The sequence below is a fragment of the Coptis chinensis genome, chromosome 5 (genome assembly GCF_015680905.1).
Source record: "Coptis chinensis isolate HL-2020 chromosome 5, ASM1568090v1, whole genome shotgun sequence".
Classification (NCBI taxonomy): Eukaryota; Viridiplantae; Streptophyta; class Magnoliopsida; order Ranunculales; family Ranunculaceae; genus Coptis; species Coptis chinensis.
This window is the reverse complement of record NC_141460.1, coordinates 79,734,404-79,805,126: the sequence shown is the minus strand read 5'-3', so window position 1 is coordinate 79,805,126 and position 70,723 is coordinate 79,734,404. Positions and strand designations below refer to the sequence as shown.

General features: G+C 35.9%; 6 protein-coding genes and 1 pseudogene across 17 annotated transcripts; 3 read left to right on the top strand and 4 right to left on the bottom strand.

Annotated features, from left to right (window-relative positions):
- The first annotated feature begins 1,915 nt into the window (after nt 1–1,915).
- Nucleotides 1,916–27,741, top strand: LOC147499148 (uncharacterized). 7 transcript variants are annotated; one of them, XM_086560945.1, is made up of 11 exons: nt 1,928–2,064; nt 2,496–2,635; nt 2,777–2,857; nt 4,497–4,647; nt 4,877–5,002; nt 5,404–5,547; nt 5,612–5,728; nt 5,974–6,089; nt 6,176–6,322; nt 7,221–7,544; nt 11,742–12,081. In XM_086560945.1, the coding sequence occupies exons 8-11, from the start codon at nt 5,979–5,981 to the stop codon at nt 11,853–11,855; spliced, it is 696 nt and encodes a 231-aa protein (XP_086417071.1). In that variant the 5' UTR covers nt 1,928–2,064; nt 2,496–2,635; nt 2,777–2,857; nt 4,497–4,647; nt 4,877–5,002; nt 5,404–5,547; nt 5,612–5,728; nt 5,974–5,978; the 3' UTR covers nt 11,856–12,081. The 7 variants fall into 7 exon arrangements, with proteins under 7 accessions (XP_086417072.1, XP_086417071.1, XP_086417070.1 ...); XM_086560946.1 differs by lacking the exon at nt 5,404–5,547 and having other exon boundaries at nt 1,916–2,064; XM_086560944.1 differs by adding an exon at nt 2,137–2,243 and having other exon boundaries at nt 4,877–5,728.
- LOC147499149 (sodium/hydrogen exchanger 1-like) lies at nt 12,292–19,491 on the bottom strand. Its single transcript, XM_086560941.1, has 15 exons — nt 19,175–19,491; nt 18,762–19,081; nt 18,561–18,679; nt 18,077–18,174; nt 17,675–17,734; nt 17,537–17,583; nt 17,260–17,454; nt 17,102–17,148; nt 16,601–16,667; nt 16,361–16,461; nt 15,412–15,513; nt 15,093–15,231; nt 14,950–15,012; nt 13,598–13,681; nt 12,292–13,021 (listed from the first exon to the last, which is right to left on the bottom strand). Exons 2-15 carry the CDS (start codon nt 18,936–18,938, stop codon nt 12,674–12,676), a joined length of 1,647 nt encoding a protein of 548 aa, XP_086417067.1. The 5' UTR covers nt 18,939–19,081; nt 19,175–19,491; the 3' UTR covers nt 12,292–12,673.
- A 12,516-nt stretch (nt 27,742–40,257) lies between the features above and the next one.
- On the top strand, nt 40,258–50,180 carry LOC147499146 (E3 ubiquitin-protein ligase MIEL1-like). Its single transcript, XM_086563428.1, has 10 exons — nt 40,258–40,315; nt 40,409–40,496; nt 40,580–40,636; nt 41,483–41,515; nt 41,605–41,682; nt 41,794–41,807; nt 47,344–47,373; nt 47,452–47,492; nt 47,873–48,046; nt 50,068–50,180. Exons 1-10 carry the CDS (start codon nt 40,269–40,271, stop codon nt 50,178–50,180), a joined length of 675 nt encoding a protein of 224 aa, XP_086419554.1. The 5' UTR covers nt 40,258–40,268.
- On the bottom strand, nt 41,850–45,220 carry LOC147499147 (uncharacterized). The gene is made up of 2 exons (XM_086560939.1): nt 42,385–45,220; nt 41,850–42,274 (listed from the first exon to the last, which is right to left on the bottom strand). The coding sequence occupies exon 1, from the start codon at nt 44,598–44,600 to the stop codon at nt 43,080–43,082; it is 1,521 nt and encodes a 506-aa protein (XP_086417065.1). The 5' UTR covers nt 44,601–45,220; the 3' UTR covers nt 41,850–42,274; nt 42,385–43,079.
- Nucleotides 50,181–52,120: 1,940 nt separating the features above from the next.
- LOC147499145 (ABC transporter I family member 1 pseudogene) lies at nt 52,121–54,346 on the bottom strand (annotated as a pseudogene). Its single transcript, XR_015194428.1, has 2 exons — nt 54,283–54,346; nt 52,121–53,051 (listed from the first exon to the last, which is right to left on the bottom strand). The product of XR_015194428.1 is annotated as an ABC transporter I family member 1 pseudogene (transcript).
- Nucleotides 54,347–58,161: 3,815 nt separating this feature from the next.
- Nucleotides 58,162–58,764, top strand: LOC147499144 (uncharacterized). The gene has a single exon (XM_086563427.1). It carries the CDS (start codon nt 58,162–58,164, stop codon nt 58,762–58,764), a length of 603 nt encoding a protein of 200 aa, XP_086419553.1.
- A 1,806-nt stretch (nt 58,765–60,570) lies between these two features.
- LOC147499143 (putative sodium/metabolite cotransporter BASS4, chloroplastic) lies at nt 60,571–70,237 on the bottom strand. 5 transcript variants are annotated; one of them, XM_086560935.1, is made up of 13 exons: nt 70,038–70,237; nt 69,333–69,440; nt 69,150–69,217; nt 68,171–68,249; nt 68,015–68,073; nt 67,867–67,935; nt 67,528–67,641; nt 64,433–64,454; nt 63,954–64,021; nt 62,753–62,838; nt 62,120–62,249; nt 61,024–61,125; nt 60,571–60,935 (listed from the first exon to the last, which is right to left on the bottom strand). In XM_086560935.1, the coding sequence occupies exons 1-13, from the start codon at nt 70,066–70,068 to the stop codon at nt 60,852–60,854; spliced, it is 1,020 nt and encodes a 339-aa protein (XP_086417061.1). In that variant the 5' UTR covers nt 70,069–70,237; the 3' UTR covers nt 60,571–60,851. The 5 variants fall into 5 exon arrangements, with proteins under 5 accessions (XP_086417061.1, XP_086417063.1, XP_086417060.1 ...); XM_086560937.1 differs by having other exon boundaries at nt 69,333–69,491; nt 70,079–70,237; XM_086560934.1 differs by having other exon boundaries at nt 70,079–70,237.
- Between the last annotated feature and the right edge of the window lie 486 nt (nt 70,238–70,723).

The window sequence follows — 70,723 nt, the reverse complement described above, 5'->3', positions numbered from 1 at the left end:
AATTCAAATATATTGAACTGAGCTCAAAGAGTAATTAACTGGAAATTGGAAACTTTATGCAAATGCAATAAACTAAACTCAAAAAGTAATTAACTAGAAATCGGAAATTTGATGCAACTGCATTAAACAAATATTAGAGAATAACTAACGCGAAATTAGAAATTAGATGCAAATTCTTGCAAAATATTTAACAGAAAATCGGAAACGGTATACAAATGCATCAAACAAACCTCAAATAATAATTAACAAGGAATCGGAAACTGGATACAAATGCATTGAACTAACCTCAAAAAATAATTAACAGGAAATAAAAAACTAAATGCAACTGCATTGAACTAACCTTGTAAAATAATTGGCGGGAAATCAGAAACTAGATGCAAATGTATTGAAATAACCTCAAATAATAGTTAACGGGAAATCAGAAACCAGATGAAATTACATCAAACTAACCTCAAAGCATAAATAATACTAGATGCAGATGTACTGAACTAACCTTAAAGAGTTATTAATGAGAAATCGGAAACTGGATGCAAATACAATGAACTAATTTAATAAACTAATTAACAAAACATCATAAAATGGATGCAACAATAATTAACATGAAATCATAAATTTGATACAACTGCATTGAACAAATCTTAAAAAATAATTAACGAGAAATTGAAAACTTACTCCAAATGCATTGAACTAACTTAAAAGAACAATTAACAGAAAATTGAAAATTGGATGCAACTGCATTGAACTAACCTTTACGAATAATTAACGAAAAATCGAAAACTGAATGCAACTGCATTAAACTAAAATCATAGATTAACTAACAGGCTGGGAAATCAGAAATTAGATGCAACATCATATTCTTGAAGAATATTTAACGGAAAATCGGAAAGTGAATACAAATGTATTGAAATAACCTCAAATAATAGTTAACTGGAAATCGGAAACCGGATATAACTGCATCGAACTATCCTCAAAACATAAATCGGGAATTGGAAGCTAGATGCAAATGCATCGAACTAACCTCGAAAAATAATTAATGGAAAATCAGAAACTGGATGTAGATGTATTTAACTAACCTCAAGAGTAATTAACGATAAATTTGAACTTGGATGCAAATGCAATGAACTAATCTCAAAGAGTAATTAACGAAACATTGAAAACTATATACAACTGCACTGAATTAATTTTAATAAATAACTAACGGAAAATCATAAATTAAACTTGGTGCAACTGCACTGAACTAACCTCAAAAAATAATTAACGGAAAATCAAAAATTTGATCCAACTATATTGAATTAACCTCAAAGAATAATTAATGAGAAATTGGAAACTAGATGCAACTACATTGAACTAGTCTCAAAGAATAATTAACGTAAAATCGAAAATTTGATGCAAATGCATTGAACTAATCCCGAAATATAGTTGTATTATATGTAGACAGAATATAATGTCTCAACAAGTATAGTTTTGCATTTTAAGTAGTGTTTATTATAATTCTTTTATTATGATTGAGAATGTCTTGCTATTTAAGTAGCTTGAATATCATCTTTACCACATTAGACATTCTCACAAAATTTCAATTAAATTTATATTATTAAACCTAACAACAAAAATAAGTCGATAGATTTTATCAAGATTTGGTAATTTCTTTTTATAGAGTGGTGCAAGAAATTTGAATGAGTGATTGTTATAATTTTCATATCTCATAACTATGCATAGTTGTTAATTTTTGTTAGAATAATTTAATATAATGACACCCGTTTGTAAAACGGGTTCGAAAACTAGTTCAATTTAGTAGTCAACTCACTTTAGTTCTAGTTTTGTGAATTGAAATAAACTCGCCCATAAGTTAATTTTGTTGATCTTTTACTGTTCAGCCCTTCTAACATGTTTTTTTTCGGTGGGTGTCCACATAATCTCCTCAGTTTTACCAACTTTGCTAGTTGGGCACCTGCTTGGCAATGGCATAGAAGTAAAGCTACAAAGAAATGCCCTGAGTGTGATTGAAGCGCCAACTGGCTGTGAGGATGATGATGAACTTCAATGCGAGCACATGCAATGGAATGGGTGAGTTTGATTAACTCATCGTTACAATATTATGTTCTCCGTCGGTAGTTATGAAATATGTTGGTATGGTAGGCCCCTCTCAAGGGATCAGTGCAACCAATATAGCAGTTTATATATGAGATCTTCCCGCAGAATGGTTTTGCTTTGGACAATTGGTCGGCTAAAAGCCAGTTAATTTCGTAAGTCTGGATTAATGCTTCTTTCTTATGATTACTTTGCTATTGAACACACTCTCCGTTCTATCATGGTTGTGTACGTGCATGGACTTTTAACTTTTTGGTTTCTCATGAACTCTTTCTCAAGAGTGGCAATTCTTTTGTAAAATATATACAAATTTTCTGTTGTAGTCTTCTTTTTTGGTTGGTTTTTTTAATGTTGAAGTTGTATTCTTTATCTTCTATCCTAAAGTTAAATTCTTTTTTTTTTTGCAGCATCTGATGACATCCAAAAATCCCATAGAACAAGGCCGCGGTCGCATAAATTTGTTGGATCGTCTCAGAAGGCTCTCAGCCAGTCTCTCTCCTGCGATTCACAGTCTAAGGGATCTGTTTCAGCTGCTCATTCTGCCACTGTATGTGAACATAAGCTTGCCTTTGCATCTTTCATTTTTATTTCCTGAACTAAATAAAATAGTATGGAACAAAGTTCTGCTTTTCAAGCAAAATTAGCATGGTTCTTCATAATTAAGTGCACTTGTGTCACTCTTCTACAGAAGGTTGACCTCAGCAAACTAGAGATGGCAGCATTAAGGCTGTTAAGGAGATAACAACTTATGCTGCGACATTTTAATCTTGTAGATGATCAATAACACAAGTTGTTTGGTTCTTGCCTTCTTTTAGTATTCTAATCGAAACACACAAAATAATCATTCTAGAAAATAGAAAACCCAATAGAGAAAACCAATTACAATCTTAAAAGCAGATTGTTAATCAAACTCCCAAATTAATATACCAAAACAACCACATATATATTTCTATTTTCTTGAAAGAAATTTACAAAGAAATATTACATAAATTTAGTAGCAACCTTTGGTTTATTTTGTATCTTCAAAAGGTCGTGAAAACGGTGGGTTTTGCTTTGAGAAACTTTTCATTTTGGGTTATTTGACCAAGAGAGACATGTCCTTTTCTTATTTAAATTGTCCCATTCATTCTGCTTGGGCTCAAAAATAGGAACCAAACATAAACACTAACCCATGAATGGGTTGTATAAGGGACAGTATTACCTTTGGTTTATTTCCTAGGTCGTGAAATGGGTTATTTGACCAAGAGAGACATGCTTGTAAAAATTGTCCCATTCATTCTGACACACAAGATGTTGTATAGGACTTTCGTGTGGGGTGAAGGTCTGTCTTTGGTAGCCACTACCCCACTAGCCAGTAAGCCCAAGCCCGACACGACGCGGCTCGGTGCGGTGCGCATGGCCCCTAAAGGCACGCCCTTATGGTAGAGGAATTCCTCATATACCTCACTTGCTAGTGGTGGTTAACGAATGTGGGACTATCCACAATGCACTAAAGTGGAGAGAACACACTTAGTTCATCTCCTCCACTTTGCACACACACTAGTATTTCGAAATACTCATAGAGATTCCAACACAAGATTATTAAAAGTAGTTGATTACTGCGCACTCTAGCTCGTCTCGCGTTATTTCTATGTGTTTGAAGTTTTGTTAAATAATAGCATAATTGTATAATACTAGTCAAAACATTATTTCTACATGTTTGAATTTTATGTGCGGATTATTTAGAAATTTCTTTCTAGTAGTCTACATTTTATCTCCCCAATTTATGGAAAATAATGATTCAGATATATTTTGAGAATTTTAAACAAACTTGTTTTCATTTTAATCATTGCAGCACCAATATTATAAATTTAAATGTAATATTGTTAATACTCATTGTGGACTTGTGGTAATGGAATTCAGATCTCCTTTTATTGTTTTTACTAAATATGTGGTAGCACTGGCTAGCTCTGTAATGGGAACTTTTTTTATAAAAGGACAAACTTGTACCAGAACTAGGTGAATTCTGCTTATGGAAAATATGCCTCAAAAGTCTGAACTCTGAGTATAAGGAACAAGTGAAAGTTTCTAGTGGAATAATCTGGTTTCAGTTGCTCAGACTTCGAAAATGGAGGACTGAATTTGTCATATTAATTAAAGTGAAATATGGACTACAATAAGTCTTGGTCTAGAGCAAGATTATTTGGTATGAAGGCATGATGTCATGGTACCTCCCCCTCGTCCCTGTGCTGCCCCCTAATGCACGTGCCAACACGTCCGGCTATCCCCGACTAGAGGATAGTTGTCTTTATCATCTGTTACTTCTCTAATGATTGGGTTTTTTCAAGGATACTTCTAGCTATAGTTGGCTACATAACTCTTGATAATGTACTCACCAACACTTTAATCTTCCCTCTTTGCTTTTTCAGTTGTTCAATGGTCCATCGAGACTTCTTTGACGATGATTTACATGGTGCTAGATGCGTACAGATGAGCCGTTAAAGAACTTACCTTCTGGGCAAGATGAGATAGATACCAAGACAACTCTTATGCTTTATGGCGATCTCATTTAAGAAAGTGGTATTTTACTTGAATTACCTCAAGCTGTAACGGCCATGGGCCAGGTTCTTTTTCATCGCTTTTACTGCATGAAGTCGTTTGCCCGCTTTAATGTGAACCTCTGTATCTTTATACTTCCATTTCGTTTCTGTTTTTTGCAAACTTTCTTGTTCAGTAATAGTAGATTTCTCCTCTGAGCTAAATTTAGCTGAGTTCGTGAGATACATTTTTTTTTTAATAACTTGTACAGAGTGGGTGCAAGCTGTGTCGGGCGGAAGAAATCCCTAGAAAAGTGTGGCATATTATCTTGGTTTTCAATAGAATGGAATGTTGAAGATAGAGTCTACCTATTGAGCATTTTGATAATTCATCAAAGGTTAGTCTGAAGCCTTTCTGTTTTATTCATTGATCGTATGCTCGTGCTCAAGTCTACCTAATTTTTTCCACTAAATATCCTTTTTTGTGCATAATTTTCATTTGTTTTGGAAGCGATATATGTCGACTAAAATTCAAATGACATTTGGTCTTCACGTGGCTTTTCAGAGTAACTGAATAGTGTTTTTATTATGTTTTCTCTAATATTTGGACTTGAAGCAAGATTTGAACAGAAAGACGGGGTTTATTTGTCATGCATTCTCACAAGTTTATGTCAAACTACCTTGCTACCAAAAGTTTAGACAGGAGGCTTGGAATATAGCAAACGATAAGTAATATTTTGATTTATCTACTATATTATATCTTCCTTTTCAGCTAACTGTGATGGACTACTTCTTCCAGGAATCCTTATTTGTTTCATCTTCTTCTTATTCTCAACTACGTCTCTTTCCAGGAATAAAAATTTTCACCCCCTAAAACCCAACATTAAATCAAGTTTTCTTCACGACTGGTCTTCAATTGACAAATTCTGCTGCTGAAATTTCGGTATGTAATTTGAGAGATTTTTTTTTTACTCTTACTTTTTACTTATTAGTAATTGCTTTAAAAGGAATTATTTGAGTCTGGAAATGCTAATGGATATTGACGGGAGGTTAAAAGTTAAAACTACTTCTCCAAAGAACTAGAGAAGTACTGTGTGCGGCCAAATCAACATGTGATTTTACAGGTATGTATTATTATGTATCAGTTATTATCCTCAATTCACTGTAAAATTGCAATATTTTGTTGAGGAAAATATAAAAAGTTGAACAGTATGTCCACGTATCCTTATGGTTATGTAATTTCAAGGAGACGAGGACACTAATCTTTCATTCTGTTATATTTCATGATGTCCTGTCCGATTTTATTCTCTGTATATATCATAAATAGGTGACTTATCGAAACTTACTAAGGTTTTTGGTTTTGATCTAGTTACCATGCAAGCTCAAAAAGTTGCTCCAACTGATTTGCAATGCAAAGATAAATTTTTAATTCAAGGCACAATTGTCTCGTATGGGACGACAGAAGAGGACATTACACCTGACATGGTAAGTGTTTGTAGTTGTGATTCAGATATGGGTTGGTTGATGTTATATTTTTTTTAACAATGGTTTCATGTGGTTTTGTTGGGCAGTTTGCCAAAGATAGTCGCAGATACATTGATGAGAACAAGTTAAAAGTAGTCCTTCCTATCAATGGAGCTTTGAAAGAGCATAATGAAGCTTCAACCTTGAGCGATCAAGTGTTGGATGGAGTTGAGAACCATCCCCCACTTAATAAGGTAACTTTTTTTTTTCTTGCTAATAGTAGAGAAAGGAATAATATTGGACTCCTTTGATGCTTTCAAATATTACAACTTATAAGGTTAAAGGTGCAATCAGTACGGATTGCATTTGACACTTTCTCCTGTACAAGGTTAAAGTTGCAATGGAATACTGAATGCATTGGCAGGATCGAAGTGAAGCAAAAATTATTATCTCCAATACTTTTTCTCGTCCAATTTACCCTTAATGAATCTCATCAACCATCAGTGCAGTCACCATAATGGGCCAAGGTCTGAACATCAAAAAAGAAAAAAGAAAAGAAAAACGAAGACATACCTGCTGAGAGTTATAAGAATTGCAGTTTTATACCAATAATAGAGGTCTGAGAAGGGTTGCTGAATATTATCTTCCTATGTTACATGGACACGCCATATTTAAAAAATAATCTGTGTCGGATACACGTGGAGACATATTGTATGTGGTTTACCTCAATTTTGATATTTTGCCGTGTCAGACACTTCGTAGCCATGTCGGATGTATCCGTAACGATGTAACTTAGTTATTTTCTAATCAAAACTGTAATTAAATGGTTAATATTTTTGGGGAGCTGCTTTTCCTGATACTTACACCTTTTTTTTAATATATAATTGTGTTAATTATTTTCTTTTTGACCTATACAACTTCTGAAGCCTGATGCTTTTAGAAGATCATTTGTGACACCATCTATAGAAAATCTGTGTGAAATCCCTTTATTTTATTTTATTTTTGTCAAACTAGTTCTTTCTGCTAGCTAAACACAGGGTGAGGATGGCTTGAACATGATATATAATGCAAGACCTATATTTTATGGCTTTGTGGCAAACTTGTTCATTACTCCCAGTTAGACCTTAAGGGATTCTTCCTTCTTCATTTCAGGTACCCAAAGAAGAGGAGCATTTTAACGTATCTAAGGATGCAGAGGCATTAAACCCAGCCAAGGACATGGAAGTGTTGAAACAAACTATGAATGTGGACTTTAAACTAGCAGAGGATGTGAAAGAGTTGAAACCAGCCATGACTCTAGAGGATATAAAACAAACTAATGGTGCAGAGTTCAAGCTAGCAAAAGATATGGAGGAGTTGAAGGTAGACAAGGACGTGGAGTTGAAATCAACAAAGAACGTGAAGGAATTGGAACTAGCTAAAGGTGTGGAGGAATTGAAGTCAAAGCTGAAGGAGTTAGAAGCAAAACTAATTGGGGTGAGTAATTTAGTTTTGGAATATAATGCTTCGAATATCATAGTGTGATCCATACTGATTTGACGTGTTATCAAAATTAGCTGTCTTTATACTTTCATTGATGTGTCTCCTTAGAATATATGCTAAGGGAGGTTACCATTTATTTTTATTTTTGCAGGCTGAGTATAACACCCCGTCTTTTATTTTATTTTTCCTAATAATATTAAAGATAATAATAATAATAATAATAATAATAATAATAATAATAATGAAATAGATAAAACAGAGATAGGATATCCAGCAGTTACGGATAAAAGCCCGTAAGTAAGTAGATAAGTTTTAACCCTTGTTTTTCGGGGAGGTTTTTTTTTAGAACTAGAAAATAGAGTTTTCTCACGGAGAGTTTTGGAAAAAAAAAAACCAGCGAGAGTTTTAGAAAAAAAAAAGGGAGTTTTACTGAAAGAAGAAAGGGTTTTGAACGAGGAAGATCGCGTCCTTTCAAGCAGTTATCGACTTGATCTTTCGGGTTTTTCATTTGTTCGGTTTTTATAAACAGTGAGTAGATATTTTCATCTTTCACTGAACCAATATTTTTAAGTCTGTTTAAAAACTTTAATGTCTGATATCTTATAATCTGCTAATTATTTTCTGTTCAATTATTCTTGTTATTGTTATTACCGCTTATTTATTCTATATCTTGTTCGACTTAGTCTGCGAAGATCGTGATCGACTTCGATGCTGGTACTGTGTAAACAAACCTATGTAATAAAAAGATGTTTTTGAATCAAATTTAATTAGTTATATACGTTTGGTATAAGCTTGTTACTGTTGGAGTTTGGGTAAGCCGATTTTTATTGGGTTTTGGGTTGAAGTGTTAATGTATGTCGGGTTGATATGGGTTGTTGTTTGAATTGGAGATGGTGACTGATAGGTTGGTGGTTTCGGTGGTGTTTGGGAGTTGTAGAGGAGCTGTCGAAGCTCCAAAGGTTGTTAATGGCGTCGGTTTTGGATTTTTGCAGTATGGTGGAATCATGAATTGTTAGGATAGGTGTGTAGGGGTTTGAAAAAGGATGAAAACCACTGGGTTCTTTTTAGTTATAGATGGCCGGTGGTGGCTGCATCGGTGGTGGAGGCGCTGGTGGAGGTTTTGTGAGGAAGGAGATGAACAGTGAAATTCAAATTTGGGCTTGGGCCAAATCGTGGGTTGGGCTTGTGTGTTAAACTTTAGATTTTTATTTTTGACTTAAGTTTAGACTATGGGCCTTAGGCTTTGGGCTTTTGGGTTAGAGGAGTTTAGGCCGGGTTGACCAATGTTGACTGTTGACCAGAGTTGACTGTTGACTTTGACCAGTTGACCCAAAATTTGACTTTTTCCTAAAATTATGATTCGGTCTATTAGGATAAGTCTAGGACTATTAGCATATTTGACTTAAACTAAGACCTTTATAAATATACTTGTGTACGTGTATTTACTGCTTTGTGTTTTTTTTCAGTCTTTTACGATACACAACGTTATGACACTTATACATCCATGAAATTAATAACGTGTAAACCAAAAATATTTGAATCAAGATATTCCTTCGTTCTCTGAAATAATATATGCAATAAAGTTCAATAATGCGTAAACAAAACTTACCGCACCCTTTTAGAACTCTCCACGCCTCAAGTTTTGGAATTTAGTTTTATGACTGATGATGTCATATGTTAGGTGGACATTTATTGAATGTGCCATAAATGGTCCGTTAGCGTTATATAAGGGTATTTATTGAATGTGCCATGAATGACCCGGGTATTCATTGAATGTGTCATGAATGACCAGACTGTTTGGACTGCCCTAAAGAGGAACTAAGGTATTCGCCTTGCAGGTTAGTTGTATTCCTTGAGTGTACGGGAATGTAGGATTGGGTATTCCTTGAATGTGGCAGAAATGACCCAGGGCATTCATTGAATGTGCCATGAATGGCCGGATTAGTGATATGATAGGTATTCCTTGAATGTGGCGGGAATGACCTAAGGTATTCATTGAATATGCTATGAATGACCGAGTTTTTTTGCCCAAAAGAGACCGTGAAATATGTGTATGAAAGCCCGTGAGGTGGCTATGATATTGTGGTATTCGATTGGGAGAGAGGCACACAGGAATGTGTGATTTGGCAAATGTGTGTGGAGTGCAAATCGTGAAGTAGGTACTAAAGGGTAGGTGTATAAGAAAAGTAATTGATTAATTGATAAGAGAAATTGATTTGATTATGCGAGCGTGGTTGGGTTTACTTTTGAATACATATATGATATCTACATATGTTATATACAAGTTCTAACTTTTTTTGACGAGGGTAGGACTTAATAATATTTTGAACAGCAGGACGCCGGGTCCTACCCTTATCAAAGAATGGATATTGGTAAGTATTAATTCAAGTATTTAGATATTAAAACGAGTTATTAAAATGAGTTAATATAATGGAAGTTTTGCTTGGGAAAAAACTATGCCGGTTGAGATGACGGAACTACCTTTATTCCCAGCTGAGAATGATTAGATTATGATAGAGTTAAAGTGTTAGTTGGATAAGAAAAGATTTTAAATGTTTATATGTGGTTAGTCTACTACTCATACCAAAAATTCCATTCCATTTTTGACCCACCCATGTTTGCTTTGTTTTGTAGCGTGGGTGTGTTCTTAGGAACATAGGTGGAAAGGCGATGGAACCCGAACGTGTGATTGGGATTCGTGCCTGGAGCAATCCGTTAGTTTTCTTTTAGGTCTGATTCTTATTGGAAGGATGTAATAACGTAGTTTACCTTTTGCATGGCATGAGAACATGGTAGTGAGGAATTTTATTTTGAGAGTTTGTTTGATGTTTTATTTGGACGGATGATATCTTAATAAAGCAATGGCGGATAATTATTGGGATTATTTTTAATTTAAGTTGATTCTTTTATGACATGGCTGTTAGGGTTTGTATGTGTAGTATCTCCCCGTCATAGTCTGGGTTTTTAAACAAGTGAACCTAGTGATGTTTGAGATATTTATATTTCAAATATTTACTTTGTAATTGTTTAGAAATTCGGGTTGTGACACTGAGAGTACCATTAGTATGCTAAGAGAAGAGAGAAGTACAACCAATGTAGAGAGGCAGATATTACAACAACAGTTGGTAAGCCTTATAATCATTCAGTCTGCCATTTCTGCATCCCTTCCCCCCCTGTTTCTCACACATACACCCATATTTGAAGTTTAGCCCTTACTTGTCATCTTATGATTTCTATGATCTTTGATACGTTGTTGACATACATCTCGTGTGTGTGGACACAAAAACATGATGGGAATGGTCACTATGGCTGTTCTCTGAAGAAGGAAACATTATACATATAGGGTATAATGGGAAAAGATTAAACTGAACGTAGCTGATAGCCTGATAGCAGTTTGTTGTCATGTTAGAAATGCTTTTTGACTCCATTTCTTGGGTTTTTAGGATCGTTCAATATCTATGGGGTAATTTGTCAGCATTTCCTGAAGTTCTGCCTAAGTAATATTTTGTTCGATTTTAAATAGAAAGTAGCACTAACCCCACAAAACATTTCTGGTAAGGAGGCAATGAGACTCTTTAAGGCTGACTTTGGAGGATTTTCCTTGGAGATGTGATGAACCATGGAGATCATCCCAGTGAATAGAGTTAAATTTGAAGCTGTATTCCCTCAAATTATTGTTGCAAGCTTTTGGAGAAACAAATTTCTGTTTGTGTCCACTTTGACTGGTTAAAAATGCTTTACTCGTTGACATATAATCTTGGTTCTACAGGGAGATGAGGTGTACTGCTTTTTATACTTATTTAAAGCAAGGGGTACTGATTTTTGTTTTCCTGAATTGAGCTGCTGCAGTGATAATGGGCAGATAATTCCTAAAAGGGATGATTTTGCAAATGTCAATGGCCCCATGATTTTAAATCCAATCTTTTGAGAAAATCCTCCCGCCATCAAACATGGCTTTAATGCGTTTTCTTTTCTTGTATATTGTTAGAATCCTATCCCTCTTTGATTTATGAGATACCAAATGCTTCCTGATAATGTTTCCTTTTTTCTTCTTTATGTGTTTATGAAAAGCCTAAACTTTTACTGTTCTCAAACTGACATAGAAATTCAGGTAGGTGAAGACAAATATGGGTAAGTTTTCATTGATCCCTTATAATATTTCTTTTTTAACTGCCCCCTTGTTTTTTGCAGGCTGTGTTAAGAAGAAAGAATGGTGCAAGAAGGGATCAAGTTGGTTTCCCCTTTCTATTTGTCTGTATGGCCGCACTTATTGGCGTCGCACTTGGATACACGTTTTGTTGTTGAGGAGCAGACGAGTAATAAAGCTTAAACTAGAGCTAGCCCCATGTCTTTAACCACTTGCGGGTTGTCATACTGTGATGCTTAGAATATAGGGGGCAAAAAAATGTTAATTTCTTAAGATGAAATTTGATATAGGAACTGATAGTATTTTGCTGATTCACAAGACTATAGCGTGTATGAATATAGCCGGTATCTTTCTACAAAATGAAGAAATGGATGTGTTTCTCAAGTCGCACTCCAATTAGTGTCGGCTGCTTTTTCATTCATTCTAGGAATTAGTTTGTTGGAGAAAATCCAACTTTACTTGCGAAACTGAAACTTAAAACGAGTTAAATTTTGTGAAGCAATCGTCTTACTGGTCTCATCTCCTTTTTATACCAAACAAATTTACCAACAGCAAGAATAGGGGAGAAATCAATTTCAATGATCGGACACAAACTTTTCCACAATGAAAAATTGTTTTGGGGCATAACATTCTATCAAGTTCAATCAATCCTCAATCTCAGCAAACAAGTAACTCTCTACATTTTCACTTCTATCAACATCAGAAATCGATGATGAAGGAATGCAAAGATGAAAAATTACATTCCCATTATACACACACACTGTACCAAGAGAAAATTGTGGCAAATGGACTCCGATGAACAACCCACATCTCTACAAGAAAATAAGATAACTACAGGCTCTGATTGCATACACACTATATTGCCTTTCACACGAAAATCTCATATACATTGTAGGGAACCAGAAAGAACACAAGCCCAATCTTCAAACTTGAAACCTAGCATTCTAATCATTTCTTGGCCATCCACTTAGCGAGATTAACAGACACTCTGTTCAGGTGAGCGAGGTAGATGGACACTCTGCTCTGTAGGTGAGCCAGGAACAAATGGGACAAAGCCTCTGCCTCCAAACACAGGGCGCATGAATGCATCATCAAATTTACGCCAGTAATGATGAACACTACGAGATGAAGTTGCAAGGAGCATGCGAAGGCTTGTAGGACGGGGAACACTGTGGCTAAAGTCGGCTTCAGATTCCTGCTCATTCTCTAGAAGGGGAACAATAAAGGATTTTGGACTTGATGGCTCTGAAGACATCATGCTATTGAAGTATTTGGGTGGATTGAGCATGAGCCTTACGATAGGTTTAGTCATCATGCCAAACACCTGCCAGAAAAATGAGCTCCACGTCAACAGCAACATAATTAACATGTTTGTCAAAAACTTGAAGTTGCAATGATTCTTGAAAAGACACTCATTGCAGGTTAGCTCTGGATTTAGAACTCTATCCTGGATAAAACAATCCAGGCAAACCACCGGTAGCATCCTCACTGGAGGCACAATACACTTGTCCATCAAAACAAAATTATTTACACAATCAAATTGGATGTGAGTAATTCTCACAGCTCCTTATGCCTGGTAAAAGTTACTGTGACACAAACTCTGCAGGTACAGCTGTCCAATAATAACTAACTACAGTAGGAATCCCAAAGCCAGATGTAAGGATCGGTTGTTGTTTCGTAACATCAAAACTTTATATGATGATATATATTCCTTTTTTTGGAGGAAGGATCTGGGTACAAAAGGTGATGACAACCTAATGACTCAAACGATAGGTTGAACAAATATACAACTTGAGGAATTTCGTTTCAGTAGGTTGATGTCAAGAACAGTTGATACTGGTCTAGATAAAACTACAAAACTCCCTACTAAAAAATTCATCAAAAGCATGTGATGTCTTACCACAGTGCTGAAAAGGACAACTGTAATTGTGCTAGTGATCATAATAGCATTTCCAGGGAGTTGAGTATGCCCCGACCTCGTAAACTGCAAATAAGTCAACATTCTCATTGAGGTCCAACAATGAAACATGTAATGCTAGGAGAAATTGGCGTGTACAACTTAAAACACACTAAGCAAAACATAAAATACCAGACACATGGAATATGCAATTCTTGGTTCAACATATATGAATTCTCTGCTTGTTAAATGTCATGTTTGATATAAAGCTCTATTTTAGAGAAGCAGTCCACGTATGTTCGTGGATTTTACTCTATGCTGTCAAAGGCGCAAGGAGGGGCAGGGCGGCAGACCAGTATCAACCCACCTAAGCGCCGCCTGGGCTGCACCTTTGACCAGTCAACCAACAGTTTGACCCAAAAAACAGAAAAAAAATCCTACGTTCTACACTTCTACAGTAAGTCATTAACATATACCACATCATTTCGTGCAGTTTCTAGAGCATTATGAATATACTCTTCTTTCAAGTAATAAGGTATACTTCATAAACTTTAAGTATTATTAACTTACGCATGGATAATTCATCCAGACTTTGTATAGCTTTCACATTACATTACGAAGGTTGACGGGAAAAAAAAGTTGAATTTGGAGTGCTGGAGTGAGGAATCAAAACTAAAAAAAAACACAAAAACGGTTTTTATCACTTTTAAAACACCCCTCCTAACAAAAGGGGGACGCCTGGGTGGCGCCACTGCTGATGGGAAGGTGATGGGGGCAGGTGAAAGGCTGCCCAAGCAGCACCCAGGCGTCGCCTTGACAGCATAGGTTTTACTTAGTTAATTACTGAGTTACTAATGAGTAAATTTTTATTTTCGGCCTTTAGATTTAAACCCAAGTATAAATCACAGCCGTCACTTATCCACCACCTGTTTTGTAACCATAAGATAAATGTTCTTTGGCTTCGCCTAGATATCCTGATCATACAGTTGGAGTACACAAAAGAATACTCTACTATTAGTTATGATGACACTTTACACGTTACATGCACACACATCCACATGCACATATAAACACACAAACAAGATACTGCATCAACCTAACCAAACACATCTTGCTGTATGGTTACTGGACATGATATTGACTGTCTTGAAGTCATCATCACAACAAACTTCCCACGCATTGATGACTTAACTATCATAAATGCATTTTACACAGAAGGTCCTAGTAAATATTTCAGTCAGGGTCATTCTTCATGAAAAGGCAGAGCCAAATAAGTGCATAAGAATCAAGTGGAACTTTGAAGATCTCCATCAGACTAAAGTCAAATTAGTTCCCATAATACTATAGTAATTTACCTGATTATATGCAAGTGCAACTGATACAGCACCACGCATCAGGCCAGCCCACCATATAGTAACCTGCCATACAAAGTGTTGGAGCCATCAGTATCAGTTGGTTCTGAAGACAAAATTAATAGCCTCATGGGCAAAACTCTTACCTGCTGCTTCAAGCTGATTTTTTCATTTGGGGTCTTCTTTCTGAAGTTAGATAGATATGATAGAGGAAAAACAAAAGCTGCTCGTCCAACCAGAACCAGACCTAGCAGAATAGAACTTATGCCCACTGATTTCCCAGGACTGCAAAAAGGAAAAATCATGGTTTTAGCTTATCCAAGTAAACAAAAACAGTGTGTTTGTGATGGTGTGACGTATTGTCTACAATAACTGGTGGTGGTCCTTTCCTTACAATGTTTTCTATATGGAACTTAGAGCAAAATTAACTATAATCATCCGTGGCTTGAAGTCGACAAAACAGACCTTGTGCTAACAAATTTCCACTTTTCAATGTCCAAAGCATCCATACCAACATAAAGAAAGATAAATATCTCGGCCATGAATGACAATGTGGCAAAAGCGTGCCTGCAATAATATATTTTGAAAAAAATGGTTAAATAAGAAACAACCATAATTTAGAGAAAGACATAAGCCAAAGAACATAAAGAATATTGCCTGGATGCATAGTAGAATAACTTAGTTCATGTTAAGCATACAACAGGAACAATGAGTAGTTTAGATACTTAGAATATTTGGAGGGGAGGTCTATCACCACAGTGTCAGTATAATGATCTAAAACAAGGGATGTGGATAAGATTCCATTTCGGTGAAAACTTTACATATGTGAAAGAGCTACTGTGCACCTGATGGAAATGGAAGTTCTTCACTATAAACGTTCTAATCTTAGCAAGTAACACCTTTTTATCCAATAGTACATTTTTAACATATATTGATTAATTTAAACCATTCTCATTTAGCCAGCGTGTTAGTGTGTTACAAGGAACACCAAAAGCAGGCTTCACAAGCAACACAGATTGTTCAGTAAATGGGTTCCCAAGAATGCCCAAGCCCGCTGACATATTCTGAAGTTTATCAGCAAAAGATGAGTTCTTCAAATGGTGCAAACTTTGGGCCATAGGAGCATATTAAGGTTGTAATGACGCCCATTGATGTGACCATCAGGAGCATGGTATTTGTATACGGAAGGTCAATAGGTCATATCCAGAGATTCAACATTATCAGGTTCATGCCCAGTTCAGTATATCCTATAACTTTATTATGTACTTATATGTAAAACGGACATACAGGAAATGCTTGGCACACCATATTAGCACATGAAAAAATCAACGGAGGAAAATTATCAGAATTTGCTACACAGAAACCAATTTTTCTGATTGTATTCTGTGGAGATAGAAGTGGAGATTCTACATACTTGGTAGTGACTCTTGAACTCTCTGTCACATTATGCCAGGTGTAGTGAGACATGACAATTCCACAAAAGAACACGGTAAGGATAGCACTTAGATCGAATAACTGCAAAACAAACAAAGATATGTAACTTAAACTTTTAGGGCACTGAATATGTGGCATTTCCAATCAAATGAAGTACAAAAACAAGAATGACACTCTGTGATGTGTCCCAGGAATCGATTAGAAAAGAAAAGCAACTTACTTCAGCTAGCATATATGACAGGTAAGCCATAAGCATCATAAGTGCAACCTCACGATCAGTAGAGTGCCTTGAGGTAAAGAGAACAGTACCATTAGTAACGTCCAGAAAATTGAAATACAATTATCCCGACATATTACTTATGTAGCTATAGTACAAGTTGTTCCTCCGTAAAAAACAATTTCCAAATTTACAAGTTGTGAAGCCCAACTTTAAGGATGCACTACTTAAACTACTTACATGTTGACCATATGATGCACCACCAACACGATGGATCCTTGGACCATGAGATCCGCTAGGTTGGTGCACAGTTTTTCCAGTATAGAGCATGAGTAATTCAGATTTTGTTTTTACATCATATTCAGTTGTTTCAGGTTACCAAAAGGAGAAACACAGGGAACACAACTAAATATATTTTATATTGGCCAGCAAGCAGCAACTGTTTTGTAATGAAGGAAGATATATAACAGTTATTGAAATTTGAGACTAACATAGTTTACCAACCTGCCAAAATACAACTTTTTAATGATATATGCACTAAGTAGACCAGCCTGCAAAAGATGGGGAGCAAATGTTAAAGAATATAAACTCAAACCTCAATTTACAAGTTTTCACTGTCATACACTACACACACATACAGAGAGAGAAAGAGAGAGACTCACAAACACTCCAAGCACTGTGCTTATGATAAATAAATAGAAGAAATTCCCAACAAACTGTAATATAATCCAGACATCGATGTGAGTGAGATCAAAGTTCTGGATTGCGTTAAAGAGCACAACTGACGTGGCATCGTTAACAACACCTTCCCCAAATACCAGGCTGTAAAGAAAAGGTGTCTCATCCTGATTAAGGACCTGTACAAGCACATGACCGTTAATTGTATCGAGTTGTAACTTCATCTTCACAACAATAGCCCACCTAGAAGGCATTTAGTACCTGCAAGGTGCAAACAGAATCTGTAGCGGAAAAGATAGCTCCAATTGCTGCAAGCAAGTTGAAAAGGCATTATCAAAAGGACACAAGTCACATCTTAGAATTGGGAAGCAACAAAAAGAGAGTGTTATCGAAGAGTACCAAGATAATCCCCCAGATCCAAGTCACCAATATTCATCCTACTAAAAATCTGGTTTGCACCTGTGGGTTTAGATTTGAAAAAAAAATCACAAAGAGCAAAGAAAACTAGCGCTAGGTACTAATGAACCATAGCTTTGCAAGCACTCATATCATGAATGAGATACTACTACACTTGCAACTTTCTGGGATTGTTTGCAAAGCAATGTCAAGCATATAACTTTCACTTATAGAAGGAATTCCAGAGTCTTCATTTGTTACGGGAATATCATGATTGAGGACACTAAGATATCATGACCATGGTTACAACTCCGACTTCTGGATTTTTATGGAATTCTTTTGTGAACAATAATATACAAAAACACTTCATAAATACGTAATTTTCATAAAGCTAAGAAAATATACCAGTAGCAATGATGACAAAGGATATCAATGTCCCAATAGCACCAAATAGCATGATTGTCATAAAGTTGCGGAAAAACTGCTTCTTTTTAACCTGGAACCTGGCATTTGAAGAAGGGGCAAGATAGAAATGGTTAGCTCTAAAATACAAATAATTATTTAACTAAGCTCAAATTTTTTCACTAAAAAAATTCTATAATTTAAGGAAGAGGGGATTATAAACATTTTCTGGGACAAACTTCATTAATGCTCCAGTACCAGTAATTAGCAAGCCTCATTTTCAATTTCGTATTCGCTCAAAGACCATATCTTTTACTTCCCAGGACCTAAATGTCTCATATGAATCTAATGGGTAATCTACACTGTACTTCAATCATCAAAACTTTAAACCATTGTAGAACCTCAAACAAACAATTAGCTAAAAATTTCACACATAAATATCCTAATAACCGAAAACGATGAACTACTAGTCAAAATAGTAACATACCCTGCATTGAAAATAATAGGAGGAAGAAGATATATGAAGAACAGATCTTCACTGAAAACGAACACATGCGAACTCAATCCTCCAGTAGTCAACAATATTATAACTCCAGTACACAACCCCTACAAATCAATACCACAAATTCAAACATTCTATCCAATACTTAAAACTCAATAAAAGAAAAATATATTGACTTGAACTTACAATGGCAATGGCAGTAGTGGATTCATTCATCCATTGATTTTCTTCAAGAAGATGACCAATAACAATACAAGCACATAAAAGCGCCACAAATATATTAATTGAAACAACTGCTGAGTGATCAGAAGCAGCTACTGCCCCTAACTTATTACTCAATAAATGTATTACCTCAAAACCCATCTTCACCAACAACTCAATCAAACACTAACAACAACAAAATAGCGAAAAATGCGAAAAAAAAAAAAAAAAATGTCTTTCTATATTTCTGAACTGTCCATCATTACCAACTTGCTCCAAATTCAACTTCTCATCAACCTTTGCACCTAAATACAAATACCCGGATCATAAAAAGTAACAAATATTAACTTTCAAGATAAAACAAGTGAAAAATACAAACATGGACAAAAAACACTTACCATGCAAATGGTGTTGAGTTTTGTGAGTTGAAGAGCTGAAAACAATGAGAAATGAGAGATCAGATGTTCAAAGAGGTAAAAGTGAGTAGTTATGGTAAACTTTTGTATCAAGTAAGTAGGAAATGAGAAAGTTTGGAAGAAGGAATAAAGAAAGAAAGATATGGAAGATGAAAATAGAAACGGGAAAAAGAAGGAAGTGGAAAAGAAAGAGAAGTGTAATGGGCGCTAAGTAAGGAAGCTAAGGTGGTGTAGAGTAGAGAGAGTCAAGAGAGAGAGAGACGTGCCTTCAAAAAGCAGTTTATAATAGATTTTGGGCTGTCGATGTCTATCATTATGTCTGCCTTATTTATCTTTTTCACCCTCCAATTTTGGTTCAAATTATAGGAATTTATGTGGTTACTATTTTTTTTTTTTTTTTTTTCATTTACTAAGTTTAATGCAGTGTAGGAAATGGACGTCTCTAGAAAAAAAAATGTTCAACTTCTGCTCCTTAACCTCTGGATGGAGGTGAACTGATTCTGTGGGTTGGGTCACTTGGGTTAAGGCATGAAATCATTTTTTGGTAATGAAATTTTGAAAATGATCCACATTTGTCAATTATAGTCAGTGAAAGAAACTATTTGAAATTTAATTAGCTAGAGTTGGAACCAAAATGATTGTTTGATTTCATTCTATTTCTATATACTGCCAAACGCCAAAATTGTTGATAAAGTTCGTACCAAAGTTTTTTTTTTTCTTGTTTAAATTGTGTGCTAAACTGTCAATGTTTTATGAAATGGTTATGTAACGACCATGGCATCAATTGTCCAACCAATTTATATCATTTTTGGCAAGGACCCTTAAATAGCCAGCCAGATATTAGATATCGTGAATTATGTTAGAGAAAAAGTGGTTATTGTTAAACATGTGCCAAAAGAAGAACCACCACTAAATGATAAAAATTACCCAAAAAAAAATGTACAAAATAGCGGGTATATATGGATTCTTTGAGTTAAGTCTTGTCTCATTGAAAGCAAACAATGTGATGCAAATTGCAGAGTGGTAAAGGAAAGGGAAAATCTGGGAACAACTTTAAAAAGATTGAATAGCTTTATAAAATAGTGGGATTGGTTGGAAACGGGTATCCCAGCTCTAATTGAAAAAAGTACTGAAGATATTTTTCAAGCTATAATCTTGTTGGGCATAGTATATCTTCTGTAATTATTATTTTCAGGACACGTAAGAAATTGTTGTTTGTTTCCACATTTCTTTTTGAATGACATATCTGAAAAATCTACAAGTTGATAGCATAATGTAAATTGTAAAAAGTATTTAACCCAAAGATATAAGTAACACACAACTGGATTTAAGATCATGCATACAACTGATCAGATTAAAAGGAGGGGTCCAAGTAATTTTGATTGCAGCCTAATGTTTTCTGTTTTTCGTTTTAAAATTGGTAGCGATCTAGATATCATGTGATGGCATGGCGAACACGAGAAACTACAAAACAAAAAAAAAAAAAAAAAAAAAAAAAATAAAAATAAATTAAGTATGCTAAATTCATCAATTTCTTATAGGGACAGAGCTAGTATTCTAAGTTAGGGTGTGCGAGATTATGTGCACACCCACTCCACCTAAAAAAAAGTATGTGATTTTTATTTTTTATTTTATTTTATTTTTTGGTCAGAAAATCTAGACAATAAAGATCAATAAAATTATATATTTATTTCAATTCACAAAATTAGAGTGCGTTGACTACTAAGAATTTAATATGGCCTGATGAAGTTAACTACTTAAGCACTTAAGTCATTAATTGATACTACTATATATTGATGTCTATATATATCTATATAATCTAGTTTACAACAATTCAACAAATTGTTAACTTCATATAATATTATAAGTCTATATAACCTTACTATCATGTAGAGAAAACTATAAAAGGTTAACATTGAAAGTAAAAAATTGATTTGTTTTTTTTTTAACTGAAAATTTTATTGATAATAATAACGAGTTTTATAAATAATTAAGACAAATATGCAACAAGCTACGCCACAAGTCATTTATGAATTTGTTTTTTTTTTGTTTTTTGTTTTTTGTTTTTTTAGGTTAAAGTATGATGCTTGTTTAAGAATTAAGAGTGAAAGAAATGAGAGAGAGGTTACAGGTTTGTTATAGGTGATTAAAATTATACTGACCGGTTGAACTTTGGATATTTGGTTAGTTGTTTTAGTCTCATTAACTCGATCATCAAACATTCAAAGGCACATATGTCTCTCTTTAATAGTTTTGGGTTCAAAATAAATGATAAATTATAATTTTGTAAGGGCAAAAAAATAAGTAAAAAAAACGTTGGTTTATTGGGATATTTTTTTATTAATATTTTTTCATACTATTTTTTTTTGTTGATTATATTCTCACGTGAAAAATTTGGAGGTGTGGTAGTGGAAGTTTGCTAAAATAATTAGAAGGTGCGACTCATTATAGTTGGAAGATTTTTCTAGGCAATTAGTTATGTAGTAATTGAGCTTTTCTAATCTCAGGGGGTGCGACCACCCCAACACGCACCCCCTTATATCCATCTATGACTTCTTGTATTATTGTCGAATTATAGACATTTAGCTATTTGGATAAACTACATAATATCATTCGTTAAACCAATTATAGACATGTGGTTATTTGGATAAACTACATAATAGTATTCGTTAAGCTAATTATAGACATGTGGCTATTTGGATAAACTACATAATAGTATTTGTTAAGCCCCTAGTTATAGTTATAGTTATAGTTATAGTTATAGTTATAGTTTTAGTAAGTTTGGAGACGGGGTATTATTCGGAAAGTGGATCAATTGGGTATAATTTGATTTCAATTTTAAAACAATTGTTAAAAAAATTGGTCAAAAATTCGCAATACAAGAAATATTTGTCTAAACGATAATTTCTGAATAATTCGGTAAAAAATTGTAAATATAAACCACATTCATTTCACAAAATTTTTGTCAAAACCATCGGAAATAATTTATATTAAGTGTTCTAACTAAAATAAACCTCTCTTAAAAAAAAAAAAATCCAAAATTCATACATCATCATCACAGATAGAAATTTTATGAAAATTCTAAATTTTTTAGATAAATTATGTGCGAATCCGAACGTTAACTGTTGTTTAATACTTTTGATTGCTAAATTATTTCCAAATAATTGTCGAATTATTTCTGTTTAATTCGATTTCAAAACTTCATGTTTAAAACGCAAATTATTCACGAACTTACTAACAGGGGTTAAGCCAATCATCTACTATGTATTGGTACCCCCAAGAACCCACCACAACAGATCTTATTTGTTTTTCTTATTTTCTTGTGCGTTTGGACTTACATACTGATAGGTAAGTCGCAACATAATTTGGCAAATAATTTGATGATAAACTGTAGCTCGTATCTACCCCATAACTACCAAAATGATCTTCTTGACATTATTGTAAATTTGCAATTACATAACGGTGTTGGTACAAAGCTATATGGATCACACATTTACACATAGATGACATTCGACTACTCAAGTGAGGATTGCAGTTGGTGCAGCTTCTTGAGCAGTTTGCTTCAAGTCTATGACTATTGCCAAGGCAGTAATTGCGCGCTTTGCCAAACATGAAATGTTTTGTAGTTCATTTTTTATTTTTATCGGTAATATTATTATTATTTTTTAGGTAAATGTTAGTATTATTAGTAGTTCAGAAACTACTACTAGGCCACCCTTAATAGTTAATACTAACTATAGCCATATTTATCTACTCTTTATCTGTCTGCAAAACAATTACAATCTTTTACGGTTTTACAGATGAACGAGAGCTGTAAAAAATGGAGATTTAATATGCATAAAAACAAAATGAAAGAATGTACATAAGTGATGGAACAACTATTCCTCTTACTTTTCCAAAAAGACAAATCTTCTTTATAGGTACACGACAGAAGCCATGCTTGAGCGTACTCTCATCAGTCAACATCTGGAATACCAGTACTTGTTTCAGTTCTTTGTAGTTTATTGATAAGCACACTAGCACAGTACTATATGTTCCGGATAGTGTATACATACCATCCCCTTATTCCCCTATCATGTCCTTTTTACTATTGATAACTACTATTGATATGAGGCGTCGGTGTTTTTCGCTTTGCGGACAGATAGTATGATTTTTTCTGGGATTTTTGATTTATTTTTATCATTAATTAAAAAATGGCATAGGTTTTTAAATTATTTTAAATAATTGAATCACTGAATACCAAAAAAAAAAAAAAAAAAAAGTGGGACTCCGAATCATATTAATTAAAATCATAGAGATTTACCAAAAAAAAAAAAAATCCTATAAATCATTATAATTCTCGATGACACTTATACAATAGGGTGCGAGGGCATTAGCACGTCAAATATTAGAATAAAATGAGAATATTGCGCATTGTTAAAGTGGAGTAATATGACTTATTTTTCCATTTGGCTCCAGGTCAAATGGAATAAATAGAGTAATATGATTTTCTTTATTTATTTTTATTTATTTGAATTTTGCTCGAGATGAAATGGAGTAGTTTGTTGAGGTTTTCATTATGTATCTATAAAACCTAATGGTGCCGCTTTTTTATGAAATTATGATTTTTTGAATTCTGATCCAAAAAAATTTCGGATTCGGCATCAATATTACTCGTCTGATTGTTGAAAATCCGATTTAAATTAGGATTGGTTTCGGATGATTTTTTAAATTCCGATTTTCCAATTTTTTCCAATCCAAATCCACCGATGCATATCTGATCCGATTTTACCGAATTATTATTTGGAATTACATACAATATATCTAAAATTCTAATATAATTAAAATTGTTTTAATATAATCCAATTTTTTTTTTTTTGCTAATTTATAGTGGATTAACTTGCATTAATCAATATATAGTATAAACAAACTAAATACCCTAGAATTAGTATTTATTGTACAAGTTATAAAATAGATTTAATATTAAAATATTTGAATTTTAAATAATTTCCAATTTTTATCTAAATTATCTGATTTTTCATCCAAAAAATCCGAATTTCATCCAAAAAAATTTGATTGCCGAATTTTCTGAATTTAGTCAAAATTTCTGAATTTCCGATTTCGGACAAAATAATAGAATTCCGAAAAAAATCGGATCAAATATTTGAATTTTAAATAATTTCCAATTTTTATCCGAATTATCTGATTTTTCATTCGGAAAATCCGAATTCCATCCGAAAAAATCTGATTGCCGAATTTTATGAATTTAGTCAAAATTTCTGAATTTCCTATTTCGGACAAAATAATAAAATTCCAAAAAAAATATGTGCCGATCCGGCCGAAACACACCCCTAATAAAACGATTGGACCCATTTTCCTCATCTATATCTATAAAACACTGTTAAATTGGAGCGTGGGCATATCATTTTTTTAGGTAGAAACATATCTTATATCATTTAAAATATGTTTCTACCAAATAAATAAATAAATAAATAAAATTAACAATGGTTGTTGAATAATCAATAAATTAATAAAAATGATACATAAAGAAAAAATAAAAGTCATGATTTTATCTTCTTGTTCAGTGCATGTTCTTGTTCTTGCAAGCTATGCTCCTCTTCTTCCTGGTTCGGTTCGTCGTCTTCTTCATGTTCCATTCCCCAAAATGAAAAAATCAATTTAAAGTATTTTTCTTACCCCATTTAGCCAAACTCAGTGTTGAAGCCATGAAATTATTAATGCCTCTAAAATCATAACTTTTCCTGGCTGAAATTTAAAAGACAAGGTCCTATAAACCCAAAAATATACTATACTACTATAACACCCCGTCTTTTAATTGCTTTTCCTATAATAAATATAAATATTAATAATAATAATAATAATAATAATGTAATAGATAAAATAGAGATAGGATATCCAGTAGTTATGGATAAAAGCCCGTAAATAACTAGATAAGAGTTATCCTTATTTTTTGAGAAGTTAAATAAAAACTAGAAAATAGGGGTTTCTCACGTAGAGTTTTTAGGGAAAAACAAAACGAGAGGTTGAGAAAAAAAAAAAAGGAGAGTTTTACTGAAAAGTTTTGGAACGAGAAAGATCGTCGGGTTTAAGCTGACGATGAGTAGAGCGTCGGGCTTTCGGGTTTAAGCTTTCGAGGTCATTCGAGTTTTAAAGCGGTGAGTAGTCGAGAATATGTTATATTTCTTTTATTAGTTTCGATTAAGCATATCGGTAATGACGTTTTTTCTCCTGCGATATTGTCAACTCTATTAAAGGGTTAGATACCATTTTGAACCAATGCAGTAGATAAATTAGGACGACTTCTAGCATTTAGTCTGTTGAAGTCGGACACGATGGCTAATGGCGTCGCCATTAGAAACCAAACCGCCCCCATATATATTGTTGGTTGTGTTTGAATGAGGGGTGGTGTTTAATTGTCATGAACTGTTAAAGTGGATGTTAAAATGTTGTTGTTGTTATCTTGTGGTTATGTGGGGGCTGTTAGTTGATCGTGATTGTTGAGGTTGAATAGGGTCTTTGTTGGGATGAGGATTGGGTGTCTTTGTTGAAGCTCAGGAAGAGCTTCAATGGTGACCAAACCGATCTAGCGTTTTTTGATTGTTTGGGTTGGTTTTGTTTGGATTCGTTTTTTGTTTAGATTTTGTTGTGAGGTTATGTTGTTGGGTTGAGGGGATTGTTGGTGGTTGATTGGGTCTTTGGAGAGAGGGTGAGTGAAGCTTGAATAAACCATTAATGGCGTGATATCGCATTTTTGATATAAGGAAATCATGAATTGTTAGGATAGGTGTGTAGGGGTTTTTGTGGGGATGAAAACCGCTGGGTTTGTTTTAGTTATAGGTGGCGGTGGTGGTTTGTTGTGGTGGTCGGTGGTGGCTGGAGAATGAGAGAGTGAAGGAGATGAACAATGAACCATGATTTGGGCTTGGGCCAAATCGTGAGTGGGCTATATGTTTTGTTTGGTTTTTTTAAATTTTAGACTATGGGCTTTTGGCTTTGGGCTTTTGGGTTTTGGAGTTTAGGCTAGGTTGACCAATATTATTTGTTGACCGAGTGGACTCGGACTTTTTTGATTGATTGAGAGTGGACTTTGATTTTGACGGGGGTTGACTTTGACCGAGTTGAAAATTTGAATTTTTCCTAAAATTATGATTCGTTCTATTAGGATAAGTCTAGGACTATTAGTATGTTTGACTTAGGCTAGGACCTCTCTAAATATACTTGTGTACGTGTATTTTATGCTTTGTGATTTTTCAGTCTTTTACGATACACAACGTTATGACACTTATACATTCATGAATTTAATAACGCGTAAACCAAAAAATAATTGAATCAAGATATTCCTACGTTCTCGAAATAATCTATGCAATAAAAGCACAATAATCGTAAACAAAACTTACCGCACCCTTTTAGAACTCTCCACGCCTCAAGTTTTGAAATTGAGTTTTATGACTGATGATGTCATATGTAGGTGGGCATTTATTGAATGTGCCATAAATGGCCCGTTAGTGTTATATAAGGGTATTCATTAAATGTGCCATGAATGACCAGATTGTAGTAGACGCGCCCTAAAGAGGAACTAAGGTATTAAAACTACGGGTTAGTTGTATTCCTTGAGTGTACGGGAATGTAGGATTGGGTATTCCTTGAATGTGGCGGGAATGACCCGGGGCATTCATTGAATGTGCCATGAATGGCCCGTTAGTGATATGATAGGTATTCCTTGAATGTGGCGGGAATGACCTAAGGTATTCATTGAATATGCCATGAATGACTGAGTTTTGTACCCAAAAGAGGTCGTGAAATATGTGTATGAAAGCCCGAGAGATGGATATGATATTGTGGTATTCGATTGGGAGAGAGGCACACAGAGGGAATGTGTGATTTGGCAAATGTGTGGAGTGCAAATCGTGGAGTAGGTACTAAAGGGTGGGTGTATAAGAAAAGTAATTGATTAAGTGATAAGAGAAATTGATTTGATTATGAGAGTGTGTTTGGGCTTACTTTTGAATACATAGAGGATATCTATATCTGTTATATACAAGTTCTAACTTTCTTTTGCAGGAGGGTAGGACTTAATAATATTTTGTGCAGGGACGCGGTCCTACCTTTATACAGCGGCGGATATCGGTAAGTGTAATTCAATTATTTAGATATAAAAAGGAGTTATTAGAATGAGTAGTAAGATGGAAGTTAATAAAATGGAAGTTTTGCTTGGGAAGAAACTATGCCGGTTGAGATGACGGAACTACCTGTCTTCCAAGCTGAGAATGATTAGGTTATGATAGATTTAAAGTGTTAGTTGGATAAGTAAAGTTTGAAATGTTTATATGTAGTTAGTCTACTCATACCAGCAAATTCCATTTTGCTGACCCATGTTTGCTTTGTTTTGGCAACGTGGGTGTGTTCTTGGGAACATAGGTGGAAGGCAGTGGAACCGCGGCGTGTGATTGGGATTCGTGCCTGGAGCGGTCCGTTAGTTTTCTTTTAGGTCTGATTCTTTGTTGGAAGAATGTAATAACGTAGTTTATCTTTTTCATGGCATGAGAACATGGTAGTGAGGAATTTATTTGGAGAGTTTGTTTGATGTTTTATTTGGAAGGATGTTATCTTAATAAAGAAAATTGGATAATTGTTGGGATTTTTGTTATTTAAGTTGATTCTTTTATGACATGGCTGTTAGGGTTTTGTATGTGTAGTATCCCCTGTCATAGTCTGGGTTTTTAAACAAGTGAACCTAGTGATGTTTGAGATTTTCTTTATTTCAAATATTCACTTTGTTATTGTTTAGAAATTCGGCTGTGACATTTTAGTATCAGAGCCTAGGTTAGCTTAGTGTTGGAAAGTCTAAGTGATCCTCGGATGTGGAATATGGGTTATAATATTGAGAGTTTTGGATATATGTGAATATTAATGGGAGTTTTGTTTGAACTGTAGATCATGGTTGAGACACGTAATGGTAATACTCTCTTGGACTGCGGTGAACATTCCGATCTGAGATGTCGAGAACAGTTGGATCGGTTGTTGCGGTGCTATCTTGAGAATAACCATCCGTTCGGGGAGATCCTTTTGCTAAGCTTAATAAGGAGTTTGGTACTCTTGGTGGGCGCCGATTTCATCGGTGTTGGGAATCGCGATTGCAGTGAGTCTTGGATTCAAAGTTGTGAAAATGTATTTGGAGTATCATGCAACTCTTGAGGTTCGTAGGAGTTGGCAGCTCACAAACTTGATGACGTTGCTAGGTTTTTGTGGCGAGCTCTCACCCCTAGTCTGGACACTGGAACTTTGACTTGGGAAGACTTCAAGGTTAGATTTGAGAGTAAGTTCATTCCTGAGGCAGTAAAAGAGCGGTTGGCTCAACAGTTCTACGAGTTGACTCAAGACGGGAAGTCTGTGACTGGGTATGTGACCAAGTTTAATGAGTTATCGAGGTTTGCTCCCTATCTTGTGGATCTTGACAAGAAGAAAAACCAAAAGTTCATACGTGGGTTAGAGAGTCACTTGTCGACAAGTTGATTCCTTTTGATGGGGACACTTTTGATCGTGTGTTGGACTTGGCCTTGAGATATGAGGAGCGAATGCAACCCAAGAGAGTCGAGGGGAAGAGAAGTTTGGTGAGATACCGGTTGTTGGTCCTAGGCTTTTGAGGAGCAAGCAACCCGAATAGGTTTAGGCCTTATGATATACCCTCGAGGGGTCCGTTTGAGAGACCACCATCCCGGGGTTTCGGGGAGGATTTCATCGCCAGGGTGTATTCCAACCAGGGGGAGGATTTCATCGCCGGGGTGGTTATAAGCCATCGGGGCGGATGGAGGCTTTAGACCTCGGGAATCGATGGCGGAGGCAAGGTCCAGCCTTCAGTGGTCGAAGTTCCCGCTCTTCCGTATCGACCCAACAACATTACTTTTACGCACCAAAGACCAACACTCGAGCCATAGTTCTGTTGAAAGGGCTTCTTTGGGAGTGTAAGCGGTGGGGCATTTATCTCGCGTTATTGCCCTACCAAGCGGGGTAATCATGAGAAACGAGCACCACCGATCACTTTCGTGCTAGAGCCTATGCAGCTATGCGGGACACAGGAATGTTGAAGGTACCTTTAGTTCATCTCGGTTTACATTTAGAGTTTTGTTTGATTCGGGTGCTTCACATTCCTTTATATCTCGTCAGTATGTTGAGAAAGAAAGTTTTAAAACTACCCTTTTACCTAAGCCCTTGTGTGTTGAGACACCGTTAGGAGGTTCTGTTACCTTGTATGACGAGTGCAAAGGTTTTAGGTTATGTTTCTTAGAACATGTCTTTATGGTAGACTTGATCATTTTGGGGTTTGAGGGTTTCCATTTCATACTTGGTATGGATTGGTTGACGCGTTATCATGTTACCTTGGATTGTGCAAGGAGGGAGGTTATAGTGAATACACCTGGCATGCCGAGGTTGATTCACACCTGTGTTAGTAAGGAGGACTCAGTGATGTCTAGCTTCCTGTGCTCTATAGAGATACCCACCAGGGATATCGTGATGTGGAAGTAGTGAGAGACTTTGAGGATGTTTTTCAGGAGATTCGGGGTTGCCACCCAAGAGGGAGGTGGAGTTTCAGATAGACTTGTTACGTGGACCGCACCGGTTTCAAAGTCGGGCTTTACGAGGTTGGCACCTAAGCTATTGGGCCGAAATGAAAGTGCAAGTCGAGGAATTACTCAAGAAAGGGTAAGAGTTTAATGTTTAATGATTTTGTTTTTGGCTTAACCATATTTTTTGAGTATATGGGTTTGAATCTTTTAAGGTGTGTATGACCAGGTTCATACGACCGAGCAACTCACCATGGGGTGCGCCTGCTATTTTTGTTTCAAAGAAGGATGGTACTTTGAGGATGTGTATTGACTTCAGGGATTTGAACCAGGTGACTATAAAAAATAAGTATCCGCTTCCTAGGATTGATGACCTGTTGGATCAGTTGAAAGGGGCTAAGATATTTTCAAAGTTTGATTTAAGGACTGGTTATTATCAGATGGGAGTTGAAGAGAAGAGTATTCCCTCGATTTGCATTTAGAACTTCGGTATGGGTTGTATGAGTTTTCGTGATGCCTTTTGGGTTGTGAATGCACTGCATTCTTTATGGACCTGATGAATCGTATATTCAGACCCTTTTTGGATAAATTTGTGATTGTTTTCATTGATGACATTTTAGTGTATTCACAAAACACAGAAGAACATAAGATGCATTTGAAGATAGTGATGCAGACGTTCTGGGAACATAAGTTGTATGCTAAGTTTAGCAAGTGCCATTTTTGGGAAGAAGAAATTCGTTTATTGGGACATGTGGTATCTAGTGAAGGGATTGTTGTAGACCCTGAAAAGGTTGCTGCAGTGAAAGAATGGAAACAACCAACCACTGTTACAAAGATTAGAAGTTTCTTGGGGTTAGCTGGATATTATCGGAGATTTATTGAGAAGTTCTCGCTTATTGCAGCTCCGCTCACCAAGTTAACTAGGAAAGATGTGAAGTTTATGTGGACTAATGATTGTGAGAAAGCTTTCCTAGAATTGAAACAGAGGTTGACTACAGCTCCAATTCTAGTAATCCCGACTAGAGGCGGAAAGCTAGTGGTTTTTACAGATGCTAGTGGAACTGGTTTGGGTTGTGTGCTAATGCAAGACCAGAAGGTGGTGTCGTATGCTTCACGACAATTGAAGATACACGAGAGACGTTATCCTACTCATGACCTGGAGTTAGCGGCAGTGGTTTTTGCTTTGAAGGTGTGGAGACATTATTTATATGGTGAGAAGTTCGAGCTTTACACAGATCACAAGAGTTTGAAGTATCTTTATTCACAGAAGGAGTTGAATATGAGACAACAGAGATGGATGGAGTTCATAAGTAGTTATGACTTCGAGATTCAGTATCACCCAGGCAAGGGCAATGTAGTTGCGGATGCACTTAGTCGATTGCCTGGTGTTTTGACCACTCTTATGGTGCAAGAGTGGAAGAGTTTAGAGACTATAGCCGCTTATGATGTCCAGACTACACGGATACAAATGAGGGGTATATATGCGGTTTGGAGGTTAAGGCGGTGATTTTCGATGAGAGTGATTGCCATGCAAACACGAGACCGATTTCTTTTGAGTCGGTTGGATGATTTGGTCATTGATATTTTAGATGATTGTCCGTCGATTTGGGCGTGGATTCGAGGGAGGATTGAGATTTCATGAGAGATTATGTGTACCAGATGATGCAGAGTTAAAGAAGGAAATATTATATGAAGCTCATCGTTCTCGGTTTACAATTCATCCTGGAGGAACGAAGATGTACCAAGACTTGAAGAGGACCTTTTGGTGGGAAGGAATGAAAAGAGATGTCGGAGAATATATTTCTCAGTGTTTAACTTGTCAGCAGGTTAACGGAGCATCGAGAGATATACGGATTATTGCAGCCATTAGAGATACCGATGTGGAAATGGGAGCACATTTCTATGGATTTCATTGATGGCTTGCCTAAGTCTCGGAGAGGTAATGAATCTATTTGGGTTATTGTTGATCGTCTAACGAAATCTGCTCATTTCATTCCTATTGACGTACGTAGAAATACAGATAAGTTGGTTTCCTTGTACATTCGGGAAGTGATCAGGTTACATGGGATTCCAGTGAGTATTGTTTCAGATCGAGATCCTTTGTTCACTTCCGAGTTTTGGAAGAGTTTTCAGCGTGCTATGGGCACTAGTTTGGCGATGAGTACTGCTTATCATCCTCAGACAGATGGACAGACGGAGAGGGTGAATCAGATATTAGAAGATATGTTACGGTCTTGTGTAATGGATTTTGGTGGAGGATGGGAGGAACATTTACCTTTGGTGGAGTTTGCATATAATAACAGTTTCCAGTCGAGCATTGGTATGGCACCCTTTGAGGCTTTGTATGGGCATCCATGTCGATCACCTGCTTGTTGGGCAGATGTGGGAGACCGAGTATTGCTTGGGCTTGAGATAGTGAGAGAGACATCTGAACAGATTAAAGTCATTAGAGAAAGGATTAAGGCCTTACAGTAGGCGAAAAGTTATGCAGATTTGAAGAGGAAACGGGTAGAGTTTTCTGTAGGCGATTTTGTGTTTTTGAAGGTTTCCCCTATGAGAGGAGTTATGAGGTTTGGCATGAAAGGAAAGTTGAGTCCACGATATATTGGACCATATGAGATAGTAGCCTTCGTTGGTAGTTTGGCATATCGTCTTGCTTTGCCGCCTAACTTAGCGATGATTCACGATGTCTTCCACGTCTATGCTACGGAAATGTGTGAAAGATCCCATCGAGGTTGTTCAACCAGCCAGAGCTAGAGTTGAACGATGATGTAACTTTTACGGTGAGGCCTATATCACGATAGTAGATAGGGATGTGAAACACCTTAGGAGGAGGATTGTAAACTTGGTAAAAGTGCGAGTGGAGTGAAAGGGAAAAATGGCGTGACACAGGAACTTGAAGATAAGATAAAGCGGATGCACCCGAGCTCTTCTCTGACACTCTACCTTGAATCTCGGGACGAGATCCTTTTAAGGTGTGTATATTATAACACCCCATCTTTTAATTGCTTTTCCTATAATAAATATTAATAATAATAATAATAATAATAATGTAATAGATAAAATAGAGATAGGATATCTAGTAGTTACGGATAAAAGCCCGTAAATAACTAGATAAGAGTTATCCTTATTTTTTGAGAAGTTAAATAAAAACTAGAAAATAGGGGTTTCTCACGTAGAGTTTTTAGGGAAAAACAAAACGAGAGTTTGAGAAAAAAAAAAAAAAGGGAGAGTTTTACTAAAAAGTTTTGGAACGAGAAAGATCGTCCAGTTTCGCGCGACAGTAGATGTCGGGCTTTCGGGGTTTCGCTTTCGGGAGGCTGTTCAGTTTTAAAACGGTGAGTAGTCAGAATATGTTATATTTCTTTTATTAGTTTCGATTAAGCATATCAGTAATGACGTTTTCTCTACCTGCGATATTGTCAACTCTGTTAAAGGGTTAGATACCATTTTGAACCAATGCAGTAGATAAATTAGGACGACTTCTAGCATTTAGCTGTTGAAGTCTGGACACCGGTGGCTAATGGCGTCGCCATTAGAAACCAAACCGTCCCATATATATTGTTGGTTGTGTTTGAATGAGGGGTGGTGTTTAATTGTCATGAACTGTTAAAGTGGACTGTTAAAATGTTGTTGTTGTACTGTGGTTATGTGGGCTGTTAGTTGATCGTGATTGTTGAGGTTGAATAGGGTGCTGTTGGGATGAGGATTGGGTGTGCTGTTGAAGCTCCGGAAGAGCTTCAATGGTGACCAAACCGTCCTGCGTTTTTGATTGTTTGGGTTGGTTTTGTTTGGATTCGTTTTTGTTTAGATTTTGTTGTGAGGTTATGTTGTTGGGTTGAGGGGGATTGTTGGTGGTTGATTGGGTGCTGGAGAGAGGGTGAGTGAAGCTTGAATAAACCATTAATGGCGTAGATCGCATTTTTACAGTATAAGGAAATCATGAATTGTTAGGATAGGTGTGTAGGGGTTTTTGTGGGGATGAAAACCGCTGGGTTTGTTTTAGTTATAGGTGGCCGGTGGTGGCTGTTGTGGTGGTCGGTGGTGGCTGGAGAATGAGAGAGTGAAGGAGATGAACAGTGAACCACGATTTGGGCTTGGGCCAAATCGTGGTGGGCTATATGTTTTTGTTTGGTTTTTTTTAAATTTTAGACTATGGGCTTTTGGCTTTGGGCTTTTGGGTTTTTGGAGTTTAGGCTAGGTTGACCAATATTGACTGTTGACTAGAGTGGACTCAGACTTTGACTGTTGACCAGAGTGGACTTTGACTTTGACCAGGGTTGACTTTGACTAGTTGACCCGAAAATTTGACTTTTTCCTAAAATTATGATTCGGTCTATTAGGATAAGTCTAGGACTATTAGTATGTTTGACTTAGGCTAGGACCTCTCTAAATATACTTGTGTACGTGTATTTTATGCTTTGTGATTTTTCAGTCTTTTACGATACACAACGTTATGACACTTATACATTCATGAAATTAATAACGCGTAAACAAAAAATAATTGAATCAAGATATTCCTACGTTCTCTGAAATAATCTATGCAATAAAGCACAATAACGCGTAAACAAAACTTACCGCACCCTTTTAGAACTCTCTCCGCCTCAAGTTTTGGAATTGAGTTTTATGACCGATGATGTCATATGTAGTGTGGGCATTTATTGAATGTGCCATAAATAGCCCGTTAGTGTTATATAAGGGTATTCATTGAATGTGCCATGAATGACCCAGTGATAGTAGTAGACCGCCCTAAAGAGGAACTAAGGTATTCTGCGGGTTAGTTGTATTCCTTGAGTGTAACGGGAATGTAGGATTGGGTATTCCTTGAATGTGGCGAGGAATGACCCGGGGCATTCATTGAATGTGCCATGAATGGCCCGTTAGTGATATGATAGGTATTCTTTGAATGTGGCGGGAATAACCTAAGGTATTCATTGAATATGCCATGAATGACACGAAGTTTTGTGCCCAAAGAGGTCGTGAAATATGTGTATGAAAGCCCGAGAGATGGTTATGATATTGTGGTATTGATTGGGAGAGAGGCACATAGGAATGTGTGATTTGGCAAATGTGTGGAGTGCAAATCGTGGAGTAGGTACTAAAGGGTGGGTGTATAAGAAAAGTAATTGATTAAGTGATAAGAGAAATTGATTTGATTATGAGAGTGTGTTTGGGCTTACTTTTGAATACATAGAGGATATCTATATCATTATATACAAGTTCTAACTTTCTTTTCTGAGGGAGGGTAGGACTTAATAATATTTTCTTGAGGAGGACGCGGTCCTACCTTTTATCTGGGCGGATATCGGTAAGTGTAATTCAATTATTTAGATATAAAAAGGAGTTATTAGAATGAGTAGTAAGATGAAAGTTAATAAAATGGAAGTTTTGTTTGGGAAGAAACTATGCCGGTTGAGATGACGGAACTACCTGTCTTCCAAGCTGAGAATGATTAGGTTATGATAGATTTAAAGTGTTAGTTGGATAAGTAAAGTTTGAAATGTTTATATGTAGTTAGTTTACTCATACCAGTAAATTCCATTTTGCTGACCCATGTTTGCTTTGTTTTGACAACGTGGGTGTGTTCTTGGGAACATAGGTGGAAGGCAGTGGAACCGCGGCGTGTGATTGGGATTCGTGCCTAGAGCGGTCCGTTAGTTTTCTTTTAGGTCTGATTCTTTGTTGGAAGAATGTAATAACGTAGTTTATCTTTTTCATGGCATGAGAACATGGTAGTGAGGAATTTATTTGGAGAGTTTGTTTGATGTTTTATTTGGAAGGATGTTATCTTAATAAAGAAATTGCGGATAATTGTTGGGATTTTTGTTATTTAAGTTGATTCTTTTATGACATGGCTGTTAGGGTTTTGTATGTGTAGTATCCCCTGTCATAGTCTGGGTTTTTAAACAAGTGAACCTAGTGATGTTTGAGATTTTCTTTATCTCAAATATTCACTTTGTTATTGTTTAGAAATTCGGGGTGTGACAACTATACTATGAAAAATTACTTACTTGAAAATTTAAAATCTCTTAAAATCTCTAATCATATTGAAAAGAAAATGCAAAATTGGAACTTAAGGATAACTCCTCAACTTATAAATCCGACGATCTTAGAATCAAACCCATGAATCCAAAGTTATAATATGATAATAGATCTTTGTTTTAATATGATAATAGATCTTTGTTTTACCTTTTTGTTGTTGTTTTTATATTTTTAAGGAGTTCTAAATTGCCTTGTCTCTATCAAGATAAGCCTTATTTTTAGCTTGCCACAATTGGGGATAAGAACCAACAAACCAATCTAACGGATGGTGCCATATGTCTCCAAATGGGGAGAGATCGATCTCATTTTATCATATGCCTATGATATAACGAAATCTATCCCATTTTTTATGTTTTGAAATGACTCTAATGATTTTAATGTACCAGCACTAAAAGAAAAAACCCCGTATTTCACAAGCAATACTTGACTTGGTAGACAAGTTTCAAGAAAAAGACTTATAAAATGGACAATGATATAAACAGTGTCACTCAGGGCCACCAACTCCTAACTTGGTCATAATCAATTATTCCAAGAACCCAACTTCGCATCAAACTCGTTTTATAATCTTTAATCACTCAACTCTCTCTTGGACTATTGATCTAGTGTCTTTATCTAGTGTCTTTCTCATTTCATTGTTTGAGAAATCTATGTGTTAAATATATAGCCACATTTTATTGCGTTGCTTTGGCCATCAAAAAGTCAGGACCCGTACTGGATATAAACATTATGTATTTATTATGGTTGATTGAGGAATTTACCCTTTAAATAATTTGTTTGTTGAAAAAAAAATTGCATCCATAGATAACAACGGTCGGTCCTTGTGCTGACTATTATCAATATTCGATCCTATAAGTTTCAACATATATTTCTAAATCTTGTCGAAAAATGGTTTTGATTTATAAATGAATACTTGGGCTAGCATATCTTAAACTTATATACCATTGTCATATTTTAAAAATTCTCAATTCTAGCTAGATAATTTTCCATTAAAACCTTCATAGCTAAGTAAGTAGTCTTCAACATGTGTGGTATTGCTTACGCACATGGGTGTGGAATGCATGGCCAAGTCATAGTGCAAATTCCACCCTACCACATCTATATAGATATTCATCTCAACAAAATTAAATATTCAACCTACGTGCCTATGTTTATCGAACCTGCACGTATTTGCCCATTTCCGAACTTCCGATTCATTCAAAAAATTAATTTGTCTTGATTTTTCGAGAAATAAAAACGATCGAAGAAGAGGGAAAGATGTGTAAATTCGGAATACACACATGGGTGAATCCATCACGTTAAATGTTTTGTTGCCATTTTATTTGCATCCGTAGTATTATTTCATTTGAATGTTAAACTCTATTTTATGTATTTTTAAATGCTTTGGAGGAGCTTCTCTAAACCCGGGTTAGGGGATCAAATTTCTGCAACTGTCTTCAATCCACTGATTGGTAGGTGAACACACAATAATTTGATATCTTAACCTAATTTTAGAAGACGGATTCTTTTTAAATTGATTAAGAATTTGAATTTTATAGTTAAAAATGAAATTGACAAGACACTGAGTAGAAGATGCTTTGGTTCTCAACAGAATGGGCTTACCATTGATTCATTCCCCACTCCTCAGTTAATTTGTAAAATAAGGTGTCATTTGCTTGTCACACTTCCAAGAGTTGCCATCTTCAAGTCTCTCTCTTTTCTCTTTTCACTTTAAAATTGTGCAAGTAGGTTTTGTTAAGATCTATATTATTAACAACAAAAAGTCACAAATCCGCCCTTTTGTTCTTATAGTCCATGAACCATCACGGGACCCTTCTGGTCACAAGAAAACTGCAAAGAAATGTATTTAAACGAGCTTTTGGACACATTTAAACCTAACAATCACATGACCCTGGCCATGTGGACAAGTTAATTTTCTTCCTTACCACAATTTTCTTTAGTTGCTTGTGAGATCCTTGTCTTTCAAGATTCAGCTGATTAGATATGACCAGCTTTCATTGTCTCCTTAAATGCTTAAATGCTTTCATGGTCACGGTTTTCACTTTTCACATTTGCTTTCCGTATGTTCTTCTTCCACTGTCTTGTACAGTACACTTTCTTCTTTAGGATCCAAAGACAATGGAAATCATTAATGTCCGGCCCAGTTGAACAACTTGTAGACTTGTGGGCCGATGGCAAAAGCAGATTCGAAGTGCTTCGTAATCCTTACATTACCCTTGTAGAAAAACCAAGGTGGTAGTGTTCACAAAATGTAATTATTTCGGTGCTTGTATTGGTTGTCTAAAATCTAAATGAATATGAATACCCATATGAATATCTACTTATCCCATGACTACTAATCTAGTCACGAGACATGACAGTATGACACCAATGTTGGTCATGTACTCGCTAAGAAGAACGCATTTGTTTTTGTCAACAAACTTAGTTTGGCAAAACATAGACAAGACACGCATTATAAATAGCCATTAGACAAGTCCCACACGGAAAATCAAACTTTCATGCGGTTTCCCACTCTTGATTTAGTGATGTGGTAGGGTGATAGATGCAATGATGTAGCATACAATTTTACCATGTAACCACAGATACATTTTTCGGTTATATAATTGAGAAATTTTTCAAAGGAATTCATATCGCCTTTGAGTCTGAATATCAGCCAGTCTCAAATATCTCGGCCCGAAATAGCCCATTTCCAGTCCACAACTCCACACTTTATTTATTAATTCGAGCCCGGCCATCCCAAATTCCCACATGTTTTTACCGGATTCATTCAACATTACAACCTAACCTGTCTTGTGCTCTTTAAAATTGCTAGAGGACATCTTCACTAAGTAGTGCTCTTTGTTTTAAGTATGTCAAGTTGTATTTGGGGTGCAACATCTTTGTTTAAGTATGTCGTTGTTGCCAGAAAGTTACAAATAACTAATTAAGCGCTAGGTTAGCACCGACAAAGTGTTAAAGAAATGTACCTGTGATGGGATGATCATATTGTTCTTTCTAGATGAACCCTCAAGTGTCTATTCCCATATTTTGTATGAAGGTGATAGTGCTGACAAAAATACTAACCTTATCTTAAAACTCCTACTTGGAGTGGGCACTCAAATTTTGTCTCCAATAGCTATATTGAACATTGAACTTAAAATTTAGGCGTCACGCACTTAAATTCTATTCTCCCTTGAATAACACTGGGAGAGTATAGTGCATATTTACAGACTAATTTGTTAGTGCAGTTCAATGGGGGGTTATATGGGCTGTTAAAGGCAAATATAGCACCCCAACCACAAAAATATAATTTAATAATAGGATGCTAAAAGGGTCTTAAATTTGGAAGGAGTAAAAAACCCAGCCAAAGTTAAGACATTCGCTAGCAGCTGCTATAATAAGTTCTGGAGACGGATGACATAATTTATGCCGTTCGTGTGTTAAATTTTGACGAATGGTAGAAATTGTGCCATTCGTCCAAAATTTTAAAAAAAAATAATGGACGGACGGCAGAAACTATGCCGTCCGTATCATTTAGCACTTCAAAACAGAAAACACGATTGGATTGGTTTTTTTTATTTTGGAGAACCAAATTTGACTGGGCTAAAAAGCCTATGTGGCAGTTATATGACACTTTTAGCAGTCCAATTTAACAGCTCTTCATTGGACTTGCTCTTACAAGGAATTTTATTCACGACTTTGAAAAAATGTTTTTGGACGCTTTCATAATTTTGAATTAGCAGTTCTAGAATACTCAGCTGCACTGGTACGTATGAATCTGGGCTCTTGTCGTGATGCAATCATAGTTCGGAATTTCAAAATTTTCGAAATTCCGACAAATTCAAAAACCGAAATTTATTAAATTTCGACTCTTGTTGTATTCGGAATTTCGGATGATTTCGGAATTTCGGATGATTTCAGAATTTCGGATATTTCGACTCTATATTCAGAATTCCGTTTTTTTGAAAAACCGAAATTCCGGACGGAATTCCGGAGTTTCGTTCGGAATCACGAACTATGGATGCAATACACTATTATACACCCGTACTTTTTGGTGTAATGAGTGGCCTATATTAATTACACCACTTTCTCTCTTTCTCTCCTGGCGCATATTAGATTTTGTAATTTTGAATTTGGGTTAGACTTGGTCAATTGTGTGAAGATGGTCTTAAAAGTTGTTTTTAAAATAGGGGTATTGGAAATTGCAAGAAGCCCAAGAACCAAACTAGGTTGATGATTTATACTAGTATCGAGTTAGAGGAGTCGACTAACATTTATGATTTATCTCCACTTAATCCTGTTCAACTCGGAATATTATATTTGGCTAAAGTAATAAGGCTCAGCTGGCGCCGAGACCGAATAAAAAGTTCTGCATGCCAAATCTTGTGAAATCCCTAAAATACCCCTACATTTGCCCAAACATACCCAATTTTAGGAAAGTAAGTAGAAGTGTAGAACCAACATGTCCCTTCTGCCCATATTGTGACTACACATCCATGGAAGAACAAGTCCCACCTCAAGATTTTGGCAAGATGAAATATGGGTACCCCTCTTCTTCTGTTTTTTGTCCTTTATAAAATTTGTAGAAGTGGGTTTTGATTTTTGGTTGATGGGGTTTTTTTTTTTCTTTTTGTAGATGTGAGCATTATAAAAGAAGATGTAAGATACGAGCTCCTTGTTGCAACAAAATCTTCCCTTGTCGACATTGTCACAATGAAGCCACGGTAATTTTAATACTATTATTAATGATGTTTTAACTATACTTCATGTTTTGTGTATGCTTCATTTGGATATTTGATTGTAGTAGAGTATGCTGGACAACCCAAAGGACATATATGAGATAGTAAGGACTGATGTTACCCAGGTGAGTTCTGTTTTTTCTTCATTGTTCTAAGTGTTTGAATAAACTTCTTAAGCTGTTGTAGACTTGTAGTGTTAAGTTGTATAGAGTCATGTGTGTATGAGTTAGTCTTTACTGTATAAAGATGTGTATTACATCTTCTTCCATGTTTGAAAATAAGATCGTAGGATTGTGGGACAGTAGGAGAAGTTTCACTAGTTCAGAAAGGTCAAAGGTGGTTTGTGTATCCGAAAAGGTCCTAAGAACAAGATTGTTTCTTAGTAGACTAGATGATGCTGAATTTACACTAATTAAACAATGAGCAAACTATGATTATTGAGAGACCTACCCTAATGTGAAAGCGGGTAGACTGGAATACTGGATGTGTGTGGGGCAGAATGTGTTCTTCTGAAACAGTTGTCACATACTTTTGTTGCTTTAGTATTACACTTATCATTTTTCATCTGGCCTTTTCGAAATCTAGAAAGAATCAAACAATCTCCTCATGACAATTAGAAACAGTCTAAAAAATGTCAACCAATAGTGGAGAGAACACAAATGAGGAAATGTTCCTGGCTTTGGCTTCCTGGACTGAATAGGTTTAACCTAGTTATATTTTATACACATTGAAAAAAGATGTGGTTGGTTAGTTAATTTATCTACATTTTATCATGAGAAGAAGGTCTAACAATAGTTTGGTGGAATTCTAGAATGAGTGGAGAGACTCTTTCTGAGACTTTGTGCTTACATGTTGTGTCCCAATTGCTAGAGTTAGTCAGTTGTTCGTAATTCAGAAGCTCTTTAAATTTATTGTTTGTTATATTGACTTGTGAATTGTGATGAAGTTTAATTGATGAAAGTTTTTTTCAGGTCATCTGCTCAGTTTGTGACACCGAGCAGCAGGTGCTTATTGAGATCTGAGTAATTTGCCTCTTCATCTGTTCGTTCTATGATGTCTAAAGTTGATTTTCTAAAGCTCCTCTCATTTCCAGGTTGCTCGTATTTGTACAAAGTGCGGTGTTTATATGGGGGAGTATTTCTGCGGAGTGTGCAAGTTCTATGATGATGAGGTACTCTGCCTAGCAACCTGCCATCCTTTTTTCTTTTAAGAATTTGACTTTGACCGTAACCTGGTTTGGTTATATTTGATTCTGACTGTAGCGGTTCCTCTCTCATTACAGACTGCGAAAGGACAGTTTCATTCTAGGTTACTTTGACATGGGCACGCGTGTCTGTGTCCGACACGGATACGGGGTGTCGGATACGGGGAGCTGTGGGAGTTCGACACGGGACACGGCTAGGATTGATTAATTAATTTTTTAATAGATATAAAATTTATAAATTAGAAGTTTTTTCAGAAAATGAGAAAAACAGTGATAAATAAGGGAAAAAAGTATTGCATACTAAACAAATATTAAAGTGATAGAAATATTATCTTAACTCAAATATAAAATGAGCATACAAAGTTGATTAGTTGAGGAACTTACAAAGTTGCAAAATATGCAAGTAAAGAGAATTGCAAGTTGCAAATAATTTGTAACCTAATCCACTAATCTTGTAGCCCAAAATGTGTCGCACATCCAAAAAAAATAGACAGAGAGCTCATATCTTTCATGACCAAAGTGTAGTTTGTCAAACAATTCTCCTACACAAAAATTTGCTCTGCAACAGTTCAAAAAAGTTGTTTTAGATACTAAAATATTTAATATTATCATTATTATCATTCTAATATTCTACAAAAAATCGAAAATAGAAAAAATAAAAATATATACCTCAGACAAAAAAGTTCCAAAAAAGGAGAAGGAATTTCTCATTGAGTCGATGTCCCCTCCTCATCTTGAGGAGGAACCGTCTCAAAGAAATTCAGATTAGCCATCTCCAACTCAGTAGGTCCTTCCATGCTTGATTCATCACCAAGTACGTCCCAATACTTTGTAGGACCCTTGGTGTAATTCTCATTATTTCTTGATAACAGTCGGAGACTACTATGGACAAAAACCAAATCCTCCGCTCGCTTTGGGTCCAATCGGTTGCGCTTTATACTTTGAATGAGACCATATGTTGACCAATTCCGCTCACAACAAGAAGAAGAACAAGGTTGATTCAGCAACCTATGTATAAAAAGATTAAAAACGTAAAACAAATATATTAGTCTTCGCTACACTCAAAAACAATAAAAGATAACGTAAATTGAAATGTTAATGTACCTATCCGCCAAAATGGCAAGTGCAGGTGCAGTTGATCCATAATTGTTCCACCAAGCTGAAGCATCTTCAGTATACCTATCATTTTGTGACTCCCAATCTGCAAAGCCTCCCAAGCAACCAGAAAACCTCCCATATTCTTCTTTGACCTTCTTTTTGTCATCAATATTTGGAAACAAGCGTTCGAAACAACCATTGCGCCCTGTTGATATCTCCCCGTCACGATGTGGGGCCACACGCTGCAAACCACTTCCTCCTCCTAACTACTCGTCACTATAAAACTTAGGATGTAAGGAGTGTGCAAGACAAATGAGGGGAGTATTGCTTTTGTCCCACCTTTTTACAATAATATCATGGAGTTCAGTGTAAAAGTCTGACTTTATTTTAGTAGCTACATCTTTATTTTCATGCTTGTAAACAACCATTCTTACTTCTTCGATCATTACATCCCACATATCATATACCAAGTGCAGCGATGGTCTATCGGTATCACAAACCCTTAGCATGCCAATGAGTGGATTCATAAACTCAAGTAAATAAGCCACATTTTCCCACCAACTATCATCTACAATTGAGTTTTTTACAGCTTGAGCTTTTCTAGTATCATCGCCTTTGTAAAATTTCCAATCAGCATCACAAACCATAGATAGCAAAGAAGATTTGACTTCATATAATCGGCGAAGCATAATGATGTTCGAAGCGAACCTTGTTTCAGCGATACTCAATAGCTTCAATTTTGCATACTTCTTGTAAATCGACAAAGCATTGTTGTGATTTGCAACAAACATCTTGACAGCTCTAGCTTGCACAATCAGCTCTTTGATCCACTTACAATTGCGAAATCTAGACACATCTCTAGGAGTTGGGTCGCACACATCTTTCAATGCTAAGTTCAATGTGTGACATACACATGGAGTCCAAAATATGTGCGGGTGAGCATCTTGAACTATCTTCGCTGCGGCAGCCATTACAGGTGCATTGTCAGTAACTGTCTGAACCACCTTATATGGTCCTACTTCATTAATTGCGTCTAAGAACAGACCAGGAATATATGGAGCATCCTTCAAATTTCCAGAAGCGTCAATTGCCTTCAAAAATACCGGTCCACTTCCAGAAGAACCCATGAAGTTAATGAGTGGTCTGCTGTTGTTGTCAGTCCACCCATCACTTATAATGGAGACACCAGTCCTTCTCCAACCATTTTTTGTTGAAACCAGCAAACTCTCTATGTGTTCCCTCTCCTGCTGTAGCAAAACTGTTCGAAGACGATCAGCAGTTGGTGGTATATAGCCTACAAGGTTATTATCACATGCAAACTGGATAGCCTCCCTAAACAGAGGTGACCGGAGTACATTGTTGGCGATAGCACAACCAAAGAAAGCACGAGCAATCAGATGATCTAGTTTATCTCTTGCAGGCATGTTAAATAACTCACCCAAACCTCCATCACCATTTCTCTTTACCAAGCCATAGTTCTCGACATTCGGGAGGGGGATTGATTGCATATCAACTGCCGTTGCCTTCGCATCTGCATCAGCTTGGATTTTGAAGAGCTTTTTTAAGGTCTCACTGTCCACAACTTCACAAATTTCTATTCCATAACGTGGGATGTGTAGAAGGTGACCCCTCACTCTCGTATATGAACCATTGAATTCTAGTTTGCAAAACTTACAGCGGCACCTGTTATTTCCCCCACCATCCTGCTTTTCAAGTTTCTCGATATATTCCCACAGTGGAGTTTGTGGTTTACTTGCCTTGGGCTTGCGTTGTTTTGGTGGACGCATTTTGTTCACTTTGAAAAAATGGCAACAAACAAAAAGAAAGTCAACATTTTTATTATTGACTAAAGTTGGAGGGAACTTTACTAAAATTGGAGGGATCTAAGAGTATTTTAAACGTTTATCTTTGTGAGGAATCTTTGTATGTGGTGATCTTGGGTAATAAAATCTAGATGTAAGAAGGTTAATGCCTTGGAATGCGACAAATCTAACCCCCACTTGGTTCCATCTTTGTCGGTTTGAGTTTTAATGTTGTCTTTATGTTGCCTTTAGTGAAGCTGGAGAATTTTATAAGGAAAGTGAGTGGGTAGTGACAAACCCTATCTCTTCTCTCTTTCTATTTATATGGAAAGTGAGTGGTCCTGAGAAAGTGAGAAACCCTATCTTGTGAGATGATACGGTGCACTACACCTTACTGATTATGATGAGGTGTCACTAAATAGGTTATAATCTTCTACTTAATTTTGTAGAAGATAAAAGGGCTGAATGATTTTCTTTTGCCAATTTATAATCCACAATAACATTTAGTTAATGATAAAAGTTATAATATGGAATTAACAATACTGTTTAATCAAGATGGGACTAAATTACGCAAGTAATATATTATTAAAGGAGAACAAGATTAGTCGAAGACAAAACATTTTTTTGTTTTGTTGTACAAGATCAAGAAAACATGGAGTCGAGGGAAGCCACTAGGGACGACACTCCAAGTGACGTCCAAACATTTCTTTTGTTCAGACGTGTGTTCAAGTGTCACCCGGGCTATTTATCAACTGATAGCGATATGGATAATTCTCTACCTCCTCTATCAACTATTAGTCTATTATCTACGGTTTAGCACCCCCATTGGATAGAGTTTTTTTATACTTTGAGTGTTAACTTTCCACTCTATACGGTTTACACCCCCCATTGGAGATGCCCTTATAGAACATAATCTATAGGGGTGAGACGTTCAATTATATGTTTCAAGTGTCAAAAACCTTTTAATGGGTTGCCATTGGTGAGCCGATATTTGAAAACTCTATATTCTTTATCATATTAGTGTCCCTCGTCGCTATTCTACAATTTTTACATAAGTGTACACATAAGTATATGAAGATCATCTATACCAAAAAAACCTGGCCTCAACTCACTTTGCAAGTTCATCTTTTGAGTGAGATGGTTGTATAGATGTCCATGTATCGATTCCACATTACTTTAGAGCTCTGTCTATATATCGATTCCCTAGTACTTCAGAGCTTTGTTTATTTTAAAATTTCAATTCAAATCCGAAAGTGAACTAATATTGTTTGAGGAATATTAATATTGTTAAATAAATATGTTCGTTTTGTTTTACTGATAATATGTGTCAATAAATTCATAATAGTGCCCCACAACGCTATTCTAGGGTACACATAGTATAACAATATTATTACAGTAGTTCTTTGTCTATTTCAAAAACTTATAATCAAATAAAAAAATAAACTAATATTTATTGATGATTTTTTATGTTTTATCTGTCTTCTTTTTCTATTATTTATTTGTTTATTTTTTTAAAAAAAAAAATCTTAAGTGTTAAATACATATTTGTGCCCAATCGTCGTATTCTAAAAGGTGCATACTAGGGTACACATATAATAACAATATTATTACAATAGTCCTTAGTCTATTTAAAAATTTTATAATTAATTCCAAAAAGTTTAATTAATATTTTTTGATGAATTTGTTATATTTTTCTCCTTCTTGCTTATTTTTTTTTTTTGTTTTAATAATAAGTATTAAGTACATATTTGTGCACAATTGCCCAATTCTAAAAGGTGTATACTAGGGTACAATAGACCTCCGTCTATTTGAAACTTCCAATAAAATCCACAAGTGAATTAGTGTTGTTTGGCAAAAAAATTTCAAATAATTGCATGCGATAAATGACAAAAAAAAAAGGAAAGAAAAAGAAACTTAATAGAACGGTTCAAATTGAGTTTGTGATAAAATGACATCAATTCAAAGCACTTTACCAATAATAAGTTAAATGATTTATGATTAGGTTGTTTTCCTATATTTTAATTTGTTAATAGTTCAGTTGAATTTTATTTTATTTTTTGTACAATTTAATATATTTTTTATGTACAATATGGGTACCTTTGAGATATATCAACACAATTTGACAAAAAAAAAAAAAAATATATATATATATATATATATATATATATATATATATATATATATATATATATTATATATATATATATATATATATAGAAACACAATTAAATTTGAATAATAGTATATATAAAATTCATTTAGTAACGGTATTAAACTAAAACTACTATAAATGCCACTTAATTGTAATTAAGATGAAAGTAAAACAGAGATGGAAGCAAGTAACTGACATCAATAAGTTGCCATTTCTTTATTTATTTTATTTTGTTGTACAAAATCAAGATAAATTAGATATCACGGTCTCTCCTTCCTTGTTTCGAATCGGTGGAACCTTTAGCACACTAGTTATATTCACCACGTGTAGATGTCTCATTACCTGAAAAACAGAAAAGTGAACTCAATTAAACAAGGCCCAAGCCCAGTAAACTTCTCTCCCAACATTCTTCTTCCTCATCGAAACCAGATCGTCATCATCAAAGAAAACCAGATCGTCGAAAACAGGTTCTTCATCATTTACTACTTTTTAATTTTTTATAGTCGTTTGTGTTCTCTTTTGAGTTCAATTTCCACGATATTTTTTTTTAGATATTGCCGTGTCCATGTAACCTAGGTTTCATTGCAATGGGTGTAGGATTTGTAGGTTAGCCGAACAGTGACTTGTTGATTTGTTGCTTTTATATAGTTAATAGCCTGGCCTGATTTTTGGAACCTCTATCAGAGTCGGTGGTCGCGAGAATTTCTTTCATTCAAAGAAGTGTGGTATGAGCTCGTATTAAAAAAAAATAAGCAAATCTTCTTGTTCTTTTGTTTGAAACATGTTTTAAGCATCTTATTTTGTTGAATAGCTTAATATGATTTATCTGTCACCACATGCTATGGTGAATTGATATCTCAAACTACCATATAGGAGAGTCAAAAATAGCATTTACGACAGAATTGGTTAAGCTGCTAATAGAGTGATAGAGTTTAAGGGGAGATCCTGTTGCTTAAAGTAGGTAGTGGCCGACTTAGGATTGTACGAAATCGTTTATGATATGCATAGTTCTTATGCTTTGTCGTGGTTCATAAGCTCCAAACCACTCTTCGGATTGGGATTTCTTTTCCTCTTCCCCTGATTAATGTTTTGTACGAGTACACAGGATCTTGCTACGCAACCAGTTTGCAGGATAACCACTCGTGCGTGGAGAATTCTATGCAGAATCACTGCCCTATCTGTTACGAGGTTCTAGTTTACTTTTGTTCACACCCATCCCATTGGCTTCTTCCTTTTTTCTTTTGGGTTCTTTGTTCTGTTTTGTATTGTTTTGTTTTCTTCTAGGTTACATTGACATGGGCACGCGTGTCGGTTTCTGACACGGATACGGGGTGTCGGATATGGGGAGCTGTGGGAGTTCGACACAGGGACACGGCTAGGAATAATTAATTAATTTTTTAATAGATAAAATATACATAAATATACATAAATAAATAAATATACATAAATATACATAATAAAATAGATAGTCATGTTGATTTCAAGAAGCGGATATGATTTTATAGAACTAGTTTTCACTGAACTTTGTAATACCGTAGAAAACACAACTTATATCTTCTAGGTCTTGCTATTCTCTGTTAACGCTGTACTATCGAGTTTTCTGTTTGCCCATTGTATATATAACAAGGGCTACAGACCTCATGTTTGGTGGTAAACTGTCCGTGTGAAATTTGCTATGTTATATTTATTATTGATTCAAATCCTTGATTACCCTCATAAATGTGAGCATGTCAATTGTTGATTAAATTGTTTGTGTATATTGCATGTCTCTAGCTTATACGTGTTGCTATAATTCAATTGTGAACTTTTATGAAATTCCATTAACTTGGTGGTAAATTTCCATTCCTAATTGTTTGTATTAGGTATGCTTGATTCCTTTTCAATATTATCTTGTTTCTACAATTGGTGGAACCAAGATTCAGATGAAAAGTCCTTGTACTGGAGTACCACTTCATCTTAATGATCAGCAGATGAATCATTGAGTTGAAATTTTTAAGATATTCTCCATGTCTTTTTTGACTTATAGAAAGCACATGATTAAGTTTTAGGGAGTTCATTTGTTGGTTATATTGAAAAAATGTGTCCTTTGATGCATTAATATAGGGTATGAATGATAGAGTTAACCTTGTGTAAGAACAAATCGGGTGGTAGAGCATAGGCTTCCCCAAAGATCAACACTGAAATCCTGATTGTTTCCTTCGGTGATAATCAATGGCCAAAACATCCAATAGAGCAATTATGGAGTGCCGTATCGGCAATGATTTGTCAAACCTCCCTAAAGTCATAAATGAGTGACATAATACACAAGAAACAAAAATAGGAAAGTTTAATCATTTTTTTAATCCGTAGGAACGTTTATTAATGAAAATCGAATTGTCATAGAAGAAATAGGAAAGCTAGAATGTTGGATTCCAAGGGATTTAGAGTCTCTGGAGCTTGACTTTGCATAAAGCACAGTTATGTAATTATACAAATTGATAAGTTGGCCTCTTCTTTCTTCTTCATTGTCATATTAAAAAAATGCAAGTCTGGTTTCTTGTTTGAGATATATGGTTTACTTACACTGATCTTACTTAAATCGGGTTGAAGCAACTATCATGCCCGAGGAGTCTTGATAAAAAGGTGCTTTCATCCTTGTGATTTCAAATTATAGGAAAGCTATATTTATGACACCTCATCCCCATGTTAAGGAAAAATGTTCTATTAATTCTATAAATAATAATTTTATTTAGATATGACTTGCCATCAATACTTAGTAAACACAGAATTTTTTTCATATTTATGTTTTGTGACACGAAAACTCTTGTTAAATAACCTGTAGTCTTAAAAATGACTAAGGAAGGCTTGCTTTTGTTCAAGATACCGCCTCCCAGCCATTCACAAAAACTTTTCATATACAAAGTTGAACTTGTTTAGGATTTTTTATCAAGTAATATTGCTCATGCATCTTGAATCTATTATAGAAGTTATTCAATTGACTTATTGCTATGTACCCCACTATGTACATCGCCAATTAGATAGAGTCTAGTGACTGCATTTTTTTCCTACTGTTATACAACAAACTTGACAACATTTATAGATGTCCCTGAAGTGGTTTATAGGAAAACAGGTGCTAACCACATGGTTAGGAGTATCATGCACCGGTGCATGTCATATGGTGGTTCTACGCCTTATACAAAGATCTCAATTAAAGTGTCTTTGTCAAGCTCTACATCAAATTAATGATTTCCTCTTAATAAACATTTTCGTCATATGATGAGTTTTGGATCCTCTGTAATGATTGCAACGCCACCTCTGAAGTCTTGTTTCACATATTGGGGCTGAAATGCAATCCCTGTGGATCTTACAATACCCGGCAAACTGCTTTGGGACCAAAGATCTCCTCAGAATCGATACATGACATCCACTCCTGAAAATCTGAAAGCATTGGAGTGCACAAGTGCTATTCATTCATTTTGCTAGATAGGTGTTTCTTTGTAAAGCTTAATAGAAATATGGGATCCCAATTTTAGTCCATCAGGGATCAGGCCTAATCATTCCTCTTTTAATTCATTCCGGACCATTGAGTTCTATTAACGTAGGGCCGTGGCAAATTTCGACTTGAATATCATTGAAACCTTGAATATGTTACTCATCCCATCGTATGATATAATCGATATTTTGAAATAAACATATTGTTCATTTTAGATGGCGGGGGGTGGGGTGGGGGGGGAAGGGAATGGGAATTGGTGATGGTGTAATCTATAAATGTTGTTATCTGTGGTGATCAACTGCATACATAGCTGCATGCCAGTATGCAAGTTCACATCGTGTTTGCATGTAACAGTTTCTTGTATATCACTATATCCACCAAGGTCCATATAATTGGTAATCTTTGAAAGTGTCAGTATCACTATGCCATAATGATGAGGTGTTACTGTCTTTCCAATAAAACTGAAAGACCTTCTCAGGAAAATTGAAAGAAATTACTTTAGAAACGGAAGTTAATCCAGGGTAGTTGTTCATGCTGGTAACTCGGTACTTATTATTTAACCTTTTAAAGTTGAATCTTCCCTAGATGCATCTATTCCCTATTGATAAACTGATAGGGCCATAGGGGTGTTGCCGAAACCTTACCTTGCACAAGTGTTACCATTTCCTAGCAGTTCTTCGGGCAAATCATTATCATCACACTTAACAAAGAATGGAAAGCTGTAGGCAAGACAATGCCTTCTTTATTAAGTTAGCAAAACAATACATCTTTATTAAAATAAGTAAGATGTTAAGCAGAAAAAGTCTTCAACTAGACCTGATAATTAAAAATAGAGTATAAATGGCGTATAGATAAGCTTGACAATAAATATTCAACCAAGTTTAATTTGGTTAGGTGATACAGAACTCTTTCAGACTTACATTGCAGGGCAGATCAAGAAGAAAGAAAGATGGAAAATGGTTGCATCAAGGGAAAGCTAGATATATCCAAGTACTCTTCTCCTGTTCCAGTGATCGGCTTGTACATAGCAGCAGGCTCTTAGGTATGTTTGTTATTCATGCTTGGTGATATTATAGCCGCAGTCCGTCACAAGAAGGGCTGGATACCATGTCGGCTTTTCTCACTTAACTCAGTTGCTTTAACCCTGCTTTCTATATGGCAAAACTTCCAGTGGACTTAACAATGCCCATGCCAAAGACCAACTTTCAAAGCTCACTGGAACTACTTTCATATGTATTTCAATTGGTTTCCTCAATCCTTCAATAGGAGACAATAGAGGATCCGAATGTTTGACGAACGTGGCTGCCTTAAGCATCTTGGTAATAACTATCATGGTCAATGACCTCATTAGATGCAAAAAATTACAATTAAAAATGGTAAAGTTGTTTTCAATTAAAACAAACACATTTATATGAGAATGCAAAGAAGAAGGTACGGAGTCTTTGAAGATAAGGGCAATAGGAGGTTGTAACAAGTTATTTTTGATGTAGTTGGGAGGTGGGGGGAGGCAAAACATGTTTTTTAGAGTAATGACAAACTTGTAATAATTCTTTGTTTTTGGAGTCTGCCCAACACAAAATGGAAGGTGCCCATAGCGATTACCATAAAGAAACAAGATAAAACTAAATTTTTTAAGCACCCCGATGAACTTGTTAGTAGATACTAAATAAACACACAACTAGCTACATACTAATTGAAGTTAATAAGGCACCCCGATGAACTTGTTAGTAGATACTAAATAAACACACAACTAGCTACATACTAATTGAAGTTAATAAGGCACCCCGATGAACTTGTTAGTAGATACTAAATGAACACACAAATACACAACTAGCTACATACTAATTGAAGTTAATAGACATACTGCAATGCCATAAAAAATTTCAAACTATTTCACTTTTTCAACAAAATATTACATTAAACGGGTAAAAATATACATCAAGACAAAAAAATTTACTTTTGCTCATTTTTCTGTGAAAAGATTAAAAAATGTAAAAACAAAAAAGGGAGCCACAGAAATATGGCCATCAGAAAACCATTTACCTATACATGAAACACGAGAGATTGAATAGAAGCCCACCCATACAAAGAACAAGAAATCCCCATATGTTATCTCCTTAATCAGTCAAGCAAATCAACCATGGTTTTCCTCCTTGGAAACCTTTGTGGCAACCTTAAACACATAGAATCCCGAATCTCGATCGGTAAATGAGTGGCTACAAACACAATTCCCCCCTTATTTCTATGCTCCGAGATGATGTACTCGAGCAATCTCGTCCCGTCAGCATCTAATGCAACTGATGGCTCATCAAGCAACCAAATAGGACGGTCAATGGCAAGTAGTCTTGCAAGCTGAAGCCGCTTTCTTTGCCCCATTGAGAGCATCCTTGCCTTTTCGTTAATTAGTCGACCGAGTCCCATGAGCTCTAATGAGTCCATGGCTTTTCCAGACTTGCCTTCAAGGAGCTCAAACCATTGGACGTTGTTGAGCTTGTCCTTGATGGCATCTTTAAGAGAGAGCCAATTGAGTTGAAGCTTGTACTGTTGGAAGACTCCTGATTGAGTTATGTCGTGGCCATTCCAAAGGATCTCACCTGCCGAAGGTCGTGAGAATCCTGCCAACATGCGTAGGAAGGTGGATTTGCCGGCACCATTGGCACCTGTTAGTACAAGGGCACTTCCGTCATGGACGGAGACATTGATGTTTTTGAGGATTGTTTGAGCATTTCTCATGCAAGAAACATTGTTAAGAAGGAGGCGAGGAAGTGGTGCCTTGCGCAAGGACATTCTTCCCTATTATATTTGAAGCAAACTAGCAAAACTGAAGTTAGGCCATGAAAGAAGAATACCTTTTGAATTCACAAATTGAAACAACTCGCAGAGCTCCAAGTCATCTCATTAAGTGTGAAATCACTCTTACACGAACCACTTCAACAGAGCATCATAACATCATAACAAATCAACATCCAGTTAAAAATCAACCAAAGTGATAGTGATTTGAGAAACCGAAGGAGGACTATAACAGTAATACCGGGAGGTGGGGGCCAAAAAGCCGAACTGCAGTTAATTCGGTGCATAAAAATTAAGAGAAGTGAGCCTTTTCTCCAGCATGCTATCGTGTCAACACCCTTACGAAAATGTGATGCTAAAAGAGAATCCTAAGTCCTAACGACAACATGAGGAGAAAATTCTAAATAACTAACTTAGAGTTACTACCTCAAAAACACAATCCTCTATGAAGAAAGCATGCAAATTATTAATCTTGTCAAATTTCACATAGATCTATAAGACAGTAAATCCACCAAATGCCAATTTATATGTTGATTAAAATAGAATAATAATACTATAATAGAAAGAGAAGACGAGAGAAACAGTAAAAATGGATTCTATTAAATACAAGTTTTGTCTGAATCAACACGTTTCATCCTATATGCAAAACTTGGTAAACTAAACCATCCACATACTACTGATTGGAGCACTTTTGATCTTGTTTCCCTTTTGAGAAGCAACACCTTAAGAGAATTTCACTGTGCACCCACGAAGTAAAATGCACATGGCACTCATTTCCAACTGTGACAATACAACTATGTGACCACTGCCCTGAACCTACATAGCGAAAACCATCTAGATACTGTGAAACACATGTGTGGACTAGCTCTTGGTGAAGCTGAAGACACCACCATACCTAAAATGTTAAGCTTTCGTTTATAGTGATCATTTTACTGAAATCCCAAGCAACATGAGGGACTGAGTCCCCAACCAATTTTAAGGTGATAATTGCATTATTACATGTATGTGTATACTTGAACACACATAACTCTGAAACAACACATACTGATAGAGTCCACAATGCAAACCATAGTTTTATAAATTTGTTATATATGTGTACGGAAGGGCTTATAATATCTTATAGGTAGAATTCGTGGCCATGTTTGTCTATAGCAGTTGTAACAGTAAACAATCTAAGTGGTAGTAATAAAATTTAAACAAACTTAGTTCTGCAATCAACATGGATATATAACAACAATTCATTTATCGCTTACCAGAATTTACAGTTGCTATCAACAATTCAAACAATTCCACACTCTTGACTTCAGAGAGAGTTTCCTGCATACAATAATAAGTTGTGTGAGGCATTTTGTCAAACTTGACTACAAAATCATAGTTTTAGTCTTTTAGATGATAAATAGACAATGAGTGGAGATTACCAGTGGTCCCAGTAGCAGTAAAAAGATTGTTATTATTTAGGCTTCCCTGAATCGAAATCTCGGCGTATAAGAATTGCAATATTTCAACAAATATCACGATATATCTGTTATTATATCATACGTATTTTTAAGATTTCAACACATAGGGTATTAGGGTATCTTTACGACTTTACCCAAAGAAAATATAAATAAATAAAAAGGATAATGCAAATTGGACACACAATAAAATGGATGTTTAGTTAACAAAGTGATGGTACTTTGTTTACACAAAAAACATAAATGGTACCTAGGAAATTTGAGACAAGGAGATCCTTATTCTAGGCTATGAAAATTGATGTTTGCACTTTGCAGTAGAGAGGAAGGTAGTGAAAAGGTACCAACACTGAAGCAGGAAAAAGAAATTGAAATTGTATGAGTACCTCAAATTCTTTAGTGCCCTATCATGGCACCATTGGTACCTTATAGAGTAATACTATACGTACCAACAGTGGTACCAACAAATAAACACTAACTGAGGCACAAAATGGGGATGGAAATTGGGTGAGGAGAAGTGTGAGAGTAATAGAAGGGAGATCTAAGAAAGAGAAACGTTATGCAGATGAGATGAGAAGGAGAGGACTGGGGAATGAGCTGATCCCAGAAAATGCACATATTATTCTAGTATCCAGTGACTCGGCGGGGTCACAATATCCATTTGACTCTTATGGGCAAGCTACCTCTTCTGAGCCATCACCATGGCAATCAAATGAAATGGATGACACTCTGTCGTCATTGGATTCGGAAGGGTCTGATGAATCGGTGATCTCTAAAGACCAGAATAACATCCCTGATCTCTCTATGACGGTGCTTAACGTTGGGGATCAAGTTCTGGAACAACCACGTACATCAACAAATGGCTGAGAATCATTATGGTATGCAAGGACTGCTAGGATATGAGACAGATAGTGAGAGGTTTGATACCCAGCCTACCCCGTTAGTAGTGGATGCATCATATGTAGCACAACATTTTCAGTTTCATAATGTTCATGATAGCTTTCTGGGAAACAATAATTTTCAAATAGGGGAAAGCTCAAGTACTGGGGAAAATAGGATGAATGTATCTGGGAATGATAAGGCAAGCAGTGGGGGTCTGTGTGGTTCTCCCCCAGGGTTCGCGGTGGCTATCCCTTCACAGCCGCCTTCACCCCAATGAGTATATATGCCTGGAATTGCCGGGGGATGGGTACCACCACGGTGATTCAGCAACTAAAGGACCTCATGGGGAAACACAATCCTGATATAATTTGTCTTTCTGAAACAAAAGCTTGCAGTAGTAGAATGAGTAAGATTAGTAGGATGATAAAGTATGGGAATTGCTTCAGTGTACTGGCTACAGGGCTTAGTGGAGGGTTGTTTGTCATTTGGAAAGAGGATGTGGACTTGGATATCTTGCATTGGGAGCCACACAGAACCAGGTGACAAGTAAACTTTCTAACTATCATCATAATGAGTCTTGGTTTTTCACATTTGTCTATGGTAATCCTCTAGCATGTCACAGAAAAAGGGTTTGGGATGAGCTGAGAGATTTGGCTCCGCTTATTCCAGGCCCTTGGTGTCTCTTTGGGGACTTTAATACTATCGCATTTTTAGATGAAAAGGTAGGAGGGAATAGTATTATGAATAAAAGCATGATTGATTTTAATAAGATGATTGATGACTTAGGCTTGATAGATTTAGGATACAAGGGGCCCAAGTTCACCTGGAGTAATAACAGGAAGGTGCATGACCATATTCTAGAAAGATTGGACCGTACTATGGCTACTAATTCTTGGTTAATGTTGTTTCCTAAGATGATTGTAAAACCCCGTGAATGCAACCTCGATCATCTTTCTATCCTGATAAACTTAAATAATGATCTAACTGATGCGAAACATGAAAAGCCTTTTAGATTCTATAACATGTGGTTGCTTGATGATACTTGCATGCCTGTGATTGATAAAGCTTGGGGGTCTATTATGCATGACATGCTTGACTGGAATGTTCTGCATGAGATCAAAGCTACTCAGAATAATCTTACTAGTTGGAATAAAAAGCTTTTTGGCAATATCTTTACTAATATTAAGACTTCTCAAAAACTTTTGAGTAAGGTTTTGTCAAAACCTTTCTCTAAGGAGAACTATGAGGAAGCCAAGAGGCTGAAGACTCTTTTGATGGATTGGTTGATCAAGGAAGAGAGTTTTTGGAAGCAAAAGTCAACCAATCATTGGATCAAAGATGGAGGGAGGAACACTAAGTTTTTTCATCTTTCCACTATCTATAGAAGGAGGAAAAACATAATAGAAAAACTCAAAAATGATGAGGGAGAGTGGAGCATTGGTGAAGAAGAAGTAGAAGTCAATGTTAATGACTATTTCATCAATATTTTTGCTTCTGATTCTCCTGAATCAAATGAGAGTATTCTTGATATGTTTTCCCCATGTATAACAGATAAGGAAAATGATTTACTTACTGCTGTACCTACCAAAGATGATATTTGGAGAGTTGTCAAGAAGCTTGGGAGTCTTAAAGCCCCTGGACCTGACGGATTCCAGGGGGTGTTCTTTCAAAAGTGTTGGGACATTGTTGGAACTAGCATTATTGCTTTTGTACAAATTTTTTTCATATCTGGGATACTTAATCCCTCGTTCAATGAGACTTTCATAGCTTTGATATCCAAGATTTTGAACCCAGATCATATTTCCAAATTTAAACCTATAAGTCTATGCAATTTATGTTATAAAATTATTTCAAATTTTTTGGCTAATAGACTTAAGTGTCATATTAATAAAATTATTTCTCCTTTTCAATGTGCTTTTATCAAAGGGAGAAATATTGGGGATAATACTGGGTTAGCTTGTGAGCTTTTTCATAATATGAAGGTCATGAGAAATAAGAAACATGATGACTGGGTTGCCTTGAAGATGGATATGGCTAAGGCCTATGATAGAGTGGAGTGATATTTTCTTAATAATGTTCTAGTCAAGCTTGGATTCAGTGATAGATGGAGGTCTCTGATTTCCCAATGTCTATCCACTGTGTCTTTTCAAATGTTGTTGAATGGGTCCCCTCTAAATAAGTTTAAGCCTAAAATAGGGCTCAGACAAGGGGACCCTTTGTCTCCTTATCTTTTTATTTTGGTCTCTGAGGCTTTATCAAGAATGATAGCCAGAGATGAACAAGAAGGCAAGATACATGGTATTAAGGTCAAGACAAGGGGACCTCATTAGATGCAAAAAATTACAATTAAAAATGGTAAAGTTGTTTTCAATTAAAACAAACACATTTATATGAGAATGCAAAGAAGAAGGTACGGAGTCTTTGAAGATAAGGGCAATAGGGGACGCAAAACATGTTTTTTTTAGAGTAATGACAAACTTGTAATAATTCTTTGTTTTTGGAGTCTGCCCAACACAAAATGGAAGGTGCCCATAGCGAGTACCATAAAGAAACAAGATAAAACTAAAATTTTTAGGCACCCTAATGAACTTGTTAGTAGATACTAAATGAACACACAACTAGGTACATACTAATTGAAGTTAATAAGGCACCCCGATGAACTTGTTAGTAGATACTAGGGTGTGGAGAAGCCTCCTGACTATGCATCTTTCTTTTGGAAAGGGATACATAGGGTGTTCAATCTGATTAGTGGAGGGTTGGTATATATGGAATATCAACAATGGGAATACCACCTCAGTTATGAGGGATCCATGGTTAATTAGCAATGGTAAGCCAAGGACCCTCCATGAATTGGGGGTGGTGAATCCTCAGCTTCAGGGCATGCATGTGGCTGACTTGTTCAAGGAGAATGACTCTGGTTGGGATCCAACCAAACTAGACACTCTTTTTTACCCTTTTATGTCACAAAAAATCCAAGAAGTTCTTATTAGACCTACTGGGGCTGGTAAGGATAAGATGGTTTGGTGTGAGGATAGGACTGGTATTTTAACTGTGAAATCAGTGTATACATATCTTCATAAACATGAGTGGGAAAGACAATCTTCCAGTTTCAATTCCAGTACTATCAAGATAATATGGAAATCTAAGTTGCCCGCTAATACTCAAATGTTTTTGTGGAAGCTGTATATGAGTGCTCTGCCTATGGGGGATAGGCTGGTAGGAAGGAAGATACCAGGGGGCCTCTCTTGCCCCTTCTGCTTCAAAACTCTGGAAACTGACCTGCATTTGTTCTTTGAATGTGATTGGTCTAAAACTGTTTGGTATGCATCTGAGCAAGGTTTAAGAGTGGATGATCCTGGGAAGGGGTCTATCAAAGAGTGGGTGAGCAAGTTTATGAAGTAGTGTCAAAGTGTTGATGAGGAGAAGGCACAAGCAAGAATTTTGGCATGGTACCTCCTCAACAACCTTTGGAAAACTAGGAATGAGTTGAAGTTTGAGGGAAGGCATCAGAATAGGGAGAGGGTGATTAGGAGAAGTAACATGGATGCTATGAGATGTATTCAGGCTTATGCTAAAGAGAGTTCTGAGCTATCTAGCCTTGATGCAGATTTACATTCCAATAATATTTTTAATAGCATACATAGTGACTGCGTTATTATCAGGTTTGATGCTGCTTTCTCACAAGGGACAAGATGGGCAGCAGCTGGATGCGTAGCATGGGATGATGTAGGTAGCATAGTGGGTACAGCGACCAGGAGGTACAAAGCCAGAACTGCTGAAGAAGTAGAAATGGTAGCGGCAGAGGTTGCTGTGATTTTGGCCATCTCAGCTGGATGGAAAGAAGTCAGATTTGAAGGGGATTGCTCAGAGGTGATCAGAGCCTTGTCTGGCCACACATGTTTATGGGCCTTGGAAAGCTTGAGAGCTTCAGTAAACAATCTGTTGTTGTCGTTCAATTCTAGTAGTTTTAATTGGGTAAGTAGGGAGTTGAATGGGGATGCTCATGAGTTGGCATGATGGGCTCACCATCAACTGAACATGAGTTATCTTCCAAAGTGTATCCTGGAACTGAATCTAGTACCTATGGTTTTATAATTTCGTAATATATGGGTGATGTTTATCGAAAAAAAAAACCAAATTTTCTTGAAAACTCCATGCTGACTAGGATTCCCAGTAACAAAGTTTGCACCCCCATCCAATGTTGTTTCGTTAGGATTCTTTTTCCTCCATCTCAAGACTTTTCATTTTCCCTCCATCTAGTTATTAATTTGACTCTTTAAAACAAAATAACAAGAAAAAATAAACATTTGGCTCCCGGTAAAATTTTCTCGAGCAAACATCATTTAATCTCAATATTACTAAACACCCCAGACGAAAAATCTAGGCTAGTTTTTTTTTAATTTGCATTCCCTTTTTGTTCATAATATGGATGAGTATATTATGTTCATTTATTTTCTTGAACTTTCATCTCTATTCTACTTAAATAATTAAGATTCAAAAACACGCAACATTTGTTTTTACCAATGGCAAAAGTACCAGGTGATTTTACAAATCAAGATTGAGGGGAGGGGAGAAACTGAAGGGAATGAAGTTGATAAAAACAACTAAACTAACGTAGAACTCAGAGTTGAGAAGCCTGCAATGAAAATATTGTTTAGCTTTGTTAAGGACCCCATTGAATTTTATGCAAGATATGGAAAAGAGATGATATTTGGTATTTGTAAAAGAAGCAGTTCGGAAGATGATAATGGGGTTTGTTTGCATGAAGGAAAGGCTAGACACATATCACAAAGTTTAGTTAATATGTGTCCAGTATCAAAAACAAATAGCAAAGCTAGAATTACATGAGCTCTTCGCCTTGATGAAGAGTGAACAATAACCTATGTAAACATGGACGGGAGTGTAAACTTTGTTAGTAGAAATCCTAGTCAGCATGGAGTTTTAAGGAAAAAAATTGGGTAACACATCAGTTGGTGTTTATTTGTTGGTACAACTGTTGGTACATATAGTATTACTCGTACTATAACAAGCCTAGTGCCTTATGTTGTACCAATTTGTTTAGCTACAGACAAATGACACACGCACATGGCTGTACTACTGGTTGGGTGGTACTAATTTGAGCAACAATGTAATCCGAAGGGGATTTTCCAATTGTTAGTTTCTGAATGTAAACTTACAATGATAAAAAATGTAAAAAACAATCAGACAGATTCAGAACAAAAAATATAATGTACGTATGATGGAAATCATCTCTTGGAATGAGAGAAAATCTGTTGGGTCCCCAAATCTGAAACTAGATTTTGTACTTCAGGTTTTTCGGACAGTTTCACAATGAAAAGCTAGAAACTACAATCCCAGAGTCCAGCTAATCCCAATAGAACAAACTAAAGTTCTAAAGAACGAGATTCTTTCGAGGTCCACAATGGGGCATTTTAAACATGAACAAATAAATAACACGAGATGTCCACCATTTGTCATGCCCTTAAGTTTCAAATGATCTTATTCTTTGTACTTCCTTGAAGCTGCTGATCCTTCTGAAGCCATAGGTTCACTAGAATTGAATCAAAGATGATCTACACCAGTGAACATTGTAAATCATGGGGTAAACTCCGTTCTTTTAGTTAAATCACAAATAACAAGTTGATGGAAACGAGGAACCACCTGGTTTATATGAGCAGCCACACAAGGAAGAACTAGCAACCCTGATTCACCCATAGCAACATGAAGCTGTTCCACAACTGCAACCATTACAGGCAAAGTTTTCTGCAAAGACATGCTCATATACGAAGGTTTAAAAATCAAACAAGAACTTTCTTGCAGACTAGTGAACATATATGGTATGGAGGGAGATGGAATCATGTTTAATAAAGCCCAGCGAAAAAGGCATTCTAATCTAAAAGAGTTGATGTGATATGATGATAATGATAATGATATACTACCATATGTTTATACTTTCAGACGATAATAATCAACTAATTCAAAAGTTAAAACATATCAACTAAACTAAAGAGGCAAGGATATCTTGGCATTCATCTTTGAAGAGTGAACTTTCTGCTATCTAATGTTTCTCCCAGATAGGGCTCATTTCTTAAGATTTACAACAAACATTCTGTACTCTATTTCCAGACGCATTTGTTCTCTATTATAATTAGGTTTAACACAAACAAACACATTACCAGGCTTGATAAAGCCAGCCACACTAACTTTTAATGGTCCACTATTCTAAAATTCGGGATATTTTATAGATCTGGGCTACCACGAGGATATCCCTATAGGACGCCAGCCGAGACCGTTGGATCCGAGATCTAACGGTCCGAAAACAAAAAACAAACCCATATTCTCTCTCTTCCTTTTTGTTTTTGATTTTCGGACCGTTCTCGAAACCTCTTTGTACGTGTCGACAATCTCTGATTTTATTATATTTTTCATTAATTTATGGACATGAAACTACCACTTTACCCTACAAAAAGACAAAATAAAAAAATAAAACAAAAAATGGCATGAGTTGTAATATTCGTGTTTAGAAAGGGGTAAAATTGGGAAAAAAAATTAATGACGTGATGAAATTCACTGTTGAAGCCCTCGTTTTCTTTAAAGAAATTAGATTGTTGATATTTCACAGGTTTAATCCAAAATACCGTAAATTGTATCAACTCTTGGGGAAACCTGATATATACAACGATATTTTATACACCGAATCTTGAATTTTTCCACAATGATGCTATTTTTTATATAGAATATATCAGTATGTGCTGACCTGGCTAGCAACAAGTACAAAAGCACGATAATTCTCTTTCTTGGCAAAAACCGATATTTTACCACCCAGAGCAATTGACAAGCTCTGTGCTACAAGTGTGTTGAATGCTAACAGGATAAGATGCAGAAACCTACAATAAGTTCATATAACACCCACTTTAATAAAAGAATATAGCGATAGTAAAGTAAAATTTAAAATAGAAATTTTCATCTCTATTTTACCTAATATTAAACCAAAGTAATTTCTGCTGAGCATAAATGTGTTAGTGCATATGGGGAAAATGTATACTACTGTAGGAAAAGTGAGATAACTGGACATAACTGATGTCATGATAATGTCAGCGAATAACTGATGTCATGATAATGTCAGCGAATACATAAGATCCACATGTGATCCCCTATTTTATTATTATTATTTTTTTCTCTTTATGGTTTCCTTCTAATTTTTGGATAAAGGGTCTGCTAAGAAACTGTCACTCCTAGGCCAAGAACAGTTTTAGGAACCGTTTCAAAGAAACACCTTTTTGTGAGCAAGGGGAAGATCCTCACATGCCTTGGTAACGAAATATAGATAGGAAAAACACCTCTAAATTGAAGTTCATGATAAGTAAAGATTGATGATTAAGGAACATACATTCCCATGCCAACAGCCAGGAGGAATGCTGCTGGTTTCACCATCAATAGCAGTGACCTTGACTTGCTCACTTGTATCCATGGAACCTGGCATAAAAAAATCATTGACACTTTAATTTTGATCAGTAATCAAAATGATTGAAAGAAGAACTAAACAAGCTATAAACTGACTTCAAAACAGATTTAGTTGCAATAGTTTTTCAGAAACTTAGCAACTGGGTTATTGTTTGACTGAATACCAACATTCCCAAGCTTGAATGAATCAACAAGTTTAAAATCAATCTCCAATACCTGGACAAATTGACAGTCTGCTACGTGAAAGTGTGTTAATGATGTACTAGGAATCAACAATTTGGTAACTATAGTATATCACAGAATCACTGTTATGATTAGGTTCCCATTTTCACTACTTTAGTAACTTTTGATTATAGTATTTAGTAAATCTTTTCACTTCAATCAGTTCTTCTGATTGGCACAGGATCCAGTGTTATTAAGTCACCAATTTAATTATATAAGGCCTTTATCCTCACAAACAGGTGGTGACTATTGTTTTGTAAACTAACATAATGGGTTTTTTAGGTTTTGGTCTTACTATTAGTTGGTTTATTAGGCTTTTGTCCAGAAAAGCTTAAATATTAGTCTTTAGTCCTAGTTCCGGTAATTGACCGTCAGTCAACCCAGTTGACTGTGGGTACCAAAACATAAAAAGCCCCAACATAATTTAGGTTGAGTACTAAGGGTTTACCACCATTCTTCTTTTTGATAAACTAGAGTTCCTCCCTTAACAATTGGTGTTCATCTTTATTTCTTGCTTGCGTGAGTAAGGTTTTCATCAGTTAAACATGTAGATCCTTGGACCTAAAGTTTTCAATATATTTGCATGACCTCAAACACACAATAAGACCATTATATTAACTTGTCATTAATTAACCTTTTATATATGTCAAACCTCCGCCCTTAACGCATAAAAAAAGGGGTATCAATCAATAGTTAGCCCTTAGCATAAGAGAAATGGTAAGTTTCTAACAGTTGGAGAAAAGAAATATAAAGTCCCCCGTCATCATTGTCCAATACAACAATTAAGTTGCAAGCCTGAAAACTTTCAACATCGTGTACCAAATACAATGCCCCAGAGATTGTATTGTCAAATAATCTGAAAAGAAAATAGAGGAAAGAAAAAAGAACTATGATTGCAATCTTACAAGACTAAGGAGGACAGCACTAATCATTGAGAAGAGTTTACGGTTCTGGTCAACATATTCTCCCACACCTACATTGCAATAATAACCAGGTCAACAATAGGTACTGCATACAGTTTCATTATGCAGTATAAGTGTATAACCCCCTCCCCCTTTGTATCAAGAATACCCCAAAGAGAACACAAAATGCCAAATAGAGTTCTCTTCCAGCCATAGGTCCTCCCAAAAAGCATGCTCACTACCCTCTTCAAAATCAAGGAGAATAATTTATATAAATGAAGTCCCTTCAACACACATCTCCACATGCTACACGCATAGATGGGCCGCACAGGACCACTCTACCAACCAAACTGGGTTCCATCAAATATTCAACATGACGAGTACTTACTAAATGTGTAACTACAATCCTTTGTGTTAAGAGGATGTAAAGAAACTTCCAGTATGATTTTAGAGAGAAGAAAGAGAGGGAGGGAGAGGCTTACCTTTGAAGCAATCTCGAAAGACCTACGCAATAGATTATCATGTGCACAGCACATGCATAATGCTACAGCTAGAGTTTATCTTTTATTCTATTTCTATTTTAAATCCTTAGTTAATTAGAATTAGACTAGCTTCTATTTTAGTTTCCCAAGTTCTATTATGATTAGGATTTGTTAGCTAGTTCTCTATATAAGCAGATGTAAACCTTAAGATTGGGGGACTTGATTATTATTATTGAATTAAGAGAATTCGTTTTTATTCATTAAACCCTAGTTTTGGGTATTTTTATACATTGTGTATCTATTGTTCTTGCTTCCGCGACAAAGATACATCAAATTGGTATAAGATTTTTAGGTTTTTCCTGGTTTGCTCGTCATGGACACTCAACAAAGAGGATGCGGACGACCACCAGCAGTAAATACACGACTACATCGTGTAGAAGAAGCACTACAAGGTAGCAAGATGGAATTGCGAGAGATTAAGGAGATGTTGTCGCAAATCGTACCTGATTATCGACGCATACGCGAACTGTTAAAGAACAACTTCGTGCCAAGGGATGAAGACGATGCCCCTAGTGATCACGGTTTGCATAGTTCCAGTTCGATGTCGATGTATCGCGACCCTCCAGCACCTCGCCAACATAGCCACGCACCTTCTAGACCACATTCACCCCCAGTTTCTAGCGATACGGAACGTATTTCTCAATGGGTGGCTGCTGCAAACCCCCACAATCACAGCATATCGAACCCACCATCTCCAATTCGTGGAATTCAAAGTCCCTACCACACCCATGAAGTTAGAGAGAGAAATCATAGCACTTACAACAACAAAAATCTTGATTTTGAAGGAGAGGGAGAAGATCTAAGAACTCACCACCGCCAAGTTCCGAATTTGGTTCCTCCAAATCAAGTTGCCAACCACCACCATCAGCGCAATCAAGGAGGTCGCCAAGAAAATCAGCAAGCTTACCTCACAGATCAAGCTTTTGCTCCAAAGGCAGATCGTCTTCCATAGCCAGTTCGTCGGGGAAGAAGACCTCTTCCTTCTAACTCTGTTCGTGAGATTGAAACCTCAAATTGGGCTTCTACTGACCAAGCCCAATATGCTACTAGCACTGGACCAGGTTCTAATTTTGCACATAATTTCCAACGGTGGGCTTATCTAGACCAGGCCCAAGGCCGCGCACAACATGCTTTCCGGCCCAATCCTAATGGTCACACCCACCAGAATATTAGACGCCACCAAGGTGCTACCACAGCCCGTGGTCAACGAGCTTCACCACCAAGTTCTCCACGACAAAATCGACGACAGCCCCCACCGCATTGCTCCTGATTTTGATCCACCTGATCCTTCAGACTTCTCATCTAGTCCATCACCACCTCGTCGCAATGGGAGAAATCGGAGAAATCCAAGGCATCGAAATTTTCAACACCCCCCAGGTAATTTTGATATTAACCGGTTTATTGAGCGATGTTATGTGTGCCAGACAGCGAAAGGTAAGCACACTAATGCTGGTTTGTATACTCCACTTCCTATTCCCGACAAACCTTGGGTTGATGTCTCCATGGATTTTGTGTTAGGTTTACCACGTTCTACACACGGAAAGGATTCTATTTTTGTGGTTGTGGATCATTTCTCCAAGATGGCTCATTTCATTCCTTGCACTCGTACTACAGATGCTACACAGGTTGCTCATTTATACTTCCGTGAGATAGTTCGCTTGCATGGTTTACCTCCTCGACTATCACTTCGTGAGAGATGTCAAGTTTACTAGCTATTTTGGAAAACATTATGGAAGCTTTTAAAAGTAAGCTCCATTTTTCTGACCTTCCACCCACGGTGATGGGCGGACCGAGGTTGTAAATTCGTAGTTTGGGTGACCTATTGAGGTGTTTGATTGATGATAATCCCAAATCTTGGGAGTTTGTTCTAGCACAAGCGAGTTTGTTTATAATAATTCATCAACCGTTTCTGAGGCCTTTCTTCTTTCATGATTGTAAGCGGCATGACTCCTCTTCTACTTTGTTCTTGATCTTGCTCTTATTCCATCGACCGTTCTGTTTGTGCTTCGCAGAGGAATTTGCTTCCCGGATTCACCTTATTCATGAGGATGTCAAGAAGCGTTTGGAAAAATCTTATGCCATGTACAAGACTAATGCGCACAAACTGGCTTTGTGACTTTTCGAGGTTGGTGATTTGGTGATGGTTTATTTGAGAGAAAAGAACGCCGGCCTTCATCTCACAAGTTAATGGTGCGACGATTTGGCCCATTTCCCATTGTGCCATGGAGAAAATGAAAATGCTTATGAATTGGACCTCCCTCGAGATCGCATATATCTCGCGACTCATAATGTAGCGGATCTCACTCCTTTTGTTGGCGATAGTATTCCACCTATTCCCCACATGTCGATCATAGTGTTGTTCCGCGCTTCTGAGGATCATCGGATTGAAAACCGTCATTGATGTTTCTACTACTACGACTTCGCCGAGGTACTTATGATCGTTATTTGGTAAAGTGGTGTGACCGTCCATTTTTCGAGAAAATTCATGGATTTCGATCTTTCGCATTTCAACTCATGGATCCTACTTTCTACCGAAGTACAAGGACTTAATCTCGAGGGGCGCTCTTCGAAGGGTTCGGGGATTGATGTGAGGGCGCTAATAGATTATCATGTAATGCAACAACACATGCATAATGCTTCTGACTAGAGTTTATCTTTTATTCTATTTCTATTTTAAATCCTTAGTTAATTAGAATTAGACTAGCTTCTATTTTAGTTTCCCAAGTTCTATTATGATTAGGATTTGTTAGCTAGTTCTCTATATAAGCAGATGTAAACCTTAAGATTGGGGGACTTGATTATTATTATTGAATTAAGAGAATTCGTTTTTATTCATTAAACCCTAGTTTTGGGTATTTTTATACATTGTGTATCTATTGTTCTTGCTTCCGCGACAAAGATACATCAATTCAAGATATAAACATAAAAGACACAAGCTCCCTAAAACTTTCGTTTTTAAAAGTGGGGAGAAATATCCAAGATCAAAACTGAATAATTGCTTTTCAAAAGCAAGCAGGTAATAAAAATAAGAATACCTTCCCCAGAACAAGAGGAACCAAAAGTGTGATAAGCAGGCTTCTAAGTAGTTGTTCAGTTGGAACAGATACGCCAACTCCATCCGCTATGAATTTTGATAGAGAAAAGGGAACCTAATATGAAAGGGTACTTTCAGAATACACTCATAGCAACTCCAACAAACATGCAATGTTTTAAACACCAACATATGTTAATAAATTAATAATTCACGAATTTTTCGATTTTCTCATCTACGCTCTCATCAATATCAGGTGAAGAGGTGCCATTTCACTTTTTTCATTATGAAAAAAGTAAATTCTACAACTGGAATCCAGAAACAAAGTGCTTCAAAGACGTACCATAAAAATACCCAACAGATTAGATATCACTGTCATTGCAAGAGCCAGAGCAGAGTTTCCTCCAACAAGCTGCATTTCGGGAGCAATTTGTAAAACATGTAGGTTCACATTTAAATGCAGCTAATAGATAAGAGTATGACCAGCATACCTGTGTCAATGCTACTCCACTTGACAATGTCGTCGGCATGCAGCTAAAAATAGCTAGTCCTACAGAAGTTCAGTCTACGCATCTCAACAAATTGTGAAAAATCAAATACTACTTAAACGAAGATACACTCAGTAAACTTATTAACCATATACATACCTGTGACAAATTCTTGAGGCGCTAGTTGAAGCAGCAAAATAAGCTTTGAAAAGAATGGACTGACAATCAAAATAGATATCTGCAAAGAAAACCAAGAATATCATGATAGCAAACATACTAATGGCCATAAATAAAAGGCGGATTTTTTTTTATTTATTTAATTGATTATTATTCTTAGCCAGGGGCAATCGCATACTTCCTATGAGTTTCTATTTATAGTGTCATAGCCTGTGACACTATAAATAGAAAGTTAAAAGATTTAAGTGTTTAATTTTCGTGACTTGACTATTCATATAATCATGTTATGAATTTATGATGAACTAATTACAGAGGAAATCATTCTTCATAGGCACACTGAGTCTGTTTGAGGTTTCTTCTTAATTGAAATACAACCACTTTCCATTCATTCTTATCAATAGATTCAAATTGCATAATTGATACCCAATGTTAATATGGATTCAAGCTTCATGCTTCTTGTTGAGATGTTTAGTGTAGTCCCACATGAGAATTTTAAAGCCTTGCAGTATGGCATAAAAGTTTCTGGGTCTCTCCACTCATCACCAATTGGTTTTGCCCATATTTAAGACTTCTGAACTAGAATAAATCATGCAATGTCATCATGAGTCCTGACATGATCAAGATGTACAGATGAAACACAGAAACAATTCAGCCCCCAAAACAAACAACGCTAGCTATGTCCTACTTCCAGTCGTGAAGGCTTGTATATGGGCTTACACAACACGAAAGTAAACCAGCCATGGAGATAGATCCTTTCAGGCACAAAAAAAATTAAAAATAACCACTTTAAGCTGACTCACATTATCTCTATTGACAAATGAACAATGGGAAAACAACTCTCTTTTTTTTAAGTAAAATGTCTGCAAAATGAAGTATTTTCCATAAAAATTGACTAGAGTAAAAGAATTGTTACAAAGAACATACAACAGACAGAAGGCACATAAGGAATTTGAGGTCATACTAGCCCAAACAATCCTATGGGCCATGCTTCTGCAGCAGCTCCGATTTCCTCGGTCCGCAAAGTTAGCCCTTTATCATTATGTAAGGAAGACATATCCAGAAGTTAGGCTTAAAAACATTTTTTGGAAAAAAAATAGATGGAAGAAGAAGAATATAGCAGCACAATTGATATTCGAAATCATACCTGAGATAAGAAAAATACCGAAAGTGCTAAATTTTGACATGGAATATTGATGCGCAAGACAACCAAGTCTTGGACTTGTAAACCCTAGAGCAACTCCACTGACAAGAGCTGGTAAAAATTGTCAATAAAGCAACAGTAAACAAACTTCAGAAGTACTATCTGCAATTTCATAGGAATAAAGAAAATAAACAAATCAAGATAAAAAAGTTATTCAAAATTAAAAAAAAATTATAAAAAGGTTCAAAGAACAATAAACATTTCAGTTTGAACATAGCCCAAAACAATCTAACAAACAGAAATAACTAGACATAGAGTGGTGTACAAGGTTACTCATCTATAGGTTCTGCTCTCACTTCATCAAAACCCTTAATTCCAACCATTCTATTCCTCTTTCGCTTTTAAAGTCCGAAAAACATTATATGAACATTACTAAGACCATCACTTTTTTAGCTCCCGAGCATCATCATTCTTCGTAAACAATCTTTAAACAATGACAACCACTTGTTCATTTATTTGTCTCTCATTAAGATCATTCATTAATCACTGCCTTCTTTTAGTCTAAAAACCCACCTCTCTACTATTCTCATTTCTTCTCAATTGCTCAAACATCTCCAGAAAGTATACTTCATTTCACTCCTTCCAAATTAATGTACCTCAAGATTATACATTCCAAACTAAATTGCAATCATTTACTAAAGTGGTTACCAATTCCAAGTCTTAGTATACTGATTTCCATTACCACCCACCTGAAAAGTCAACCAAAGTGAGAAAAGTCAAAGGCATAAACACTAGTTATTGTGAAGTGAAAAAAAGACCACTACTGGCTTTGGTGAACCGGAGTTTCTGATTAGAAATGAAGGACAATTTTAGAAAATTAGATGGTTTTTGTTGTATGAATTTTAGGGTTTGAATTTCTTGCTTCACGAAAGTGAAAAATGTACCATTTAAATTTCTTGTTTAACATTATTTTTATCCGCCATAAGTGTTTTTATGGAAAATCTTTTAGAATCTAAGCTTTTAACAGAAATAAAATTATTCTCTTTTTTCACCCTTCCAGATGATAAGATAACTACGAGGAATAAGTAATAAAGATAACTACTGAACAAAAAGAATAGATTTGAATAGAACGAAAGTGAAAAATGTACCCATGTTATAAACTTATATATTTTTTACAGACTACGTTATAAACTTATATAGGAAAATGCATTTGATTATTTATTTTGTGGGTTTGATTAACTACTATTTTTGATGACAGGGATTAGGGTTTAGTGTCTTAAGGTTTAGGGTTTAGGTTTTAGGGTCTAGTTTATAATGATGGAAAACTTAACGACTAGTGTCAAATGCCTCCACAAAATAGAAATTTTTAATTGTTTTTTACCAAAAATTGAGGG

Excerpts from the sequence above, each read along its gene's own strand:
- LOC147499149 (XM_086560941.1), bottom strand. The coding sequence starts at position 18,938 with ATGGGTTTTGAGGTAATACATTTATTGAGTAATAAGTTAGGGGCAGTA. Across the intron at positions 17,735-18,076 it reads CTTTGTCATCATTGCTACTG|GTGCAAACCAGATTTTTAGT; the intron begins GTATATTTTCTT and ends CTAAACCCACAG. Across the intron at positions 17,149-17,259 it reads GCACAGTGCTTGGAGTGTTT|GCTGGTCTACTTAGTGCATA; the intron begins GTGAGTCTCTCT and ends CATCTTTTGCAG.
- LOC147499148 (XM_086560946.1), top strand. The coding sequence starts at position 5,979 with ATGCAAGCTCAAAAAGTTGCTCCAACTGATTTGCAATGCAAAGATAAA. Across the intron at positions 6,323-7,220 it reads ACCATCCCCCACTTAATAAG|GTACCCAAAGAAGAGGAGCA; the intron begins GTAACTTTTTTT and ends TCTTCATTTCAG. Across the intron at positions 7,545-11,741 it reads TAGAAGCAAAACTAATTGGG|GCTGTGTTAAGAAGAAAGAA; the intron begins GTGAGTAATTTA and ends TGTTTTTTGCAG.
- LOC147499147 (XM_086560939.1), bottom strand. The coding sequence starts at position 44,600 with ATGCGTCCACCAAAACAACGCAAGCCCAAGGCAAGTAAACCACAAACT.
- LOC147499143 (XM_086560934.1), bottom strand. The coding sequence starts at position 70,115 with ATGCCTTTGACTTTTCTCACTTTGGTTGACTTTTCAG. Across the intron at positions 69,441-70,078 it reads CACTTTGGTTGACTTTTCAG|CTCTTGTCAGTGGAGTTGCT; the intron begins GTGGGTGGTAAT and ends AATTTTTACCAG. Across the intron at positions 64,022-64,432 it reads CTTTCGAGATTGCTTCAAAG|GTGTGGGAGAATATGTTGAC; the intron begins GTAAGCCTCTCC and ends ATTGCAATGTAG.
- LOC147499144 (XM_086563427.1), top strand. The coding sequence starts at position 58,162 with ATGAGGGATCCATGGTTAATTAGCAATGGTAAGCCAAGGACCCTCCAT.
- LOC147499146 (XM_086563428.1), top strand. The coding sequence starts at position 40,269 with ATGGAAGAACAAGTCCCACCTCAAGATTTTGGCAAGATGAAATATGG. Across the intron at positions 40,316-40,408 it reads TTTGGCAAGATGAAATATGG|ATGTGAGCATTATAAAAGAA; the intron begins GTACCCCTCTTC and ends TTCTTTTTGTAG. Across the intron at positions 40,497-40,579 it reads ATTGTCACAATGAAGCCACG|AGTATGCTGGACAACCCAAA; the intron begins GTAATTTTAATA and ends TGATTGTAGTAG.